This window comes from Pholis gunnellus (assembly GCF_910591455.1).
Source record: "Pholis gunnellus genome assembly, chromosome: 2".
In the NCBI taxonomy this organism is placed as follows: Eukaryota; Metazoa; Chordata; class Actinopteri; order Perciformes; family Pholidae; genus Pholis; species Pholis gunnellus.
Genome location: NC_136536.1, coordinates 12225648 through 12297466, shown reverse-complemented (window position 1 = coordinate 12297466; position 71819 = coordinate 12225648). Strand labels below are relative to the sequence as shown.

The 71819-nt window shown below is 42.6% G+C and overlaps 5 protein-coding genes across 9 annotated transcripts; 3 read left to right on the top strand and 2 right to left on the bottom strand.

The window, feature by feature from the left end:
* Positions 1–11354: 11354 nt before the first annotated feature.
* On the top strand, positions 11355–49516 carry lgr6 (leucine-rich repeat containing G protein-coupled receptor 6). Its single transcript, XM_079166799.1, has 18 exons — positions 11355–11813; positions 25754–25825; positions 31673–31744; positions 33519–33590; positions 37476–37691; positions 37795–37866; positions 39902–39970; positions 40456–40527; positions 40666–40737; positions 41122–41190; positions 41572–41643; positions 41971–42036; positions 42158–42229; positions 42650–42721; positions 43261–43386; positions 44173–44327; positions 46929–47009; positions 47137–49516. Exons 1-18 carry the CDS (start codon positions 11593–11595, stop codon positions 48384–48386), a joined length of 2901 nt encoding a protein of 966 aa, XP_079022925.1. The 5' UTR covers positions 11355–11592; the 3' UTR covers positions 48387–49516.
* Positions 49517–49522: 6 nt separating this feature from the next.
* ube2t (ubiquitin-conjugating enzyme E2T (putative)) lies at positions 49523–52179 on the bottom strand. Its single transcript, XM_079166810.1, has 7 exons — positions 52041–52179; positions 51303–51412; positions 51137–51206; positions 50932–51037; positions 50724–50822; positions 50251–50334; positions 49523–49850 (listed from the first exon to the last, which is right to left on the bottom strand). Exons 2-7 carry the CDS (start codon positions 51409–51411, stop codon positions 49734–49736), a joined length of 585 nt encoding a protein of 194 aa, XP_079022936.1. The 5' UTR covers position 51412; positions 52041–52179; the 3' UTR covers positions 49523–49733.
* A 1427-nt stretch (positions 52180–53606) lies between these two features.
* Positions 53607–55844, bottom strand: LOC306703704 (putative methyltransferase YdaC). Its single transcript, XM_079169758.1, is given in 5 exon segments — positions 53607–53910; positions 54090–54246; positions 54250–54270; positions 54570–54826; positions 55786–55844. Coding segments are annotated over 4 exon segments (636 nt in total). The 5' UTR covers positions 54825–54826; positions 55786–55844; the 3' UTR covers positions 53607–53707.
* A 369-nt stretch (positions 55845–56213) lies between these two features.
* etv7 (ETS variant transcription factor 7) lies at positions 56214–60941 on the top strand. Of its 5 annotated transcripts, none has more exons than XM_079169682.1 (8): positions 56214–56440; positions 56766–56823; positions 56951–57115; positions 57200–57376; positions 58961–59104; positions 59700–59842; positions 59983–60083; positions 60183–60941. In XM_079169682.1, exons 1-8 carry the CDS (start codon positions 56408–56410, stop codon positions 60352–60354), a joined length of 993 nt encoding a protein of 330 aa, XP_079025808.1. In that variant the 5' UTR covers positions 56214–56407; the 3' UTR covers positions 60355–60941. The 5 variants fall into 5 exon arrangements, with proteins under 5 accessions (XP_079025808.1, XP_079025807.1, XP_079025805.1 ...); XM_079169681.1 differs by having other exon boundaries at positions 56689–56823; XM_079169679.1 differs by having other exon boundaries at positions 56685–56823.
* Positions 60942–61856: 915 nt separating this feature from the next.
* Positions 61857–64931, top strand: pnpla1 (patatin-like phospholipase domain containing 1; the record flags this gene model as incomplete). The annotated part of the gene is made up of 8 exons (XM_079176073.1): positions 61857–62064; positions 62146–62369; positions 62525–62590; positions 62675–62887; positions 63207–63267; positions 63533–63688; positions 64030–64076; positions 64902–64931. The coding sequence occupies 8 exons, from the start codon at positions 61857–61859 to the stop codon at positions 64929–64931; spliced, it is 1005 nt and encodes a 334-aa protein (XP_079032199.1).
* Positions 64932–71819: the final 6888 nt, after the last annotated feature.

Genomic DNA, 71819 nt, shown 5'->3' with positions numbered 1-71819 from the left:
AAGAAAGGCAACTGCCTGAACCCCCAAAATCCATCTTCAGTACCAGTATTCTTGTAGTAGTAATAGCAGTTACAGTAGCACTACAGGTATTTGTAAGACCAGTGCTAGTAGTGGACATAGATGCTGCAGTAACAGTAGTAGTTGAAGGAGAAGCAGGAGAAATGATTTGCTGTCAAATGATAAAGACATTTCTCAAGAGCTTTATATATAGACTTGTTAAACGTGTTCGGAAAAACCCTGAGCGCTCAGTGAAATAAGTGACGGTTTGGATTCCTATAACTCAGCTTGCACCTGGAGGACTCAGCCAATGTGATAAGACAAGAGAGACATTGGACCCTTGCAGTCAGAAACACACAGAGTGAGGCAGGTGCTTTATTAGGACATGCAGGTTTGAACCCTAATTTGTGTTTCTGAAACTGCCTAAAAAATGTTGTCAATCATCATTTTTAAGAAACCCGGGCTGAAAGTGTGACATAACAGTTACTGCATACTATATATCACATTATTTTGGTACTTTAATCTCTTGACAAAAATCAATTTGCAATATCTGACTGTCTACAGGCCACTGACCAGTGACCACTGTCATCCTGTGGCAATTGCACATGTCTTGTGTTGCTGTGAGCTGCGTGTGGGTGTGTGAGAGATTTGATCACTTGTCTGTCTCTATTGCATCTGAGTCACTTGCGATGTTTAACGGTCACAGAATGGCAGGTGAATTGGAAAACCGACGGGTGAATGTCCACACACACACACACACACACACACACACACACACACACACACACACACACACACACACACACACATTGTTGACCATTAGAGTGTGAAGCACTCGGCTACTCGGCTAATCAACACGGTCATCAGTTGCTGATGAGTATGGGGCCACGTGTGTGTTTGTGTGTGTGTCCAGGTGTAGCGGGTTTACAGTTATAGCCAAACCCCCTAGATTAGTGAACATACGCAAATCACCTGTACACATGCAGGTTACTGGGAATTCCCCTAACGCCTAGACAAAAAGGTGTGTGCGTACGGGTGTGTGCGTATGTTTGTATTGTGTGTCAAGTGATTTTTTTATTTTTTTAAATTGAACCTTTATTTTTCAGAAGTTTTTCCCATTAAGAATCATGACGGCTAAGACAGCCTTATAAAAAATGTAATCCACAGACTCAAAACAAACAACAACAAAAGAGTAAAAATGAGGCAGCAGTGTTGAGTAATACAACATGTACATTCAGAGGTCAAATAGTCCTAAACACTGCATGTTTTTATAATCTTCCATGCTTAGAAAATGTTCTAGTTTAAGTTGACTCTGGAGCTCAAACCACGCTGAGGGTGGATGCATTAGATTTGGGGGCAAAAATTCTCATTCAATTTCTTTATTTCATGTTACTCCAGTTAATTATGCATTTGTACTACTGTAGGCCTGATGATGGTTTTAATGATTTGTGAGGAGCAACAGCTTTTTGAAAATCTGTTTGATGTTGACACGCATGGGCAGGGTCCCAGTGGAGGAACAGTCTGGCAGGTGAGGAGGCAGTTGGACATAGCGAGGTGTTGGATACGTGTTGTGTATTAGAGACACTGTCAAGTATGCAAAACCTGAGGTTGACCCCCCAGTATCACCACCTCCACCACATATATCGCTCTCACACACTTCTGTTTTTTTTTCTTTTGTCTCTTTCTTCTTTGAACTCAATGTTTTTTTTAAAAATCTATTTAATTTCATTTTTCATATTTTTGTTATGCATTTTCAAATGGTATTTTATCATTTTCTTTTTATTGTGGACTACTTTCTACAGTTTATTTTCAAGATTGTCATGCCAATTTAACTAAGCTTAACACAATTGCAGTGTGTACATATATACATGTCATTTATACAGTCACTGGCAGTGCAGTGGTCAAGTAGTCCTGGTTAAAGAGGATAACATACATCCCTCATATGGGAATGATGGAGATAAGGAATGGGATTGGGAACTGGTGGGAATTTGCATTCCCACGGATTGTTTGTGTCCTCCAGTAGGCAGTCCCACAATCTGTGGTCTCAATAAACAGTCATAAACCAGACACAGAAACGCACATAAAACCCACCATCCTTATCGTAATAACACATAAACATGAGTGCAAAGACTGGACATAAATCATATGTTTTCACAGCGAGATAAGCACCAGACAAAGAGAGGCAGAGCAAGAGAGTGAAATGTCTTCTGAGCTCTGAGGATAAAATAAAACATCTCCATGAATTTTTTCCGTCTCGCTCAGAAAGAAAGCAATAAAGGGCCGGAGGGCCTTTGATGAGCTATTTTGAAATCAGCCCCTGTTGCAGAGAGGAAAGCCCACACGCCACACTCAGGGAAGCCATGCCTATTTTTCTGGAAGCACAGCTTGACCAGATCACAGTGTATTCTCCTGCTGGAGGCCCACACCTCTACTCCACAGCTGTTGTCATGAAGGGAGGGTAGATGAAAACAATAGCGGTCTTTCTATCAACCTCCCACATCTGAACTCTTCGCCACAATAGCAACAAACTCATTAGTAACATCTGTCTGCCGTCCCGCTTTACATCGTATGTGTCTTTCAGAGGGTGATGGTTCTTGATCTTGTTATAACATTAACATTACAGAACAAATTGATTTGCTGTCCGCCACCCTTTGCTAATGATACTGATACTGTAACGTGAAAAAAAACAACCCCGGCATAGAACATAACATGAGTCTGCAGCCATTCAAGCGGCTCTGTGAGGCTATGCTTCTGCACAGCATCGTTGGGATGAATCTCAATGCTTTTCTTGGCCCTGCGTGGAATTCAAGGGCCAGGCGCCCATGTTTGCTGAAGTAGCCAAGTCAAATGTCATTTGCAAATCAAGTTGAGTTGCAATTAGTTGATGCTAATCAACTACATCTCTGCTGGTCTCAAGAGAAAAAAACATAAAGCAATATTAAAAAGAAGTAGTCATCAGAAAGGGCTGGAATAAATTCCCAAAAATGGCATATCACAACAATGCACTTCATAGTTGTATTTGATTAGCGTTGAATCCATGGAAACTACATCCAGTCGGGTTTTTTTCTGCTGTGATTTCTGCACCTTTAGGAGTGTCCGGCGGAGTCCGGCCAAATGTGCCAGCATGCGTGTAATGCACCTTTATGGTTAGCCTGGCTGCTCTAGAGAGAGCTCACAACAAAAAGGCTTCCTCTTTCCACAGAATACCACGTCAGTGTCTGGGCGAATATCGGATATTCATCACTTCTGCTTCGCTGAAATCTTCAAAGGCCAGAGTGCGGTCAGAAAAATATAATGACAGGACATTATATACACGTAACGAACGTAACGAACGTGCTAATGAAAGGTATTAACCCCCTTTGGTCTTCATCGTGTTGTTGCTTTTTTACAACAATCACTGTGGCTGTAAAATTCTTTTATGTATGATTATTTATTAAGATGAAAAAGCACTTAATGTTGAACGCTTGAAGCTTCACTCATGTCACAATTTCACAACACCATGTCATCCGAGGGACAGGAACTTGGAGGGGGCTCTCCGACTGCACAATAGACTACATCAACTTCTGCCTATGATCCTTCCGAAGGAAAGACCCAGATCACACTGCACATTTAAATGCCGCCTCAGCAGAAAGAGATTCAGGCCTACAGAAAGGAGGACTCTGACCAGAGGAAAACCACAGATGAACACTGACTAAAGGAAAAAAAGAGAGAGAGAAAGGCACATTCTTTGTGAAGAGGGCGTAGACTCGGATGTGTTGCAATAGGCAGTTGATAGAAAAGGTGGATGCAAAGTAGAGACTACCTCTACACAAAGTACCGCTCCTCTATTGTCTAACTTTACATGGTGGGAAACATCAGCATGTTTAGTTCTATCTAGAGTAATGGACCTGACACCAACAATATTCATTTTATTCTCATAAATACATAATATAAACGCACATTTTTGATAAGGGACTCTCAATTTTCTTTATAGAATTCTGGCCAAGATATGTACTGTATATGTATGAGTGGTTTGAAAGAGAAACTTGTATTTGGCATTTCTGAACTGCGAGGCTATTTGAAGTTAATGTGCTAATTTATTGTTCATGCTCTTATAAATAGTACTGATTTACTCTATATTAGGCTCTAAACAACAGCATGCTTGACACTAGATCTTAACTATTTTAGTGGAAGGCATTGTTTAGAGCTCACTGACATTAGTAAACTTGAATTACTTGTGCCTTATCTAAGACAACAGTGGAATCAGTTGAAACGAGCTTCTTTCACACAGAAACTAATATCGATGTCTTTGTATTTATTACAGCTATGATTCACTGCAGACAATGACAGCCCTTATTCACAGCAATATTAAGCCAGTAAGCCACGACCGTGTGACAGTGAGCCAGCATGCACCTTCAACCTGAGAACTGAAAACAACTGACTGGGTATCATAAATGCAAAAAATACATGTAAATGTACCTACAGTACAGTATACAGCTGTATATGTCATGTTGTTAACAAACTAAGCTCTAGGTCTTTAACAAAATCAGGGAGAAATTCTAACTTTTTATATTTTATTTTATTTTGGATTATGGATTATTTTCAGTTAACATATTGCAGTTACAAAAGCTTGAAGGAAAAATAGAAAGACACGTTTTTGCACTTTAAACATTGTTGAATATATATGTTTTCAATAAAATGACTGCTTAAAGGATGCTGTATGTTTATCCCATCGGCGTTCAAGGAGCTGCTGTTTCTATCAGTGTAATAATTTGACTGTGTTTCCTGTGAATTCAAACGGGACATTTATTTGAAAACATTCATAAAGACGAACCTTATTTTCTGCCATTGCACAGGGAGCTTTGTTATATTAAGAATTTGGCAAACTGAGAGACTAGAGGATTGTCGCCATCAGCTGGTCGTTAGTTCCTTAACTGCTGCAGTGGTGCTGTTCTGTCTTTTGGCTGAAGAGGGCGCCATTTCATTGTCTAAAATGAAAGTCTAACTGGAGCCCATAAAGAGCAGTTTACACAATATAATGGTATGATTTACTAAGATTATTGTAATCATGCTTTCATTGATGATCCGTTTCCGTTCTACCAGGTGTCTCACTTCTGTTATTATAGCTGTGATCTTTCAACTGCTGCTCTGTACTTTTCAGATAACTGGAATTATCCGAGTCGAGTGTGAAACCTACAATAATAAGGCTCCTCTCTGCATCTCCCACTACATTGTGTTGAGTCTCCTGCTAGTCCTATCTAGGTTCTGCATGAATGGGACTCTATGGAGACAGTCCACTACTTTCAGTCATAGTTAACATTCCACATCAGTCTCCCTCCACACTGACACGGCTGATACTATCAGGCAGAATGGGTACGACGACGCAAACATGTATCACTCGCACACATGCACGCACAAGTGCACAGGAACACACACACACACACACACACACACACACACACACACACACGCACACACACACACACACACACACATGGATGCATGATTAGAAAGTCTTTGCCACAGTGATCACAACATTATTTCTAGGTCAATCAACTTTTTATAAATAATAATTAAAAGGTGTAACAGTCACACAGACAAACACACCTACAGACTCACTCCTCTGAACACACATCCTCTGATTGCAGCGCCACTGGCGTCGCTCAGAATATCATCAAACAGAGTATCTCTTTGGCAGTGTACAGGTGCAGACCTGTCTGCTTTAGTCAACCTATTTCACCACATTAACCCTCGTATATCACACTGTGACTGCAGAGAAAACAAGCGGAGCGAAGATCAAAACCCAAGAAAGCTTTGTCTTATGACAGAGACAACTTAATGTGAGGGATAGTGTTTGTGTGTAGAGCATTTAAAGTTATCTTCCCTCTTAGGATCATTTTTTGGGGAATATTTTATTGAGCCGAGCAGAGGCATGTTTAAGCACATAGCACTCTCTGGATTTAATCAATTATTCTGACAATGTCATGGTATGAATATCAAAAACATACAGAGGGAAAACTGTGTCTTCTCCTTTGTTGCTTTTAGCTGTGAAATACGTTTTTTTTTTAATATTTCTTTCTGTCACTGCTGAGAAGAACAGTGTGCAGTGTGGGAGGGGCTCCCTCTAATGTTGATTGTTGGTTATCACACCAACGAGAGTACAACAAATATTTAAGCACCAGCAAAACACATTGTATTTTTCATTGAGATTTTGGGTGATATTGTTATTGTCCCAATTCTTAAGTGGCATATTTGTACTTCTTTGGATTAACTCTTTCCACTACTTTCAGTAGGTGATGCAACTAATACGTTACTAGTTTACAGCCTTATACAATATTTTCACATTATACTAATAACAACATAAAGCTATGTCAGAATAAACAATCTTCTAAGCTTTGAGAATTTTATATTATATTCAATGTTCTTGTGAATTGTGTGGAAAGTCTCCTAAAAGCTACTCAACCCTGTGACCATTGACAGTTTTTATTAGAAATGGTAGCAATGTGTCTCTCTGGGTGGCAATGTCTAACGGTTGGTCGGCCCATACTGAAAGATCTCAACAACTATTGGATGGATTGCAATGACATTTTCTACAAACATTAATGGTCCTCAGAGGACAGATCCTTGTTGACTTTTTCCTCCGGCACCACCATGAGGTTCAAATTTGTGGTTTTGAGTGAAATGTCGTGTCAACTATTAGACGGATTGCCAAGGAAATTGGTTCATGCATTTGTTTTCTAGCACCATCCTCAGGTCAAAATATTTATATTTTCAACCGTTTGGTTTATCCTGCAAAACTAATGACTTTCAGCCTCAGCTGTACTTTGTGTCTGGTGCTACTTAGTAAATGTTACCGTGCTAACGCGGTGAGAATGGTGAACATTATATCTGCTAAACATCAGCATGTTGGCAAGTTGACGTTTAGCATTAAGCTCAAAGCTAAACGGAGCTTTACAGTGCTGCCAGCGTGTCCGCAGATTTTTAGTCTTGTTGCTTTGTGTACATAATATCCTTCCTTCTAATTTGTCTAACAGATACTTATTGCAGACATTGTGTGTGTGTGTGAGGTTCTGTTGTGTAAGCAGTAAGCACTTTGGTCAACTGTTGATGTTTTTAAATGTAAATTAAAAAATAGATTTGGATTTTAATTTTTGTATTTGTGTCCTCTCCTGCTTGTAAAGTGCTGTTGAATGAACTTCAGGATCAAATGGTAACATGTATGTTTATTGCAAAAGGCACCGTACAATTAAATGAAATACATAAATAAACAAATCATTCCCACTGCTGGGATATAATGTGCCATATCATCCGTTATCATTAAAAGGCACTCAATACAGAATTCAGTGCATATCTATTGCCTCCACACAGCTTTCATAGTTGAGAACGCTTAGTCGGTGGCAAGCAGCTAACGGTGCAAACACCACAAACAGTTCAAACAACGGCAACGGTGCTGACAGAGCTAACAGTGTTTACTTAGGGGGGAACACGAGAGTAGGCGCTAAGCTCCCGTGATGACCCCGTCAATCGGGGCGACGTTATCAGCAGCCACCCCCATAACCACTGTTTAATTATGCTGTATCGATAACACTTCTGTATCTGTATTACAGAAAAGACACCAACCTCCGACCCTCCAGATGAGGGCTCCAGAAGAGCTCTTACCAGCCTGTGATGGATTGCTTTGCTTAACACCATGACCAACCACGTCCCTGGGCCTACTATTGTCCCACACAAACTACAAACACACAGGAAAATACCTCCACCCGTTTTCTCCCACTCGCCAACACCCCCCCCCCCCCCTCTTCACCCACCCTGCCCCACCCTTGCATCTCATCCCCTTACCTCATCCCCCTTCTGCCACTGCGCTTTCTTTCATTCATTTCTTCCCTTTGTACTGTGAGATGCAGAGAGGAAGAGAGGGACGGGGGGAGGCATGGAGGGAAGGAGAGGGACCTTTTGTTGGCTTTCAGGTGGTTTCACATGAAAAGCCAAAGTACACACCTAGGTTGCCGCCACTGATGACCCACGGCGTCTCACTTGCTTCCGCTGAGTACACCTGAGTTAGCCTTCAATTGCCTCTGCACGAATACAGACACAGGCACATTTGCTTGTACATGCGTCTCCAGACATGCAAGTGTGCAAAAATAGGCACACGCTTCTGTTGATTTATTGTTTTTATCTGGCTTGGATTGGAAAGGTTCTGGGAGGTGTTAGATGTACAGGGCTAGGGTGGGAAAGAGGTTACGTGAGGGGGATGGAGCGGGGGATGTGGGTGAGGAGGTGAGGTGGGATGGAGTGTGTGTGTTGGGGGGGGGGGGGGGGGGTTGATTGCACGGATACTTTCTCTGTTCTCTCCCTGAATGGGCTCTTCTTGCTGCAAGGAGCTCAGGTAGCCGTGTGTGTGTGTATGTGTTTTATTCCCAGGTAGACCATGGTGAGTGCTCTCAAGTTAGTGTCAGGTGTCAGGTAGCTACTTGTCTTTGTGTCTTCAAGGCTGCCGTTGCTTGGATAGTGTTTACAGCCCAGAGAGGCAGAGAAGGGAGGATGGGGGGAGAAGAGGGGAGGGAGCTCTGGCTTTGATCTGATGCAGACTGTTTGATAGTGTGTGTGTGTGTGTGAGCGAGGGAGTGAGTGTGAGAAAGAGGAAGAGAGAGGCGCACGCATACTTTTTCCAGTTGCATGAACAAATGCTAACAACTGTTAGCAAGCCTTTCTGGAGCCCTGAGAATAATTTGATTTGATTTGATGCCTTGTCTACTTTCGTAGACTTACGTCTTTATAGACACATTTTAAAAACGGTTTGGTTAAAAAATGATTTGAAATCAGTTGCTGGAGTGTTATGAAGTTATGGGAAGTCGCTCACAGGAGAAAACTGGATGAGGCTCACATTTAACCTTCCACACAGCCATCAGAAATGCCAGAGCAGGTGCATGTTTTAACAAATATACAGCTGACTCTTCTAACAGTAAGGTGCACCATGCGTGGTTGTCATCATATTTGTGATTGAAGGGAAAAAGGATAACAAATGAAAGGACTATAGAGAGACCAATAAGAGAGCGGGACAGGCAGAGATGGAGAGGCAGTAGACCAGATATGCAGGTTTTACAGTACGTGCGTTTTAGGGCTTCCCCAGGGCCAGACAATTAAAGAGCATTTAAAAAGATGACAGGGCTCTGTGCGCAAGAAGGGGCGAGGTGCTGAGCCCAGGGAGCGTTTGCGGGTGTATGAGGAGCATGTGCGTGTGTGGATATGTTGCTGTAGTGTACGATCACACAAGATGTTGCTCTGAAGGGTCTGTATATCTGCCTACTTGCATCTGAGGTAGTGAAAGAAAGAAATACCATAAAACACCACTTGGAAACAATTCACGCAACATTTTTTAAACAGACAATAGACAGAGAGAGCATCAACACACATTCCACTACAAAGAGGGAGAAAAGCGAGAGCAGAGAGAGAGAGAGAGAGAGAGAGCATGAGAGAGAGACTATGTGAGGAACAGCTCTGAAAGAGTTTTTGTGGGGCCATAACAAAGGCCCCTCAGAAAACACAGTGGCATAGGAATGTTAATTAATTAATGAGAAACTATTCAGCCTACAGAGAATTTTGGAGAAAGAAAGACAGAAGCGATAGATGGACAGACCAGCTGGAGCGGTAGACAAATTCAACTGGGGGCAAAGACATTTATAACTGAATAGTTTTCAAATAGCATGGTGTGCAGTTATTCTATTCCCAGTTTCTATGCAACTTTCAAGGTCTGTTTAGGGAATTTGCATGTCATAAATTCTCACGTTGCATCGTTGTTCTTGGCTTCGTACATGCGTGCATACAACATATTGCCGCGGTCTATTGAAAGCCTCAGTTCCTCAAGCCTCCTCTTTCCACATTGGCTACCGTGCATTTTTCCGTTAATCCAGAGGGGTTTGAAAAGATTTCATGAGCCCAAGTGGTTATCAACTCATTGAAGACCATGTAATCCCTCTCTTAAACCATGAAAATCACCAAAACATGAATTATGAGGTGTGATTTAATGTTAACCCCATTAAGGATTTCTGCTAAATCTCTCAAATATATTGGAATCATCAATTGGCGCATTGTTATATTAATGAATCCCTATTTCAAGTACTGAACTATACAGCTTCTGGGAGATACTTCTAAAATCTAACAAAAGGATAGCATAAAGTCAGCTCTGCTTTGAATGGCGAGCCAGTTTTACTTTCTTTGATTTGTTGTAATTATAGAATGCATCATTATGTGGTTATGTAACATCCCGTACATATGAAGCAGAGTCTAATTTTACAGCATTCTTATCTGGAAGTATATAGCCATCATTTGTCTTCAGCGTGTCAGGAAAAGCACAGATTTGATTTTCGTACAAAATCCACAAAGACAAGAATTATGTGTTAAAGAAAGGTAGGTTGGATGAGATTATTTTCAAGATTCTCAGGAAAACCTGCAAGTGAGCACATCGACTATGAACTACAGATAGGCTTTAGCCCGAGGCAGCTGACACTTCTTTACAAATCCACACTCCTCTCTCTATAGACCGGAGTGTGAGTGTGTGTGTGTATATGAAATGGATATGTGAGTTCCTTTGCGCCGGTCACTCATAATCTGTTATTTTCTATGGGTGACCCATGTGCGTGTGTGTGGTTGTGCGTGTGTGCGATCACGACATTCCAGCAGCAGAAACCTGAGAAGGTGTGACTTACGAGACACTGGATTTGGCTCTTTCTGGGGACTGAGGGGTGCTGAAGTGTCAGAATTCCAATTTCCTCCAAACAGTCACTTCCAGTCACACACTCTCACCCTCTGCATCCCTCTCACAGAGTCAAACACAGAGCTTTCTTTTTCATCCTCTCTCTTCCAGCTATAAACACTCTCCCTCATTTTCTCCCACTTCCATTCATAAAGGTCCCACAAGAAGAAATCTCGCCTCACACCACTGTACTGCCAAGCCACCCCCTTCATCAAGCTAAACACTCACTCTTTCTTATCACATTGAGCTTTTAGGAAAAGTAAAACAAGGGGAGAGGAAGAGAGGGAGAAAGAGAGGGAAGAGTTTGAGGGTTGCGGGTCCCTCCTACTTTCCGGAGATGCTCCAGCCCATCCCTAAATTGTGGACCAATGAGGGTGGCTCATTCACAACTCATGCGCTACTTCTACAATAGGTAAGGAGAGAGAGAGAGAGAGAGAGAGAGAGAGAGGGAGAGAGCAAAATATATATACAAGGAGTGAGAGAGAGAGAGTGGGAGAAAGAGGGACTGTGTTTGGGGGAGAAAGAGAGCAAGAAAAGAGAGGGCAGAGTGAGAGGGAAGACGCAAGAAGTTCCAAACAACCCCTGGGGATGAAGTGGTGACTGAGAGACATAGAGAGATGAGGAGATAGAACTTGTGACAGGGACCGTTTTACAGTGTGGACAACCGTACCAGGAGAAAAGGACAGTAAGGGGCTTTTGCACAGAGCCAGGAGCTGAGTATTTGGAAAAGCAAAGAAACATTGAAACCTCCTTACTTGATCAAAGCTGCCTATTCAAACACCATAGAGGAAAAAAAAAAAAAAAAGAGTGTGACGAGACAGACAGCTCTACAGGTGTAGTTGAAGACAGGTGGACATTCAGACATGCTGCCTGTGCTTCTGCTTCTCTGTGTGACTGGAGGAGTTTGGGGGTCCGCCCCCGGAGTGTGGGGGTACGGACGGATCCAGGACAGACAGGGGCCAGCGGCAGCGCTGTGCCCGTCTCCGTGCCAGTGTGAAGAAGATGGGATCTTTGTCATGGTGGACTGCTCGGAGTTGGGACTATCGTCTGTGCCGACCAACCTCAGCCCTCTCACCACTTACCTGTGAGTACCACATGTTCACAGTTTGGGACTTCCAGGTGTGTTATCTTGTCCCGTTTCCCTTTAACCTTTCCAGCTCCAGGCCTTTCACTTTGTCCTGACCGTTCCCTTGACCCCAATAATGTTTTTCTTGTATTTCCACTTTTTTTTGCAACTGCCAGTCTTGATTATTGATTTGTAATTTGAAAGACAGCTAGTCAAGCTGGGATTCCTCTTTTAACAATAGAGTAGAAGGCAACAATCGCTACGATTTATGACCAGGAAACAGCAGCAGAATCTGCATGTAGCCTCCACAAACAGACAGGGCCAAGAGGGAACATGTGTGTGTTGACCACTGTGGCAAAACTACTGGACCACTTCTTTCAGTATCAGGTTTCTGAGCGCCAACTGGAGACCCAGCGTGAGAGTGTTTGTGTGTGTGTGTATGCCATTGTGTACATATATGCAAGTGTGTTTGTGTTTGTGAAGTGTAATGACCATTACCAAAATGGTTAAACAGATAGAAATGATTGTGCCAGAAATGATTAATTCTGTATTTTTGTTTTGCTCGATAACCTGACAAAATTGGCTCTTTGAGGGACTTACCTTTCTTTCAGTCCTTTGACTGAATTTTTAAATATGATTCATGACCATGTGTTTGAAAGTCTGGCTTGAGAAGTGGCACATACTGTAAATACAATTAGAAACATGATAATTGACGTTACTTATTAATAACTTTGACCATAAAGAGTTACAGGAATTAGGCCCACTTCAAACCCAGAATGTTTTCACGAGCAATAAGAGAATCTTAAGACTAATATCATGTAAAAGGACAGCAGATCTGAGCAGTTCCTTACACCACCCGGCTGTGGCTTGAAGCCAGATCTTTCAAATTTCTTCACTACGTAAGCCTCTGAGGAAAGATTAGAGACACTTTGTGATACCTGATATTGAAATGATAGAAGTCAAATCCAGGAAAAGGGGGTGTCATAGAGAAGTTGCTCACTAGGGGCTCTACAAGTATTACATTAGTAGAGGGACTGGATTTAGATAGAGGGAGGAAAGATCCACAGTTTATGTAGAGAACGACTCTAAAAGAGACACATAAGACTACTTGACCGATGCCCGACTCATCATGGGAGCCTGGGACGGCCAGATTTCAGAGATAAAACACATGAAGAGTTTATAGAAGTGAAATACGGTCTCTAACTCCATCCAGCAAGCACTCTACCTATGAGAACATCGGTGGGGTTGGCCCGACAGATACACACACAAACACACTCATTCCCTACAAACGCAAGAGTAATTGCTCATTTCCCCCTTGTTACCTAACAGTGGAACTGGACCAATTAGTGACTTTGAGGGCTGATTTAGAATAAGATAAATAAACTCAGAGACCAACCGCACATGCCCACACACACACACACACACACACACACAACTGCAGAGGGGAGAAAAGGGAATGTGGGACAGCAGGAGAGATGCCGCAACAAATTAAGATAAGGGAATCACAGATTTCTCTTATGCCTCGCTGATAAAAATCATCAAACAAAAACATAGCAGCCTCCCCTTCCTAACCCTGCCCACATGCTCTCTCTCTCTCTCACACACACACACACACACACACACACACGCTCCAGAACCCAGCACGCCAGGCTACAGTTTCTCATTTCGTCCTGGAGTATAACAGCGGAGAGCCGGTCCAAACCCCACCAGGATCTGTCGAACTGTCCAGCACGCCCCGCTGTGCTGTGGAGGCTGGATTAGCCTCCACAGGACATACTGTAGGCTGCCGGGGTCACAGGGATTTGCTTGGGAACCGTCCACATTACAAACCACATCCACACAATGCTGTGAAAGAATATGACATCATTCACCCGTGTCATCGGAGAGCTCTTCAAAGTGAGCTCAACTGTTCATGCTATAGCGGGCCGAGAGGTCAATCCAGGCTGTGCGTGATTCACTGTACTTTCTAGTTGTTGGGGGTTTTTTTTGCACATTTGGATGAACCCCACTTCATAAAGGCAGATAACAGAAAAAAAAATCAAAGAAAAACAATTATATTTACAACACTGAGGCGAATACAGGTTGATTCTGCAATGGAATGTAACTATTCAGAGTCAAAGGTGCTCCGAGCAACTCCGAGCAGAGTGGGTCGAGATGTATGACAATAATCGTTTCCCTGGGCAACACATGAAATGAGCTGTCATGTGAGACGCTTTCGAAAGACCTCTTTGATATCAGATTAGAGAGGAAAGACAGTGCCCAAGGGTGTGTTTGCATGTGTGTTAATGTGTGTTGAGTTTGAGAACACTACGTACAGTATGTACATCGGGGATCGGTGCTGTTTTATGTGTAGCTGCAAGTGAGGTAACTTGTCATATGAGATGGCTTCACAGTGACACCATGAGTACCTGTCTGTCACAAACGTTAGCTGGGAGCAAATGAATTAGTCAGCTGTCCCTTTGATAGACAGGCTATACATATTCATGGCAAATATTAAATCATGTTCTAAAGAATCCAGTTGATTATACTGTACAGAGACAGTTTCTAAGGTTGTCAGGTGTATGTTCACACATCTCACACTTCCCTTCAGCGGTCAGAAGTGTGTGCATGTGTGAGAAACATAGTGTGTGGGTGCGGGGCTGGTCTGTGATGGAGTTGAGCAGCGATTAGGTGATGCTTTGTGGTAGCGGCGAGCGTGGTGAATTGCTAACGGTGTTTTGGCCGAGGCCAAGAAACCACAGCTAGTGCATTACTAGACAGAGGAAAACTAAGGCGTGTGTGCGTGCGTGCAAAGACCACCCAGACTGCTGAGTTTTTTTTTTTCTAGAAAGTTGAGATGAAGCAAGTGTAACAAAAATGGAGAGAGGGAAAATAAAGAACAGGGGGGTGGGGGGGAAATTGACAAGGAAAAAAGTGTTAGAAATTGGTGACACAGAAATGTGCATTTGAAGATTTTGAAGACTGTAGGTTAAGCAGACATGCACACACACACACACACACACTGTACACAGACATACAGGGGACAACATCCTGCCCCTTTATTGGTGGCCGTGACTGTAACAGTCGTGTGCGTGTCATTAAGCCATTATGTTGATGGAATGATTGCTATCGCGACCGACCGGGGTCACACTGTAAACATCATGTCTGAGAGAGAGATAGGGAGAAAGAAAGAGAGAATATGTAAGGAATGGAGGGAGAGGAGGATTTGTGAGGAAAAAAATGAACAAAAAGAAGAGAATTTCAGAAAAAAAAGAGAACAGTGTGTGTGTGTGTACTATCAGTGGAGGGTTCTGTATTTAGCAGCTATCAGCTCCAGCATCAGTGTCCTGGCTCCAGACGTCTATGGTAGCCCCCCCCCCCCCCTCCCCCGCCCCAACTGAACTATACTGCCCTTCCTCTCTTTTACTATGTCTGTCCTTCGTTCCCCACCTATTCTCCTTTGCTCACCTGTTTCCTCAGGCCTCCTCGTTTAGATATATACATTAAGTGCTTGAGTGTGTGATTGTGTGTGTGTGTGTTTCTTCCAAGCAGGTGTTGAAGCCGGTCATGCAGCAAGTGTCAATATCTAATCTTTGATGTGCAATGTGCTTTTATAAAATCTAAATGGTTGCATATAGCTCAGGGCAGCAGATAAAAGTGAAGGGTGTACCCACGCAAAATGGTAAATATTTTCAAGGTGTGTGTGTGTGTGAGTGTTTGCGTGAGAGAGAGAGAGAGAGTGTGTGTGTGTGTGTGTGCATGTCGGTTGAGGAAGGAGGTGCTTTGGCAACAAGCCAAGTAACTAGCAGCTGTGATCAAAGTTGGGGAGGAGAGTTAAAGGCATAATAAAGAGGAAGAACACATTGACATTAGGGTAAGGCAATGTAGCCTATCAATATTATATGATGATATTAGACTAGATATCGACTTACATTTTGGATATTGTATTAAAGCATAAGTGTTGTCTTTTCCTGGTTTTACAAATGCATTATTGTTGTGATGTAATCTTTTGAACTTGCCAGACTGTTCTATCTATTATTTGCCTTTCCCCACTTAGTCATTATATCCACATTACTGATGATTTATTAAAAATCTCATTGTGTAAATATTTGGGAAAGCACCAATGGTCAAAACTCTAAAATCATCGTAACAATATCGATATTAAGGTATTTAGTAAAGTATTGTGATATTTGATTTTCTCCATATCACCCAGCCCTAAGTGACATACTGTATGTCATCGTAGTTATTCTATTCACAAAGTATTTCCTTTCTCCATTCCTTCCCTCACTACTTTGTTTCTTCCTTCCTTCCTACAAACTTCAAATGTTTGCCTCAGGGGTCAATTCCTCAGCTCGCTCCTAGATTCCCTGGAGGCCCAGCGGTGAACACCAGCAGAAAAAGCCACTTCGGCCTGCTACGAAAGAGATATTTATGCCAGAAGGGTGTTGGAGAGAAGGGATAGGCGGTTTGTGGTTTCCTGTGAGCAACCTGGGAGGCTTTTAAATGTCGCCCAGGGACAGACGGCAGGTAGGCAGGTAGGCAGGTAGAGGACAACAATGGAAACAATGACGATTCCCTCAGGAGGCAGAGACGACACAGAGGCCATAGTGTGCTCTACCGCTCCATATCCTGTCCTTTGGAAAAAAGCAGAAAGCAATCACGACACAAGATCTTAAAGGGAACTATAGGGTGGAGGAGGTGGAGATCAGGGAAGTAAAGTGGAGAATGTGTTTGGAGAGTATCTGCACAGCCTGCATGTGGACTAAACACAACCGTGGTTGGCATTTGTTGGGGCCTGACCTGTGCCAACCTACTGAATATGTAAATCTGTATGTTTCGTGTGATAGCAGCATGACACAAGTATGACACAGGACCTAGGAATGTGCTCGGTGCGACGTGTGGTTGAGGGGTGAAGGGCTGCTTCTGACTGAGAGGATTCAGAATGCCTGCATGGCCCAGATTCCTATTCAGCCCCTTCTCAACCCTGGGAATCCATGGGAATGTGTGAGTGTGTGTGCATGAATCTGTGCAAGTGCACTAGCCCTCTCTTTTCCAGTACAGAGAAGGCATTGTCCAATCCTGGGCCAGGCCACGACAAATGTCCCTAACTGTTCAAGTGCGTGCACATGCGTATACATATGTGCATCCATGACCTGCAACTTTGCAAGCTGTCATATATGTCAGTGTATGTGCCAAAAGTTAAATAACACATACATGCGACTACTTACTTTTGTTTGCCTATCAATTTTCAGGGGTAAAATACCACGTTTTCTTCAACGACGCAGATTGGTTCAAACCAAATTTAGGATTTGATGTCCCCACATATCCAAAGGTTGCTTATTTTCTTGCTGCAAGAAGACAAACAAGGTCCTCTATTGCGGTTGTTGCTCGTCACACTTTAAAGAGAAACTAGATCAGCGCAAACATTACGAATTAAAAATGATTTAGAAATGCATTTTTTTTTTCTTTAGCTTTCTTTTGATCGTATCACCTTATATTTAGTGGTTTGCGTCTCATCTCGTGTGTCTCTTCTATTTCGGCAAATTCTTTTCTCCCTTCGGTAAAGCACTTAGCTTTACTGCAATAAGTTTAATATCTGCGAAAAACGGCTCAGAAAACATTTTTGGGTAATAGAAAGTAAGGCGTAAAATGGCAAAAATAGTGAGCTTTAGACATAAAGGAGGATGTTTACATACGTTTTGATAGCATGAAGTGGACATAGCTGTCCAAGTTCCCCCTGTCTCTCGATATGGGTCTGTCTGTCTCTCTGCCTATCTGTGTGATCACTGGCCAGGCCTACCGACTTAAGTGATTCATGTTTGGCTGGCAGTGTGCAGGTGATGACTAGTAAGAACTAATGATATTTAATGCCCTTTCCAACAATGTACACACACACACACACACACACACTTGCAAGAACCCACAAGACCCCCGTGTGCACATTACACACAAGGAAATATGTTGCACAAGCATGGATGTATGGGCGCTTGCTTGCACACACACGCAGCATCAAAGCATCCCTCAGAGCACTGCTGATACAGCGATGCTAGCAGGGATTAGATCGGGAGAATGGCCCACTGGGACAGGAGTTAGCTAACGGGAACAAAGAAGCAATCACAGACACACTTAAATTTCGCACACATGCACACACCTCAGGGCACACACATACACGTACATAGTGAAGCCAAATGGGGGTACTGCACAGGAATGTCCAGAAAGTGGAAGAGTGGATGTAGAAAACAGACGGTGGAGAGATGAATAAAGTTGTGAGAGAAAGAGATGACTCTTCAGGATTCAGTTAGGTGACCTGATCTGAATGCAGAAACAGCAGTCAGGTCACTATGATGGAATAAGGCAATAGTATAATTCTTGCTAAGACTGGACTCCACAGGTGTATTTTCCATCTGCTGTAAAGAGAGGCTGGAGGGAATTCTGCCACTTCAGAGCCTTTGCAACTGCAGCCAGACTATCGTCTCTATTACATGTCTGAGAAGCAGCAAAAGAGGAAATCTGGAGTTTTTACATGCATGGCAAGAGGCCAAACTAAATCTCTTTAAACCAACAGCGGCCATATGTCCTCATTGGTATGGGGTAAGATTTCATCAAGTGCTGATCTAAGTTCAGGTCTTGATGTTATCCGCGGGTACTGTTAAATATATGGAGCAGACGAGCTGATCATCTGTGAGCGCAGCAGTAAAGGAGGAGTGAGCCAGGAGTGGATTTGAGCGGTCCTCTAACTAGATCCAGTGTCCTCCTGTTTCTGCCATTCAACCAAATGAAGTCATAATAGAGCCTGACACTAATACTCATCGGGTTTCATCCACTCTTGTATCCACTGCTGAGAATCTGCCTCGAATCAGTGTGCAGGAAAGGACACCTCTGTAAGAGATACCTTTTCAGGATGTGTGGAAAAGTGGTGAAATTTGTAACCCTTTTTCCACACATCTTTGCCATTATTTTTAACAGATTTCTGTGGCAAAGTGGTTGTCCTATGCTCATGAAACATTTCCTTCATGTGGCATAAGCTGTCAGCTTCGATATATGAAGAAACTAAACACGCTGTCGGGTACAAGTCATGTAACAAACATATATGAAAGCCAGACAAAGCAATACAAGTCAAAATAACAGATTAGTGGACTATGGACAGGGCTATGAATGCCTTTTGCTCCCAAAGCTATGTCCTACCCACAACAGCTGCCTGTCAGTCCTATCCACATGTTGGAGGCAGTTGTATGTTGTGTAGTGCTGACTGTTCCAACACTTCCTGTTCCATTACTGAAGTGCTTGACCTTTCACCCCCCCCCCCCTCCCCTCCCCTCCCCTCCTCTCCCCATCCCCTCCGTCTCATGACAGGGTGTGTGTGGGAGGACAGGGAGCGGACACAGAGTGTGTACATGCACGTGTGTATGTGCAGTATACCAGGGTATGAATAAGTCCCACAGGGCATGAATATGTTTCCCATGACATGGCCTCAGACTAAACAGCCGCTTTCTCCACCCAGACATCCGCCTGTCATTCTCCCCTAAACCGCAGCGAGCGGAAAAGAGCACAAAACATGGGAAGACAAAAACACAGACGCATCTCCCTTTTCTGTCTTGTTATCTCCTGTTTTCTCTTCCTCCCTCCCTCGCTGCTCTTTTGTAGCCGAGTCCTCCCCGTGGCCCTCCTTATCCAGGTGAAAGACTTCTCCTCGCCCTCTCCCTTGCTCTTTGTGCCCCATGAATAAGAGAAAGAGAGAATAAGAGAGGGAAAGATAAAGAGAGACTGCCTTCGGACACAAAGGGCAGTGTACCCCTCCCAGGAAGTCTGGGAGGAAGAAAAAAAAAACACACATCTTTAGAGGAAGGAGGAGGGGAGGACAGCATTGTACCCTCCTTCCTGACTCTTTGTGTGTGTGTGTGTGCATGCCTGTGTGTTTGTATGTGTGTGTGTGTGTGTGTGTGCAAGCTGTGTGACCACGAGAGAAACTGAATGCCAAAGCAGTCAGTCTATTCAGATAGCAAAAGCTAACACACTTAGACCTCACCCTCACACACAGTACACACACACACACACACACACACATTCTGCCCTCTCTCTCTCTCACTCACACTCACACACATGCACACAACCATTTAGGCCCTCTTTAAGGCGGCGCCCGAGCATTGACTACCAGTTGCATTGTGTGGAATAAAATATCCTCTTTCATCGTGGCCTTAACTGTTTCATAGCACTAAGCGGAGAGGATCAGAATCCGACTGAAGACATTACTGTCGTAGTTACTGTAAAAGACAGCCAAGGTGTGGCTCAAGCACCGCTAATGCAGAACTCCTGCCCTCTGGGCAAGGCTTTGGTTGTTGATTTCCACTAAAGATCTATTACTCTAATGTTCCCTGCGGATAAGCCGCCTTCAAAGGTGCAGAGCTTACTGCCATTATTTGCTGTTTGTTTGGTAAGAGTCTCCACCTGAGCGAGTGAGAAAGGGATTGGAAGGGAGGCTAGAAGAAAGAGGGAGAGAGAGAGCAGGAAAGGAAGTGAGAGGGAAGACCTCGGGGCATGGCTCTTGTGAAGTGATTCTGTGTGTGTGTGTGTGTGTGTGAGAGAGAGAGAGAGAGTCATGAAAAGCATCGTTCTGAAGGGCAACAATGAAAGCCTGTTTGTTTGCATGCTTTTTCTGCATCGTTATGTACTCTACCTGCATGCAATTTAATGCTTGAGCAACATGCCAGAAACTCTCCGGTTTTTTTTTAAGCTTTGAGACAAAGGAATTCTCCAAAGTGAAATGTATCAACTCATCTCCCCTCAGCCTTCTCCCGCACAGCTTTTGTCTGACTGACACATTTCACCATTGATGATAGAAACAAACACCTGACCGCTGATTGCATCTGACTCATTCTCAGGGTATATTCACTCCTCAGGGTGGTCCGTGGATGCCACAAAAGCCACCCGGAGCCTGGAGTGTGTACGAGCGCCTGTGGATGTAACCTGTGTGTGTGTGTGTTTGTCTCTGAACATATACGGGTGTTTCTTTTGTCATATGATGTGGCCAGTTGTTTTGAGCTAAATCAACCAACTCTTGTCAGCTTCCAGTTTGAAATTGGCTACAACGGAGCTAGGGGCACATTCACACCCACACACACACTGCCTTTGATCACAGAGCCGATAGCATACTTCAGTAGTTCTGTTGACGGCGAAGAGGAAATATGATAAATCACATTATTGTAACTACCGGACTGTGTAACCCCATGCTCCGGTTGGAATTTGAAACAGAGATGGGGAGAAAAGAGTGAGTGTGAGCGATAGAGTGGCATAAGAGAGAGGGAGAGAAAGGGCCAAGACTGATGAATGGAAATGTACCTCTGTTTCTTCATGCTTCCGTTCCCCCCTTAAGACAAGCTCCTTGCCTTGGTTACTCTATCAATCACAGCATAAAGTAGTAAAATATCCAGTGCTTTACCTTTCTTCCCCCGCCAAACCTTCCTCTCTTACATTCACATGCACACAAGCGTACACACTCACACACTTTGGAGAGGAAAGAATAAACGATCTATCAGAGCACATTGTGTATCTGCAAATCACGGAACGATGGAAGGAATAGGAATGGAAAAATGTCCATTTTTTTCTGACTCCTCCAATTGCTGCAACATTGGCCACAATTTCACACACGCTACTGTGCTTATACACCCTAAATTACATGCAGGCACATGAAAATGTAATTCCTCTCCTGGGAAACAGAAAGAGATCACTGGGGGCTTTGTCAGTCATTCTGCGGGTTCAGAGCAGAGCGGGACAAAAAGAACAGTTAAGAGGCACATTTGGGATTGTGTTTGTTGAGGGATGAGCATGGGTCTCCATGTCTGCATCCTCTGCTCCCAATACCGCTCAGGAGTCTTTAGTTCGTCATTCAGCAGCAGACAGAGATCTGAGGGGAGGAGATGGCCTGTGTGCCTCTGTCGGATGAGAGACGTGTTGTCCTGGGAACAATATCAGGCTGCTGTCTTGACGCCGCGATGGCAAAGATAGGCCAGGACGGTTCCCTGCTGAATACTCGCATGAAAAATAAAGAAAAGAAACCACAGTAACTTCCTCTCTGTCCCTCACACACACACACACACACACACACACACACAGGCGGACCCACGCAGCAATCTGTTCTCATGCCCTGGCAGCGCTCATGTATGATGTGGTGAAAGCGCACCCGGGGACTGTACCCACCACATCTGCAGGCTCACTGGAAAACAATAGGGGTGTGAAAATGAGGGACACACATCTTACCACACACACACCGCAGTCACCTATAAATGGAAAAGAATATTGTACTGCACACGCAGACACAGATACTGACACACATACTCTCTCCCTCTCTCTCACACACACGCACACACACACACACACTAGAGGTGCTCATTAAATGGGGACACAGAAATTCTAATTGTGAAACTCCCATACACTGAGCCTGCAAAATCTTTAAGTGCTCTCTTACTCATTTATTTTGCGGCCGTTTATTTGCGCTGAAAATATCTGCACGTCACAGCGCCAGCCGACACAATGCACATGTGGTAGTCATCAATCATAATTATCATGGTTTAAAAAAGCCACAGCTGTTATTTGATTTTAAAAACAAGCCATAGCGCAGCGCCTTCCAACGATACGTCAAGTTGTCAGCAGAGGCCTTGGCCTGCAAAGCAGAAATGTCTCTCTCTCTCTCCGGCTTCCCAATGAGCTCGTTGGAGAGCACAGCAGAGCTGCATTCAACCTTTCCCCATGACTCACCACCGTGCGTCTTTATTTTTAAACATTTTCTCTCTCCATTGCTGCGTGTTTATTCTCTCTAAGTGAGGCCGCTGTTATGGACTTCACACGTTTGTTTATGGCTTATTTAATCAGGACCAGATAATGGAGAGTTGTCTCCATTCTCGTGGCGCATCCCCAGGAGCCGGGTGATGTGTGTGTGTGTGTGTGTGTGTGTGTGTGTCTATGCGTGGGTCTGCATGTGAGTGTGTTGCTATGGTTTAATGATCCCCCCAGGATGTTCTAATAAAGATTTTTCTCCGAATATTAGTACACGGACAATAAAAGGAATTAAGGTGTGTTGTTCATGAGGTCCCATGAGGTCCCATGAGGTAATCGTGTGCTTCCTGTGTCATTATACGTGATGTCACCCAGTCTTGATTATGTCAATTGGTTTGCAGTTACTGCTGGCTGTGTCATCTCCATAGCAACTTTGTTATCACATATATTTACCCCTGACTTTAACCAAGCAGTAGTGCACCACACTCATCATTACACTTCACGTTGCATTCATCCCCAAATGACTGCATGGAGTCCGAGCAGATTGAGCCAGAACTGGGAAAAACTTGAAGTATATAATTCACGTGACATCACCACAGTCATTTTACAGAGAGGGAGACCTGAGGTCAGCAAAAATGTGAGGAAAGAGAGTGATAAATTACACACTATTTGTTGATTTTCTTAAATTTCTGAATTATTGTACTTGCTTATTAAGAAAAGTGATTAGTTACGCTGCATTACATTTTCAGGAGTGCTGATGTGCACTTAAAAGAACATTTGCAATGTGTCTTTCCTTCATTACTGCAATTATTTCAATATAATCTTATTAGATTATAATATAATAAAATGAGAAGATTTTATGGACATAAAATTGGGCTACAATATTTAAAAGGTGCCCTGTGGAGTTTTTATTGAAACAAACATGGCAACATGAAATGTTTCACACCAAACTGCATTGTGCGTATCCTTAAAGCCCCAAACCTGCTAAAACATTTACAAAGCCTTTTCTGATTGTTTTTCGAAACTTGCATCATTTACTCTGGCTTGCGGTCTCCTTCTCCTCTTTTATTGGCCCATTCCTACCTTTTATGGTGCAGCTGTCAATATGCAATACCACTCTCCGCAGCATACGGTAAATGTGTATAATGCCACTCCTGTGCTTTTGGCGGCAATCTCACAACTGGACCAGATCGGTCTGACAACGGATAAGCCTCTGTGGTTGAGGGGGATCCGATGTAGCCAGCGGATATCCGGGCCAAGACTTCCTTTTCCCTGCGCTGCTCGTTGTTTACAGTCCGATTAGGAACTTGAGATACAAGACCTGAGTGGGAGTTGAGAGACAACATGTACGACCGGATCTTTTCACAAGTAGGCAGTTTACAAGCAAATAAAAAACAAATTAAAAGCCAAATCATAGTCAGACGATAGCCAGTGGGTTGCAAGATGTTTTGCTCTCCACACGGACGGTTTACCTGCATTTAACCAAAGCCTGTTCGAGGGTGATCGGTCAATTCTACTCAGACTACAAACGGAAAGAGCTCTTCCGTTGACTAAATCTTGCCCCATTGCCTCCAGATTCTACAGGTAAATGCAGAATCTGTTTATAGAGATTTTTGTGGTGGCCTATCAGAACACAACATGCAGACAATACAGGGACATGCTCTTTAAAACATGCAACAAAGTTGAGGTCAGTGATGTGATGTGGAATATTAATGTCCTATTTTATTCTGTTACAGACAAAAGCAATAACATTAGAGGATCAGCCATTTTCCCCTCAACACTGATTGAAAGCATCCACCCTCCCAATTTGTCCTGGACCCTGAGAAACACCTTGAACCCCTCTATCTGCAGTCAGACCTCCCAGGAAGGGGCATGTGTAGCAGGAAATTCCCATGAAGGGATATGAACATGCCAAAAAATATGCTTTCATTAGGAAAATATTCAATGTCAGCAGACCTAAAAAAATCTCAGAAGTTATCGTTGCAAGCTCATCACATGGTGAGAACACACCTCACCCAAAGTGACAGTGGGAGTCCACATCCCGACTGTCTGATGTTAAATGTTATCCTTGACGGGGTACCAAACTGTTGGTATAATGAATTTGTCTTGTCACAACTGCTAATCGACAGGCTACTCAACTATCCAAATTGGTGAACCAGAATATTGCCATGCAGTGTTTCTTTCCACATCGTCCCTGAAGCTGAATATAGATCAGGCCTGCGGATAGATTCAGCCAGCAACCCCGTCAGCTTGGCTGACTTGACAAACAAACAGCCAGTGTGTCAAAACTCCCAACTGCAAAGGGCTTCTGAGAGCACAGTTTACACTTGCTAGCCCGGTGGTCTGGCTTTATGAGCAATGGTTAGTGTCGTACACACACACACACATAGACACACGCACATACAAGCCTCACTCTTGAAGACTCTTGCGAGACCCCAAGGGCTGTGAAAGCAAAGAAGGGGTGACGTAGCACCTCCTTGCTTTCATTGTGTTTATCAAAGAGATGACCTTACATGACTGAGGCCACAGGGTTATGTATGTTTTCTACCAGAGGCTGACACATAAGTTGTCCTCATACCGTCCCAAAGTGTAAAAAAACGTAGGTTACATGTGTGTGTTGAAGGAGTGCGCGTGTGAGTGTGCACGCATGTATTGGAGCATCCTGCACCTCTCCCTCTTTGACCGCAACGCAGCTGCGTCAACACTCACCCCTCAGCACACCCTCTCGCGTCGGCGTGTGTGTCAGAGAGGCAGAGAAATGGAGTGTGTCTGTGTTACAGCCATGAACAAAAGGAGAAGGAAGTGGTCTCCTGAGAAACCTGAGGAGGAAAAAAGAAGAAGAGAGAGAGAGATAGATAGATATGGAGGGAGATTGAGGGGTCAGATCTGAGAGAAGGTAGAGTGAGACATCTGGAAAAGAGAAAGAGTCACTGGGACGAGAAGGAAATTACAGCTGCCCAACAATGAATCATTGGGGAAAATTTCTCTTCTACATCTCCCTCTCCTCCCTCTCATCCTCCAACCTCTCTACCTAACCTTCTAACCTCTCTCTGCATACTACTCCCCAGTCTTGGTGATTGATCGCCATGTGAAATCCACGTTTTAAACATTTGTAATTGTACATGCCCAGAGCAACTACAAGTTACATTGATAAGATATACATTGATTGATACTCTGATACTCATGTTTCCCCTTTTTCCTCTCTCTAGGGATCTCAGCATGAACAACATCAGTGAGATCCAGCCCAGAGCCTTCCACCGACTGCACCTGTTATCAGAACTGTGAGTACAAAATCATTCAACTCACATTCGATTGATAAAACTCCCTCATCACAACTCACATATGACAAGAAACAGCCATTCCCTGAGCCGCTGAAACGCACATACCGAGTGATAGGGATTGATGACTCTAGCTTGCCTCTGATCTCTCCTACCAAGAAACTGCCTGCAGCAATACACCAGCAGATCCTGGGATGGCTGCACAAAAGAGGGAGGAGAATAGAACCTGATATTCTCTCAGAGAGTGAATATGTGGTTCTTAAAGTGTTTAGAGAGCAGGTTCTATGCTCAGCATCCAAGCCGCTGCATTCTTGTTTCAGCTGGACAGCTCACCAGGAGCATTACACACATAGACAAAAGCCTTTGCCAAGACAAACAACTCATTATAGTAGAACTTCAGGACAGAATTGCGGAAAGTGAGAATGTTATTATGTTTTTTTTATGCTATATAACATTAAGTATACGAACGATTGGGTATCATTACAAATGTTTTGAAATTGTTGCAGGTACACTAAATGAATGAAATGCCGAAACAGATTCTTTATACTTTTCTTGGCTGGTAACAAGTTAAACAATTTTAAAATTAAAATAAAAACAAGACTGTGAACATATTCCTTGACTTCTATACTTTGTGCTACAGGCAGAATTTGGTCAGTGCTTCACAAAAAAGGAGGTCCGGGTTTCACTCTCATAGGGCTGATGAAAGCACACACGCCGCAACAAAACTTGTTGAACATTTTTTCCGGTCGACTTGGCCGGTATCTGATTTGACCACTCAGCAGAACCCAGCTAAATCTCGGTTTGACAATGGCGCCTCACAGATATGGCCCAAGGGTATGAATGTGTGTGTATGTCAGCCTTCACCTGATTCTTTTACTTCTGAAGCCTGCAGTGTTTGTGTGTGTCTGCTTGGGGTGTTTGAACAGTCCGCTGTTTTCTTTGTTAATTCTTGCAGCTGCAGTCTGTGACGCATGAGCTAATCATGATGAAAGTAAAAGGTTGGCTGGATAACCATTCAGTTGACTTTGAATCACAGTCAAACCGGATCTGAAGTGCAGAGCGAAGCTGAGCAATGACGTTTTGTGGCACCTTGAAGTTAGAGAATGAAAATCAAGGCTTGATTTATTGTTGTGCATTGAATTGCTGATCTCAACTTTTGCCGTCGTAAAAACGGTTAAGGTTAGATATTGCTGATGGCCTAATAATCAGAACCACACAGCGCAGAGTGATGCTGAACATCGATGCTGACATTTGCCTGCATTGGGGGAAAAAGGGGGGTGGGGGTCTTGGATCTGCAGTGTTTGTCCAGAGACAGTCCTCCCAGTGTTTTACAACCCCGTTGATCTTGCTTCCTCTGTATCGCTCTTGTGTTCTGACACTTTATGGAGACGTTCTGTTGCTTTGTAGCTCTTCCAAGGAGGATGTTCCTGCCCTAAAGCCAAATTTTTGTAGCCTGCTGACCATTTCTGGAAACATGCTGAGACGATGATGATGTTCCAAGGCAGGGAGAAGCACATTTCTGACATCCACTCCCGTCTAGGAGGTTTAGCGAGATGAAGCATAGCAGGTTATGGTAAACACATTACAATTACAACAAGTTATAGCGCTTAGAAAAACAAACCAAGGCTCTAAACACGGTCGGTTTGAGAGCGAGAGCGTTTGATGTGGGTCCACAGCACTTGTTGGTAGCACAGGGAGAAGCAAGGGCCAGACATGTTGTGACTGGTAGTGATAAATTGTTTGATGTTGGGCTCTACTTCCCTGTCTGCACTCCCTCACTTTATCTCCCTCCTTTCCAATTAATTTCTACAGCCCCCCATCTCCATTTTACTGCAGGCTATTGCAAGCTGTAGACACTGCCTTTGATAGTTTTTCGACTTTTTTTTTCTCTGACTTTTTCCTTTCACATTCTGACAAACCAAGACAAATCTGCTTATGGCAAGAAGTCCAGCTTTCATCCTGTTTTCCTAAAGCACCGCTCATAAACCTTAACTGTATCATGCCGCCTCTTATCTCCTCGCTCAGCTCTCACCTCTATAGTATCTAAGTGCACAGAGCTAATCCCTTTGAACCTCAAATGGGGTGATTAAATGAATTCACAAACCATATAGCAAACCTCCCTTTGCTCCCTTTGCGGCATTGATATTGATAACAAGAAGTGTAATTACCCCTCCCTTCTATTGACCTCAGACACCTCTCATTAAGTCATCTTTTAGCGCTTTGATCAGTGAATCTACTCTCAATTCAAAACACACAAACCTGCACGCAACTGTCATACAGCATGAAGAGCATGAAGAGAGGCGACTGAGAGGCAGACTTCATGTCTATGGATTAATGAGAGGGCAGCATTGCAGGCAATCAGGTACAGACTTTGAGACTGGTTACTCATACACATATCAAAGACTTCCCCTGTATTCAAATGTTCTCCTCTAATATCAAAGATGCACTATCTATTTCTTATCTAACTGGCAGCTGGTGCTTGCCCCCCTAAAAGCCTTTCGTGAAAACTACTTTCGAAGGCGGTCATGCTCTCCACCTATCATCAGTATCAGAGTCCATGCTGCTTCTACCTTAAGAGATCCCATGTCACTCTGCCTTCTTCCTTTGAATCCCGTCATAATCAGCCGTTTGAAACAAGTCTCTCATGCTCATCTCATCATTATCGGTTTCATCACTCACCCTCCTGAATACAGAGTTGAAATCAGCCCATTCAAAGTAGCCAGACGAGAACAACAATCTCACTAGATTTTTTAAAACCCTCTAAAACTGTGGAATGTGCTCTCCAACTATCAAATCAATTCAGTCCAACATTTAGAGGAGGGCAAGTGGTGGCCAACGCTGCCCTTCTTGTCTTCTTCTTGGTGATAAGATTGTCTGCTGATTGGCCAGAAGTATAACGTAGGCGAGGGTTAAGGGTTTACAATATTGGCGGATACTGATACTCCAGGTGCACCACACAGCTGGGAGTATCTAGGTGAATTAAATCTTTTCCTTTTAACACTGCCAACATTGGGTTTGTCTGCTTGTTTTTCTCTCTCTCTCACACACACAAACACACACACACACACACACACACACTGTTTTCCACATGTCTATATTTTACTCCAGTCATTTCAGAGGTTAACGCCAGGTTAAGTGGTTGACCCTCAGGCTGGACCTCTGAACAGAAGGAGGGATAACATTTCTATTGATGGACCACGGGTGAAAAAGGTCATACATGCATATGTACTTACAGACACAGACACACACCCTCTCTCTGACAATAAGACCCGTTCATCCTCGCCCTCTTCTTTCATCATCGACTCCTATCAGCCATCTTGGCCATGCTACCGTTATGGTGTCCTATCACTACCTGAGATAGTATCCCAAAATATGATGCTGTCTCTGCTGTCTAGGTCTTTATTCTGTCTTCTTTGTCTTTATTATTTTGAGGCAATAGGATATGGAGATACATGGGCTAATCAGCAGTTATAGCATGCTTCAGTGATGCCCTCACAGATCAGCTCTGATAGCGGGGTCGTCTCACCTTTGTTACCATTCCTCCCACTTCTCTCCCATAGGTTTGAACCACACACTAGCCTCTGTTATTTCATCTATGAATCACATCAATCGAGGTGAATTATGCTGAGGTGGAATTTTTATCAACCCAGTCCAGGGGCCAAGAAAAATTCCAACCATCCCCAAATCAAATTAAAAGAAAGAACTGTTTGGAGCCACGGCTTGACAAGAGCAAGGCGCCTTTCATTAGAACGAGATTGATGTGGAATGACTAGGAGGCTAAGTGCGGAACATTTACTCGTACGTTCGATCATTTACACACACGTACACACATAAATACGCACACTGATATCATGGAAACTGTTGGTCAATGGCAACTGCCCGTGTTCTGTTGATGTCTATCAAGAACGTCTGAACATTTCTTTCCTTTTTCAATATCCATCTTCACTTTCGATATAATTATCCATTTGACAAATGAAGTCGGCAAAAAAAAAGCATGATTCCACTCTAATGCTGTTTTGGCTCCAATGGTGCGGCTAATAGAGAAAGGCTGGTTGGCAGTAGGATATGCACATCATACCCTGGCCTTAACTACCGTGTTTGTTTTCTAAAACTCTAAATTGCTGGCCCAGCTCATCCCCCCCACTGAAGACATTTATTTTTCTTTGGTGCTACCTATATCTTTGTTTTGTCCAATGCGTCTGTAAGTAATCACTGCGTTTGAACAGGGACCAAGAGAAGGTACTTCGGGGTCTTTGCAGAAATGGGCTTAGATCTATTTTACTGGTGTCAGGAACTCAGAAAGGTCTATTGAAACAGTTACCTCTGGAAAAGTAGCTATCGAAATGGTCCCCGGTGACCAGCTTGTGCAATAGAGGAAACTGAAATGGTATCGAAGAAGCAGACCTATCGCCTGCTGAGGGACAACAAAGGGGCAGTGCACATGTTTCTTTACGCTTAGTGATCTTAGTGCAAATGTAACTCCTTTACCTTGAAATAAGAATGAATATTAGAAGGTGTGAGGTCAAAGAGAAGCAGTCACTGCAGACCAGCTCTGTGATCTGTGTCTTCCATGTCTGAAATCTGTATTAAGACCTCATGTGACGCAGTCAAAGTCTGTTTGAATGAGTTTCGACTGTGGTTTGAGAGGCATGACTAAATGGCACCACAATAGCTTGGATAAAGATCAGTCCGTTTTGTATTCTAGTATGCCAATGCGGGTATGCATCTAAGTGTATGTGCGTGTGTGTGTGTGCTTGTGTTGATAAATACAAGCAAGACTTAAGAGATCTAAACTGGGCTGAGTGTGAGATTTGGCAGGCGCGGGAGGGGTTGTGTGGTTTGCCACTGCACAGTAATAAGACTGAAACATGTTGACATGAATATCAGATGTCAGAGGGAGTTTGCTGGGAGCTCTCGCCCATTACCATCTGGATGACAGTGGCTTGGAAAGGCAGGCAGAGTGCTATATCAATATTTCAATATCCTGACACAGATGGAGCAACTCAGCCAGAGGCAGTCTCTGCATGAGACCCAAATGTCAGGCAAATGTCACCTGTAGAGCAACGGTGTGAGCAGGAGCATGTCAATGAGTGACTTTTAACTTGTGTGTGTGTGTGTGTGTGTTTAATAAAAGTGGGTGGTCTCGAGCTGTGAAGACCAAATATGTGTTTAAACTGAGCTTCCAGCTCATGACCTTGAGAGTCACTCTGTTGGACTGAATGTTATTTATTTGGACATCTTATACACACTCACAAATGACCATTAGGTGCTGTGTTTGATAAACAAACTGATTGGATTGCTTATGTGAATGTGTGTGGTTTCTCTCCCTCGCTGTCCTCAAGGCCCCTCAGAACGAGCCCAATTTACCTCAAGGACATAGAAAATAGCACACGCATCCACACGGCACACACATATGTGCTCATGTGTGCGTATATAGTATACACCTTACTATACACACACACACACACACACACACACACACACTTGCATGCGCACAAGCAAATATACTTTCAGGCTGCACTGGTTGACCCAGTCTCTGTCTCATTCAGTTCAGTCTTTACTCACTCATCAGAGCTCCCAGGATTGGTTAAGGTTTCAGGGTGTGCTTTGGGCCAATAACAACCACAATGAAGGGAATCGAATATTGTTATTTGCATACTGCCCCAGCAGTAACCCCAGAGCAGGAACTCAAGGATGAAGTCATGCAGCTCAATCCAAAAAACGTAGAATAAAGCAAAAGGCAAAACTTGTCTTAAGAGACTTGTACATTTTTTCGTTTATGTGCTTCAATTTCACTTTTCACTTGTATAATTTGTTTTCCCTTTTTTGATCTGCGTGTTTCTCTCCTAGGCGTATCTCAGGGAATCAGCTGAGGTATATCTCAGGCCACGCTCTCCAGGGTCTCCACAACCTCAAAGTTCTGTAAGTAACCTTATCCACCCTCCCACCCTATCGCTCTCTGGTGGTTCGGTCCACATCCCAGGTGTGTTGTTCCACTAAAGCATTAAGGGGTGATAGAGTTGCGCTCCTGCCTTGGATAAAACACACAGGCCACGCATCATTAACTGTAGTTAAAGTTTATGGGCTGGTTCCTTTATTCTCAAACAACCCCTGTTTCAGTTGTAATCAAGCACACACGCACACACACACACACACACACACACACACACACACACACACACACACACACACAGGTGTAATGCAGGGACCTCCCAGTCACACCACCCACCGAGATTACAGAAAGTGACAAAAAGAAATCACTTTAAAGTGCCATTCAAAGCTGTTCCCTCAACGCTCCAGTGTGTTCGTAGCCTTATGATCCATGGCCACCAACTGTTAGCGCTGCAGTGAAATATTAAATCACAAAAAAAGTGCAAAGCAACCATAAAAACCAAGGCATTTTCTGACTTGTGCCCCCCTGCATCTAATAAATTACTGCCATATTTTGTACTGGGTGAGAGACAAGGGTATTAAGGAGGTTTTCATGGTCCATGGCAACTCAATTCCTCTTAGACCCTCGCTGAGAAAAGTTTGAGAAGCTCTGCCACAGATTATAAATTTTGCTAGAGAATTATGGTTTGTAATTTTAAAGTAATCTGGGGGATTACCAGGCACACAAGTTGATCTGCTTTCACCTTGTGTTGTGAAACTCACCGAAACCAGCTATGAATCCTCGGCTATTATGTAATTACTGCAGAAGGACACACATATCCTGGATTCATACACAACTGGAAGCATTCATGCTTTGCACTATAACATCCTAGCAAACTTTGGAAGGTCTCTTTGACCTCAGAGCAGCTGAGCTGGAGGAGGTTTCCTTCCTCAGTATGTTAGTTAAAGTCAGACTTGTGTTACAAATGGACCGCTGACCATGTGTAGGGTAACCACAAGCTGACTTCCTGCTGACTCACATGCACGCACACAGGAGGTCATGAACCCAGAGTGGAGTACAAGCTTCCCCAAGGGAATTTCTTTGAAACAGGAAAAGGCTCAATTTGATGTATTTATCATGGCATCATCGTCCCAGTGGAAACATTCCCCCGGTCCTCTAAAAACCTGAGCATTCTTTTCTACACTGAAGCATTACAGTATAACTAAATAAATGAATAGATAATAAATAATTCAGATGAAAAACTGTCTCATACTTGGCAGTCGAGGCATCGAGGTTATTTCATGCTCACAAACAAAAGATACTACATTGTTATAATAACTTTACTGCAAGCTAAGATTTAACTGTTGTGACACAAGGCCTCGCAGACTCACAAAGAGGCACCGTGATACCACAATAAAGGCAAAACGCTGCTGCTGAGCGCGACACACTGGAGACGCTACGCCTTGTGAGCTAATGTCAGACTACTGGTCACGATAAAAAACTTTAAAGAAAGCGGGAGAGAAAGACAGAGTTAGCAAGGGAGGGAGAGGAAAGAGAGAAGGATATTGTTTGCTCGCCACTTCCTCCTCGCGTTTTGCTCCATTCTTCTGAAAATGACATCAGCAGCCCACCCAAGGAGCTTCTCTTTCTCTTTTCTTCTACCCTTCATTCTCTGCTTCTCCTCAAGCCTTTACCGGCCCTTTCCTTTTTGTGTCAGATTTCCCTCATGATGGAATTATTTGTTCTGCTTGATGTGCCCTCACACACACTCTATCACTTATAGAGCTATTACCTACAACTCAATAATCTGTATGTGTCTTTCAGGATGATACAAAACAACCAATTGGAGAGACTTCCTGATGATGCTCCATGGGACCTACCCAACCTTCTATCCCTGTGAGCCTCTCTCTCTTACACACACACATGCACATGCACACTAATTATGTTACTCTACCTCATCTAGCATGGAATGAAACATCCCCTGGCCACCCACCCACACAACTCAGCTCTAACCACAGTGCAGGTATAGAGTACTGCTAACATATTACAGACCATACCCCAAATAGTTCTGCCCTGTACTGCCTGACAGTAGGAGTCACAGCCTCACTGTGTCAGTGCAGTTCATGGCAGCATCTGGAAGCCATGAGGGAAACAGCAGACACTGCAGGCCAGGGAGAGCATCTCCAATGAGCTGTGAAACAACCCCATTTTCCATCAATTCCCCCCCTCTTCCTCGTCCGCTCCTCTCCTCCACCACCCACACCGCTATCCCCCTGGCTAATGAGAGTGTTTGGTGGCATAATTGTCTCATCTGTGGGGTCAGTGTACGTGTGTGTGTGTGTGTGTGTCGGCGTGAATGTTTGGGCGGATGCATGTGGACCACCTCATCTGTAATTCCTCACCCCTAACCGTCTCTCCCAACTTTGTACCGCACACATACTCCACATCCCTGCTTTCCAAATTAATAATTCTTCGTAAATACCCGTAAAGCCATTTCCTTCATCACACAGACAAATTGCTGGAGTTGTAAAATAGAAGCGGCGTGCACATGTAACTCCTCTACCACCTACAACGTTTCCCTGTCTGGTATTAAGCAGGCCTGCTCTCCCTCAACACAGTCACCAAGCCTGCACGCACGCACACATGCCGGTCGCAATTATTACATAATTGCCTGACTGTTCGAGCTGACGTGATCAATTTGCATAACCGTTAGATTCCAGCATCAAGAGAATTTAAGGCCAATGTTACAAATGTGGCAGCAGATAGAGAGCTTGGTAACAGCTGGGTGATTAAAGTGTCTACCTGAGCTTCTAATGTCAGTAAAAAAAAACACTCAAATAAAGAGCTGATGCAGGTTCTTCTGTTTCAGCTCATATTTTGTGTTGCTTTTTTCTTGATTTATAGCAGGGAGTCTCCCCTACGGGTGCAGCAGTGTGTTTGATAGCTCTGGAGGTATGCTAGAGATGTCGCTTTCATCCAGCTTTTCTAATTAGACAATTCACATAAAAATATTGGGATGGAAACATGGTGTAATAAGAGTAGCGTGGGTCATTTAAGAAATCGCTCAGTACAAGCGCAGCGACTGTGTGTGGTGGACAGCGGATGTGCTCAGAGCAGACAGGTGTTGGCAATCAGAGCAGAGAAGGAATTGAGAATTAAGTTGTCTGGTAGTAGTAAATGAACAGTGTAGGTTTCAGTTTGTATATGAATAAATGTGGCAGCTCCTCAAAACTCAAGAAAGCTACATTATTCAACCGTTTTGAATCACGTTTTTGTTAGGTACAGTTTAAGAACAAGCTATATAAATCTGTGCAGAAGAGCAAAAGAAAACACTATTTCAGCTAACTATTTGGAGATTAAGTAACAACATGGATTTAGGTCTGGTCAAACACCGCTGTGTAGGATTAAATTAACATAAAAATACTTAAAATAACAATTTAACCGTTAATAGCATTATTAGAATTAATCGTCAACTAAAATGTCATGATCTTGACAGCCCTACCTACAGGGAACCACTACAGCTCAGCTCACCTGTGTGTGTGTGTGTAATTTTAGGATTATGACTGTTTTCAGTTCATGTGTATGTGTGCACAAGTGTGTGTGCGTGTGTGTGGTCTCTCAATTTCTTCACATAGGGATGCTCTCAAGTAATTAAACACACAAACACACACACACACACACACAGTACAGACACACACAGAGCCAGGTTATAGAGACGCACCTTGTCATTACAGTAATGATAAGCCCAGCGGAGAAAGATTACTGGAAAGGCTTTGGAGAGTGAAGCTTGTTGGCGCCTTTCACTGACATAAAACACAGGTAAAAAGAAAGAGAGACAGAACATGGGTTCTAAATATGTTTAAATGTATAAAGGAGGCTTTCATCTAAAATAAATCACGCTTTTAATCCCAGACACAAATCCTTCTGTCAGCAGTGAACCGAAGCGGAGTCAAGAAATTTGTCTCACTGTTTGGAACAGTCTAATTACAACACACACTGTTGAGTGCTGTTGCTGTTTAGTTATGAGGAGACGGACAGTGTTTTGGGTCACGACCCACAGGTTAAGCAGCGTAATCACCACTGATGAGTTCCACAAGCCACATAAATCAAGATATCCCTGTTTTTATAGATTTGACTAGATGGCAGTGAAACACGCCCCTTCAAGTTCCTCGTTGTATAAAATGTTGGCCATCTGGAGAATTGAACTGGGAGGCATGTCCACAGAACTCCTGGATCATTTAAGAGAACTTTCTCTTTCTCTCTCCTGTAATCGTGCCTCAGACTTTGATGTGATGGACAGGAAATAGTTGCTGCTTTATTGGCTTCTGTGGAACATTCCTGGTTCGGTCTGGACCTTCTGGAGACCTGGCAGGTCCACCCAGAGGAGCAATTATTATTTTGCCCTGGAGAACAAAACAGAAAGTTGAAGGGTCTTCCGTAGCTTTCATCCTGTGATTTGGGTCAGGGACAAACAATGTCCACAGTTGAAGTGCACAGGATGCACAAGGATGATGTTTAGCACCGAACAAAATGTGTGCTCAGGAAGTAGACAAGATGAACATTTCTTGAAGCAGTTTGTGTGCGCGCATACACACATTCATGCGTATTTACATGTATGCTGGAGGGTGTTTCCCTGTGTGCCTGAGCATCTGCCAGTGTATACAGTTGTCTCTCCTGATGGAAATATTCCCTGGGGGAGAAAAGCCCAGAGTTCAGAGTTCAAGTTCAGATTTCACTTTGATGATGCTGTTTGTTTGGTGAAGCCTCCGAGGGTTGAGCAGGCCGAGGAGGAGCTGTAGCACCAGAATCAAAGAACCTCGGTAGAAGATTGATAAGAGAGGATGTTTGAAAGACTAACAAGAGTTAAGGAGTGAGACGCAAAAGGGGTTCGCAGCGGCTGGGAGTGCATCAATGAAGATGTAAGGAACAAAATATGAGTGTGTGAAAGGCCGGAGGGAGGAAAGGGAGATTAATGAATGAGTGTGAAGGGCCAAAGAAAGAAGAATAGCGAGAGGAAGTGGTCTCAGCTTGTCAACTCTGCCCTGAGGGGATCATTCATCACTATGGACAGTGTGTATGCATGTGTGCATTTAAGTGTGTGTGTGTGTGTGTGTGTGTGTGTGTGTGTGTGGGAGGGGGGGGGGGGGGGTGTCACAGTCCACACTCGTTGCCTGTGGGTTGAGGACACCGAGTGAGAGAGGGGACAAAGGTTTGTTAGGTTTGAAGAGATGAAAGCACATGTGTGAGAGCACATGTGTGTGTCCGGTGTTGTGTTTGTGTATGAGTGGTGGAAACGTCAAAGACTGATGGCGTCAGCGAGACTCCAATGGAAAGAGTAAATGAGGGAGGAACAGCTGAATATGCGTCTTAAACTGTTCCTCTTTCCGTCTTTCCCCTTTTCCAGGACATTGAGGGAATTCTGCTCACACAACAAAATTAGAATGAGGTAGAATAAAACAGGCCCGTCACAACTGTTCCTACACGTTTGTGTTTTTCTCATCTTACATTTATTACGTGCATGCCCGTGCTGGTGAAGCTAGACATGGCTTATTTAGTATGGGAATAAATCATAATGAGGAGCTTCTAAGACGCTCCAGCAAAGATGAAAGACGGAGAATAAAAGATGTGTAATTCTCATAATAACCTTCCTGTAAGCCAAAGTGTTTAATTGCCACAACATACAACCACTAATGCACGCACAAGCACGGTTGCACAAAAGCAAACAAACTGTACTTAAACTTGGTGATTATCCCGCTTAGCTCAGTTCCTCTCACCCTGCAGGCGTCTCGATGCTAACCTGTTGTCTGAGGTTCCTGCCGGGGCCTTTAGAGGGGTTCGCTCCCTAAGACACCTGTGGTTGGACGACAACTCCCTCACAGAGATCCCAGGGACGGCCCTGGACTCTCTGCCCTCCCTGCAGGCCATGACGCTGGCCCTCAACCAGATCACACACATCCCAGACTATGCATTCACCAACCTCTCCGCCCTTGTCGTTCTGTAAGTGACATCTTGATTTGTTTACTTTAAAGTCTCCTAAATCTGGGTTTCTCAACTTACCAGAGAAAACATTCGTTCCGATTCGTGCTCTTTTTTTTTCCAGGCATCTTCATAACAACCACATCCAGAGCATGGGTGCGAGATGTTTTGAAGGTTTACACAGTCTGGAGACACTGTGAGTATTACACACACAATCACAGACACACACATGCTTTTTGGATAGAGGTGATTGCACTCTCTCGTACACACACACACACACACACACACACACACACACACACACACACACACACACACACACACACACACACACACACACACACACACACACACACACACACACACACACACACACACACACACACACACACACTTAAATTTAATTATGTCCCCTCAACATCATTGCTGGCTTTGTGATGATAAAGTATCAGCAAGTATCAATGTTAATTCTGTATGGTTGTCTTTCAATCACAATCAATAGATTTATGAAGAACTCCCTGAAATATAACCTCACGAAGGTCAATTTTCTGTGTTTGAATGCATCATTATTTCTTTTTGGTGTTTGGTGTTACTTGAAACTCCTGAAATGATTGTGTTTTTTTTTATAAATCTCATGTCCCAAGTGTGCCAAAGAATAATGAAGTGCAGCGCTAAATCATAATGATGAATGTCCTGGTAATTTTCAGCAGGTTCTTTCTCAAAACCTTGACCAACAAATGAGCGAAGATGAAAAGTTTCTCGTTGATTATCTTGAAGTAACAGTAATCTTTTGTAAAAGTGCTTGCCAAGCAGCGCTGAGGTCAAACACGGCTCAGCCTGGCTACAGGAGAGCTGTTTGAGCGTACGTGCCGCAGCTTCGATAACTACATCGTAACCACACACCAATATGGAAACCACAGGAAACTGACAGCCGTATGACAGAGGTGGAGAAAGAAAGCGAGAGAAATGCACACAGTGCAACTGTGTCTCCTGCAACATTCATGGTGGTCTGATGAAAACCGTATCTGGCATGCCGCTTAACAACCTGTTGAAATGTAAAAAAAAAAATCATGCTTTCCTTTTTTTATGAGCACGCGTGTTGGCACATGCGTGTGTGTGTGTGTGTGCGCAGATAAGCAAGTACTTCTGCCTGTGCCCTAAAAAAGCGCTTGGCCAGCTTAACACCCAACTTAAAAGCCATTATCCACATGCTGGGAAATGTGAGGGAACAGGGTGTAAGTCAGGGGAGCTATGCTTAAGGGGATGAAGGGAAACTAGAGAATGAGAAAAAGAGGGATGGAGCTCTCTGGACAAGAATAGTGTGTGTTAAAGTGTTTGGGCCGTCAGCGGCGAGCAGAGACAGATGATTCAGCGGGATAAGATGACAGGTGTCATTGACGTGGGGATTGCGCCGGTATGAGGGGTTAATCTCTCACAGCGGCTTCGCTTATGAGAAATACGAGAGACCATCTGCATCACCACAACCCTCCCCAGCCCTTGTGTGTATTATAAAATCATTACTACGAGGAGCCGTCCAGGGGCCTGCTGGAAAACATAACTGCATATGCAAACAAGACGGAGCAGAACCAGACAGACGTTTCACAGTATCCACTGATACTTTGGGAAAAACACACATATCTAGAAGTACTTCATCAAGGGCATTCACTTGGAACGAATAAAAACAAACCCAGCTGACTATGACTTAGTACTTTTAGATATCCTTTGACCTGGGCGGCTAAGAATCTTCCACGACAGCACACATACCCAGGCACATGCCTTAATATGGCAAAAGGCATACTATATAAGCACAAACATGTACACTGCACACTTTTCCCATGTTCTTAAGCATATCTACAGTGCATACAAGAAGTACAGATAAGAAAAACGTTTTCCTGCCACCTGCGTATGAGCTGTGTCAACTAAATTGTAGCAATGGTTGTTTTGATGCAGCGTTTCCTTGGTAACTAATCAGCGACAGACCTAAATAGTCGGGTCAGAGCAGCAAAGGTCAAGGGTCAAATCCAAACCTCACACTCTACAGCTGTCAGCCGCTCAGAGTGGAGAGGAAATGGCTGCGCATACATATGCAATCAGGCACACTTTCTCACACACGGAAAAACTGAATATCAAATATGGTTAAATTATGATTGCAGAGAAGTAAAACCTCCATCATGCCTTGGACTTTTTCAATATAATTTTCAATCACGATTGTTTATCTTCTTCTCTCTCAGGGATTTAAACTACAATGATCTGCAGGAGTTCCCTGTGGCCATCAGGACACTGAGTAAGCTTCAGGAACTGTGAGTACATAGACAGACACACACACACACACACACACACACACACACACACACACACACACACACACACACACACACCTGCCTGACATGACTATCATGGTTGCGTTATCCCAAGTAATCCCGTTAAGTGATTTTAATGTGGCACTCGGATACAATCTCTCTCGCCCTAAGCAGGTGCTGGCTACACACCCACGCACTCGCTCGCCTGCACATACACACAGACGTGCACGCACACACACACACACAAACCATGTTTTCCCTCAGCTTCAGCAGATGTTCCACGGCGTGCATATGTGACACAGATACAGCATGTGTGTGCGTGTTTACATCTCATTTATCCAAAAATGTTTTTCAGCTGTGCACTGGCAGGTGCAACATGAGGACATATGACTTGCCTCTCGGTCTTCTAAACTCACACACACACATTCACAAAATCAGAAACATATTGATAATCTCTCTGACTAACTATGTTTTTATATTTGCAGGGGCTTCCATAACAACAATATCAAAGCCATCCCTGAGAGGGCCTTCGTGGGAAACCCTCAGCTCCAAACCATGTGAGCTTAATGCTTCATGCTACATTGTGCACATATTGTATTAAATAAAATCAACATCATCTACAGCGCAACTCATAACTAAACACAAATGAATCAAAATATGTCGGAATCAATCTTCCCTTTCTTTCTATCCTGCAGTCATTTCTATGAAAACCCCATCCAGTTTGTGGGAAAGTCCGCTTTCCAGTTCTTACCCAAGTTGCACACACTGTGAGTATGCGGTCAGTAGGAACCATTCCAGTGAGTTAGCCCAAACACTGTTTAAATCATCCTCTGTCCCTAGCAGTGAGAGTTGAATGGACATGTGTAATGGCCTACTGAATGATGTTGTGTTAGCGTATTGCTGTGCTCTGTGCTGATGTGGTAAGAGAGAGTGTGTTGTAAGAACATGTTGAATGGTGTGACTTATGATGTCTTGTGAGACCGCCAAAACAGCCTGTGTTGATGTTGGAGGAAAGGTTTGATGGCTAAAATGAGCTGTTAGACAAAGTCTGTGTGTGTTTGTGTGTAAGTATGCGTCTGGGTATGTATGTATGTGTGTGTGAGAGAGAGAGAGAGAGAGATTTCTGACACTTTTTTTCCTTGTTGCTGCAGTTCTCTTAATGGGGCAACCCAGATTCAAGAGTTTCCCGATCTGAAAGGAACCACCAGCCTGGAAATTTTGTAAGTGTCTCCCTTTATCCCCACAATCACACGCATAGTATTATTCATCATCTAGTGGGGATTCATCACATACAATAGCAAAGAATTGGAGAAGACAGAGATACAATCCCAGTCCAAATACATAAGAGAAAAAGAGAGGAGCGAGATAAGAATAAGCAGAGAGAAAAAGAGAGAGAATATGTGTGTTTTAGGATTCTAGGAGAGAAAGGGACGGTACAGGACACTCAGAAACGGGAGGGGTAAGCTAGTTATGCCAGCCAGTGACAGGTTTGGCGAACCTACTCAGCTTTCTGTCGGACCAAGTTAGACTCACAGAACTGGGGAATCCTTTCGCTTGCTTGCACTTCAACAATGATCAGAGGATTCTCCTTTTCTCTATAGGACGCTGACTCGGGCCGGTCTCTCAGCTCTCCCTCTGGATCTGTGTGAGCAGCTGCCTCGCCTCAGAGTGCTGTGAGTACACACACACACACACACACACACACACACACACACACACACACATGGAAGGGAGGGGGGTGAGAGGTATAAAAACTAATACACAAAACCCAACTGTGGAGAGTTGTGCCACCAAGCAAACATTTGTACAATCACTGTGCTATGAAATCCAATCACCCACCCCACCCCAAAAGAATGACTGTGCTGCTATATTGCCTTGCTCACAGAGCCGACTGTTAACTCAAATAATCCTGTCACCCTCATAATTTCCCACGCTGTAAATCCACAGCTGGTCACTGTGTTTATATGTGCCTTGTGTGTATGCTTTGTGAATTGTTGTAGGGAGCTCTCTTACAACCAGATTGAAGATCTGCCCAGTTTTTACCACTGCTCTGCACTGCAAGAGTTGTGAGTTCAACACGCATCAACAACACACACATATATGCATCCAAATCAACATTTCAATCTGTTTACCTGCACTTTTTCCATTATTCTCATGGTTACCACCCTTGTACTTTTTCCCCAACAGAGGGCTTCAGCACAACCAAATCAGGAGGATAGAGTCAAGCACCTTCCAGCAGCTCACCTCTCTCAGAGCACTGTAAGCCAACCTTTGTCGTAACTGTTCAAATTCATGGTCTAGATCAGTGGTTGCCAGTCTTGAAATCAGGACCCCACCAAGGGGTCGCAAGATATCTGAGGTTTCAACGGATGATTAACAGGAAAGGAAAGAGCATTTTCCTCGAAGCTTTCTTCCTTGTTAATTACATGATAGTTTCACCTCTAAAAATATCTTAATGAAACAACCCGTGGAAGGAAAATCACTCCTAGTATAATGAGATGTTTCAAGTAGACATTGGTTCATTTTAAAGGGTCATGAGCCGAAAAGGTTGGGAAGCATGGGTCAGGATTAAACTATGGAGGCGTATGACCCATTACTGACATCTAGTGGTGATGGAGATACAATATTCACAGTGTAATTACAATTCCTTTCGTTCCACTTCACTTTGTCTTATTTCAGTGATCTGAGCTGTAATATGATCGAGTGGATCCACCTGGACGCCTTTGCCTCGCTTCACTCCTTGATCAAACTGTGAGTAAACACAGATACATTTCAATCACTGAGACTCTTCTCCCTTTCATCTGGTCCTTCTGAAGTGAAGGCATTCCGAATTTGTGCATCTTTAATTTAAAGTTTAAAGTTAAGCTGTGCGTCAGAGCCTTCGCCTTACACAAACACTCCATACTTGACTGTGTGTGCTGCAGAAAACATGTTGTCTTTGGCGGAGTCTACAGAGAACACTGATATGCATTTATTGTTTGAAAAACCCCTCTGTGTGACCAGGGGATTCATCTCAGGTCATGCCAATACAAACTGCTTCATTGTGTGAAGTATGCGTATAGCTAAACAAGCAGATACACTACATCTGACAGGAAGTGTTATCTAAAGGGAATCTGATAGAGCGTTGTCTGAACAGTTTAAAATATCTAGGAGACAAGGCCTTTTTGTTACCAAGGATGACCCTCGGCAATAAGGGAAATGAAAACACATTTTGTGAACACTGACTTGGCTTGATCTGACACACACCCTCTTCTGTTTCTTTCTCAATTTCGATTCCATATTTATTTCAGGGACCTGACGGAGAACCGTCTCAGCTCGGTGCCTGTTGCAGGTTTGGGGGGTCTCACCCATCTCAAGCTGAGGGGGAACACTGAACTATATGAGGCCTTCAGTCCTGACTACTTCCCCCGTATGAGGTAACACACGCAAACACACACACACACACACACACACGCCATCAAACATTCTTCTCTCTCTTTCTTAAGGTTTCTTTATACGTTTTATTTCTCATCATAAACTTACGTAAGATGACTACTTACCCAGGTGTGTAACCTGTGGCTGTAAAGAACAATGAATCCCTTCCCATCCCTTCAATTATCCTTCCTTTCACAATTTTTCTTCAATACACCAAATATATCTTCAATATACCAAAAGCAATGGTTGACAAAGCACTAATTACACTGTATCCCTGCAAGCCATTCCTGAACTGAACGTCAACAATGAGGGAGCATTTTGTCAGCAGCAAGTTAAATCTTGTTTCAAAGATCCCTGAAGGCCTGGAAAGGTGCGGTGAAAATAGAGAGCGAGTTTTAAATATATAAGAGATGGCAGGTGATCAAGTGGCAAAGTCATTACTGTAGATCATCATCCAAAACAGAACGCCCGGAAGAGAGACATTTTTAAACGCACTGTACATGTACAGTAAATACTTGCGTACAATCATCCACAACAAGGTCAGCTGATCCAAACGTTTCCCCTGTAGATTGTGGGTCATTTTACTTGATGTACTCAATAACACTTGAGGGTGCTTTGAAGCGTTGCGAATGTGAATATTCAACATTGTATGAAAAAGTTAAGGAGGCAATGCTCACGCTCACATTAAAATGAATATGTGCACTTTTCTTTGTGCACTTGTTGAACCATCCTGCTGTGGCATTGTTCTTCCTGTCTTTTGTCAATACTGTTTCATCTGTTGGTTGCAGGGTAATAGAGATGCCTTATGCCTACCAGTGCTGTGTGTATGGTTCCTGTGATAGCTACAAGCCAGTCGGCCAATGGGACACCGAGCAGAGCAACACTGACGAGGACCTACACAGGAGGACCGTGGCTATGTACCCTATCCACGCGGACACGCACTGTAAGAAAGCACTCCATTACAATGTCTGTGTGAGCACATATGCAGTATATCACACATGGTACACACCCGGGACAGAGGGGTAGAGTTATAGACAGGAATCTGAGCCCAACATGTGTGTGTTCATTGCCGAACTATTGACACAAGACCACTTACACTTGAGTAGTGAAATATAAACACCAATAAACCAAAATTACGCTGAAATCACGGCCATTATACCTACATCATTAAAACCAAAAATAAATTAAAGCTGCAAGCAGCGATGTACGGGCCCTCGCATCCTCCCGCACGTCGGGGGTACTGGCGGGAAGCCGGCAGAAGCGGCCATAAACATCTGCGACCATCAGACAGCGAGCCCACAAGGTAGACGTATTTGTAATGCTTGGACTGTGTGACACTGGAAATTATGTAGTGCAAATATTTCACCAGTTCCTGTATCCACTATGTGACGCTAGAGAACACGCGCAAACATGCATTATGTTGCTCTATATCAAGTATAGACCACATCGTGTAAATCCAATTCAGTGTGTCACATAACGCTGTCTTCCTGTTGCCAGTAGGTGGCACTATGACTTTAAGTGGAAATTGGCTCATAGACATCCTCAGGCCATGACTATTATCAAGTATGGCAAGTTTGGGACAGATTTGAGCAAGTCCAGTGGAGTTACATCAGCTTGTTTGACGGCGAATCACTTAAAATGGCCGCCATGCCACGGCTACGCCATTCCAGCAAACGTAAAACTTTTAATAACTGTTAATTGCAACAGTCTTTAGATTATACTGACCAAATTTGAAGTGGATCTGACGAAATCCCTAGGAGGAGTTTGTTAAAGTATAGCGACTAGAAAGCATGGGAAAATTCACACAAAAATCAAAATGGCCGACTTTCCGTTAATTTTAGAGCATGGTCGCATGACTTTTTTTTTTAAGTCTTCATATGATACACATGCCTACCAAATTGCATACATGTAGGTCAAACGTAACGCTGGGGCTGCGTTTTTGAATATTTGTAGGGGGCGCTATCGAGGCAATTTGAAAGGGTCAAGCCAAAAAGCCATATGAAATATTTATTTCCATCACCTATGACACCTGTGCAAAGTTCCAAGGCTTGTTGAGCATCCTAAGCCACAGAAATAATAAGCTTCATTTTACATGGCGAATGACGCGTTGCCACGGCAACAGCGTTTAACGACAACTCACAATATTCATGATGAAGCATCATCATTGTCTTACAAATTACCTTACCATATTTGAGAGTGATCTGGGCAACTTCCTAGTCGAAGTACATCAAAGTATAAAACTTGTTATTTCCTTGTGCCAGTAGGTGGCGCTATGACTTTGTGAAAATGTTGGCATGGAGATGTGCTCAGGCCTGGACCAGCATCATGCAAAACAAGTTTGGGGCAGATTGAATAAAGTACCTTGTAGTTACAACAACTTCCTCTTTCATGGCGAACGGCACGAAATGTGCCTGACATGGGCGCCACATAAAACGAAGGTCGTTCAATGTCAGTACACCATTTCAGTAACTTTTAATCATTAATGTCTTTAGATCATCTTGACCAAATTTGAAGTTGATTGTATAAATTCTGTGGGAGGAGTTCGTTAAAGTACAATGCCTGAAAACAATGAAAAATACCTCAAAATGCAAAGAAATGGGAGTATTACTGCATCGCCCCCTAAAGGTTCTATGGAATAAAAATTTGAGGGTATTTTACAGGACACAATGTGAACATATGCTACAGATTTCGTGATGATAAGCCACATGGTTTTGAAGTTATATATATTGCTGTAGAAGGCCAATTCCTCATGAAATTCATTGGTCCATATATTCTTAATGCAATAAGATATCAACAAACTTTTCATAACTGTTGATGATAGATATCCAATAATGATTCACAGCAAGTTTGGTACCAATCAGACCCAGGGTCTAGGAGACGTGATTTTTTTTTTTTTTTTACAAAATTCAAAATGGCGGAAGATTTTGGTAGGCGGAGCTTAGGGTCCCAATATTATTTTTTATAGAACTCATTCAGTTGCTCATGTCTGTAAAATCTTAAGTAATTTGGACATACGGGCTGTCGGGTCTTGCCTTTCCAACCTCTAGGGGGCGCTAGCGAGTAATTTTGTATGCGCGAGCATTGGACCCATAAAATATCAAAATTTCCCGCAGTCCTGATATGCTCGCCAAATATGGGGAGGTTGGGGACATGTCAGATACCCTTAAACGCATTTTCATCATAGGGAAGAATAAGAATAATAATTCCTACAGATACAATAGGGACCTCGCGGACCCGACGTTGTCGGTGCTCGGGCCCTAACAAGTGCGCAGTGTATCAAAAGCTCCAAAAACAAAAGATGATTAAACCATGACGCATCACTGATTAAAATGTATTCGCCTAAAATGATGATTTCATCCAAGTGCCAATTACCTTCTACAAATATTTTTGTCTATTTCATTACAAACGAATGTTCAGTGACCACCTTCATTGCACCCACCGCATGAAGCCAGTGACACACACAAACTAGCATGCTGTGTATATGTACTGCTGCGGAATAAGCCGTCACAAAACCTTACACAAACTAAACAACGCTTTATTCCAGATGACCCTGACCTGGAGGAGTTCCAACTAGAAATAGAGGAATCCAAACTACAGACCAGTGTCCAATGCACACCCACTCCAGGTAACTGAAATGACAAATTCAGTGTTGGTCAGGCTGATAGTTTTGTCACTACAGTGTAAGGAAATTGATGCATGAATTCACCATTTATTTGTTTGTTTATCTGCGGTTGATGATTTATGTGTTGCAGGTCCTTTCCGTCCCTGTGACTCTCTGTTGGGCAGCTGGCTGGTTCGTGTGGGCTTGTGGTCCATCTCCTTGGTGTCTCTTCTGGGGAACTCCCTCCTGCTCCTCTCCCTCTTCGGCTCACCCGGCTACCTGTCACCGCTCCGCTTCACTGTGGCCTGCATGGGTGCTTCCAACCTGCTGACGGGTGTGTGCACGTGCACCCTGGCCCTTGTGGACGCTCTAACCTTGGGAGAGTTCGGTCACCACGGTGCCCGCTGGGAGGCGGGTCCCGGCTGTCAAGCGACGGGATGGGTCTGGGTGTTTGCGTCTGAAGCAAGCGTGCTGCTGCTGACTCTGGCGGCTGTGCAGTGTGGCGTGAGCGTGACATGTGCCCGTGCCTTTGGGAAGTCCCCATCCCTCGGGAGTGTGCGTACATGTGCACTTGTCTGCCTAACTCTCTCCCTCACTCTTGCTTCTCTCCCACTGGTAGGAGTCGGGGAGTACGGGTCCTCACCGTTCTGCCTTCCCTCACCCCTGCCACCCCCATCCTCTCGACTACCATCCTCCCTTGGCTTCCCCTTGGCGCTTATTATGATGAACACCCTGTGCTTGCTTATAGTCACAGGCTCATACATTCGCCTTTACTGGGAGTTACTTAGGGGAGAGTGTGAGGGCTTGTGGGACTGTGCTATGATTAAACACGTTGCCTGGCTAATATTTACCAATGGCCTCCTCTATGTACCGGTAGCTTTTCTCTCCCTCTGCTCCCTGCTGGGTCTCCTATCTCTGGGCGAGGAAGTGCTAAAATCAGTTCTCCTGCTTCTCCAGCCCTTGCCTGCCTGCCTCAACCCCCTCCTCTTCCTACTTTTTACACGAGACCACACCCAGTTCTTCTTCTGGCCTCACCCCAAAGCGCGTCCACAGCTACGCCGGGACCGCACACTGGACTCACTGGTTTCTGTGGAGACAGAGAAAAGCTCCTGCTCCGATTCGTCGACACAGGTGTCACTTGCTGATGCCGACACCCTTTACAGTGGCGGGTCCTCTCTCCAACCCCGACTGGATCCCATCAGGTTTTCCCACTGCTCCTCTACTTCCTCCGTTCCTCTCATCCCTTGCCAGATTCCCACAGCCAGAGATAGAGACAGGGTGACAGAAGGAGGGAGCCTGAACGACGAGGAATGTCTCAAGAGTTTAGATCAAGACGTGATTCATAACACTTGCCCCCTGTATCACTCAGCCATGAGTCCCTCTCTCCCCTTTCATCCATGAGCCTCCAAGCTAGCTGGGGCATATAGCTGGGACACTATGGACACTAAAGGACCATCATCAAACAGTAAGACCCTCTCTGGGTTATCAATCCTCAAGAACCTCAGAATGAGTCCACACAGACTGTAGAGAAGTCTATGAGAACACAACAAAGTGCCTCTGAAAATGGAGAGCGCAACTAAAAGTTCCCTTCAATGTAAAGACTATTAAAGGAAACACCCCACTACAACATGTCTGTTCAAATAAAGGACAATTTCAGACATTACCCAGTGGACTGTTTGAGTCATGGACTCGCATGACAAAAAGAAAGCTCAAACAAAAGCTGTTAACTACATGGAAAACCTAAGCATCTGACAAATCAATGGTTAAGCCAGGGGGAATTAAGGTAGAACCAGTAGAATTTTAAGTGTAAATGTTTTTTTTCTGAAATGTGATCATGAGACATGCAGCTTAGAGGTTACAGATTGTTTGGTTATATTTTAAGAGGAGCTATCTTATTATTTTTATAAATATAAGTTCTATGCTATTGCTAAGGTCTGTTTCAAAGAAAGGGAGTCATTATCGGACACACGTGGACATTTGTTTTTACCAGAGTAAGCTACCGGTTTTCAAACACAGAAATGTTATAGTCGGATATTTCTTTGCAATTGAATGTTATTCTTTGTGGCAGCAAAATGCAACAGATTCATACGGTTTACATACGTTTGTTTTTTTTCCTCAAATATGCAAATCTGCCCAATACGAGGCATGCAGTTATACAGACTGAATGGGATGTAGCTATCTTTCCACAGACACTAGCGTAGGCTAGCAATATGTACATACAATGTAACTACCTCTGAACTAGCATGGTATTGACTCACTACAGCCTTATGATGTTTGTCTCCCTTTTTATATGATAAACAGCAAATATATAATTTTATATATTAAGAAATAAATCCTTAGTTTGTAAAAATACAACTTGCTATTTAGGATGTACATACTTTGTATACAACTGGTATGCATATGTTTGAATAAATCTATTATCTTCATACTGTATATACCATCAACCACTCCGCTTATACTACTACTACTGTGAAACACGCCAGCTCACAACAAGAAGTCTGTAAAACATTAAATTAGTTCCATCAATTAGTGTTAAAATAAACTTTAATATCACGACACAAACATGAAAAGGTATACATATAAATATGTGGGTATTTCTGGATTAAGAAAAGTAATACATACATAGTGAAATCAAGTGTGTATTGGCACTAAATTAAAAGTTAAAAATTATACTCTTTCCAAGCAGGTGGATAAGGAATGTTATGTCCGGAGAACAGAGACCTGTGGCTCTTACAAGCAAGATGGAAGCTACACACGGCTTCTCTTTGGTGGCTCCACTGCCTCCTGGTGTGTCCCGAAAGCGTCTCTTTTGCGGGATGAAGCTTTCTCATCTGGAGTATTTTCTTTGTTGCCCTCCACGACTCCCTGAACAAAGACGATTAAAAAAATAATTTAGACAATGACATCACATTGCCGATATATGCTCCCCCACATCCCCACACTGAAAATGATGAAATGTGGAGGTCACATTTGAATAAAAATCAAAACAGTCTGCATCACTTTGTTGTAAGTCAATCTTACATTCTACTGAGGGACAACAGCACCACCTTGTGGGCAAAATACAACACAACATAGAACCAATGCCATGACGGAGAGTACAGTGCTGTGGAGCAAGTGACAATAATCATAACACCCACTAAGCATAATGGAACCTACCCACGGTCAGTGCGTAATGTAAATAAAACATTGAAGAGGAAATCTGTTTCGATCATGTACAAGAGTAAATGCATTCCAACTGCTTCACCCATAAATCAGAAAGACTCACCATGTTCTTCTGAACAGCATGTTCTTGTGTCCACTTCCTGGCCTTCTCCGTGAACAGCTGTTTGTTGTATTTGAACTCTGATGACTGCATTCAGAAAAATGTGAGCGTCTCTTTAAATGTGTATACGGCGGAAATACGCAACAGATCACAGTATCACTAGACAAATGCTCTCTACTGCAATTTAAAAACCTGTATTGAGGCTGTATTTTTGTGACAAGAAGAAAAGGTGCCTCAGACTGAAACCTAAACAAGTTATTCTGGTATTTAACAAAGCCTCTGGCTTGTAGTAAAACTGCATGCTGAGGTGCACATTTGAAGCATAGTGTTATTTAGTGCGCAGTCGCTCTACTGTCACATATACATTTAGATTACAATATTCACAAAAAAAACACTAGAGTGTGATTGAGATTCAACAGTATGTTACTCCTGCAGACAGTATGATAGCTGTGTATGCAGCATTATGTTTGACTCACTATATCAGCCATGAGTGGGTCGTCTGGATTGGGCTCAGTCATGAGGAGCTGAATGGAGCTGAGGACTGTGGAGATGTTTAGGGATGGCTTCCACGCACCCTTAATAACAGTTTAAAAAATTAAAATTAAAAATCTGACCGTAGACAAACAAAACCAGATTATGGATGTGAATTTGAAACGGCTGTTTGTTGTCGTTGATAAATCCAACCTTTGGTGGGAGTTTGAGGGCATCATGGCAGATACGTCCTGAATTGTCGATGTTTGGGTGGTAGATGGGGGTCAAGAACCGCATTTTGGGCGGTTCAAATGGGTACCTACAAGAGGAAAACAGCAGGTCAGTCCGACAAGACTGTGTATATAACGTGAAAATGGGAGAGAGAACATACAAACGTTAAAGCTTTGAGAAAATGTACCTCTCTGGGACATTAATCTCCAAAGAGAAGAGTCCACCTTCATATGGAGTCCCTGTTACGCCCACTACCTCTGTAAGTCAAAAACATGATCAGGTGCAGCTAGAACACATATTGAGCTTGTCACATATGTGGTAGATTATTGAGAACATATTCTGAGACCACTTACGTGCCCGGAGTTCGTCTATCCGCTCCTCGGCCTGCCAGCATGTTATCCCTGGAGGTGGCTCGGTGCTCAGCATCTGAAGCTCACGCTTCAAACGGGAAGCCCTCTGCATTCTGGGAAAAATGGAGTGAATGAGTCTTGATTAATTATGCAACATAAACAAAGTAGTGATATCGGACCGGCGTGTATTTATGTCAATAGTAACAAAGTAGCGCATCACAGCGTCTTAAATAAAGGAATGTATCTATTTTATCTCGTCCCATTTTCTTTTTTGGATACATGCAAGGCTTTGGAAATGACAATAAAGTGATTTCGTATTTGCTGGTGTACCCTGAAACTGATATTATGGCCAATGTTAGGCTATAGCAATATATATATATATACATATACACACCAGTGATATGAACGGCATTCCACTCTGATTAAACGACATCAACCACTGATATGAACCTTCAAGCGGCACCTGCTTGCAGGAAACGGTACATTCCATTGGAAAAGTAGCGCCCTACCCCTCCAGGGATCGGTATATGCCGCTGTGAACGCGGTCTTACCATCGGCCACTTTTTCCATCTCGTTGTCACTCATTTACGTGTTCGTTTTGACCACACAGACTAGCTTGTTGCTATGAGCGCCAACGCTTTAGTCTGCTGACGTTAACGCACGACTTCTTTGAGAAGCTAATAACCACACCGTAGTCAAAATAAGATGTTATTGACTCGATATTAACTCACAATCACTTACTTTTGCTCCGGTTTCAGCAGCTGTTGTTCACTTAACAGCCGCTGTTACAGCTCAACTAGCTACACAACTCACTGCAAAACACGTTAAGAGGACAGACGACGAGAGTCTGTTTTGAATTTCCCTCTTCTTCTTCTTCTTCTTCTTCGTCTTCTTCTTCTTCTTCGTCTTCTTCGTCTTCTACGTGTATTGGCGGTTGGCAAACTAGCTTAGAGCTGCATTACCGCCAACAGCAGGACTGGAGTGTGGGACAAGGGCTCATGCAGGGAAAAATAAATAATAATACATTTGTTTTAGCTGTTTCTTTTAAAGACTTGATGATATCACAATAAATATTGCCTGCTGTTAACGTGACCCGATGATGAAAAGTCATGGTGTTTTTTCACTCCTTAGAGCTTAAAGAAAGTGATTTCTATTGATATTGTTTTTTTTCTACAATTATGTACATAGTTTACATGTACAGAGTTTGAATGTTTCTGTTTGACTAGAGTTTGTACATTTTCCGGTTAGGTCCTTGCCTATTTAATATAATGTATGGTTCGGACCGTAAGCCTCTTCTCAGATGATTGATGATGTTTTCTTCCCTTCGTTTCAAGCCCAGCGTCCTCCCAGCACCAACATGTCTTTGTATGTTATATAGATGTTCTCTGACTGTTTGTTTGGCCAGAATATCCACACATGCTTATTTTCCTCCACACCAACATGAGCAGGAACCCAAAAGAAGCAGGTGGCTTCCTTAATTTCCATCCTGTACTTTATAAGGAATATTTCATTTATAATATCAGTTCTCAATGATGATCTGCCAGATGTTGTGGTTTTTATTGTTGAAAAACTGTGAATAGAAAGTTTAAAAAATGCTGATCCAAATGATTCTGGATTACACATAATACTGGAAGTTGCTCTGACTTGTCCTTCAATTCCTGCTGTACGTTAAGGTCTATATTTGGAAAGGGGAATAACCAGGGAGGAATTTGAGAAAATTGTGCGGTAATTGACGTAGTCCGGTTTTCTGCGATTGCAACACCAATCCACCCAAATGTTATGAAATTTGTCTCAATGTGTCGGCCTACTGTCTGTTAAAATGTTCTTGCCAGGATGTGTATCATATTGCCGCTGGAGATTAACCCAGTATGACAGCATTAACTTCACTGTCCTGATCCTCAAAGGAATATCTCCCATTCCCATTTGAACTGCTGATTTTCTTCTTTTTTTGTTTAATGGCGACTGACATCGAAAATGTTGCATTACTGCCAAATACTGGATTTAAATTAAAATCTCAACTTGTTAATTAAAATAATGACTCCTTCCCACCTATTTCCCATTGTGCTTTAATTTCACCCTTTTTTTTGTCTAAAACCTTCTCTGCTGCACACCCTGTCCATAAACACCCAGGAATATCCTTGCTGCATCTATATCTATGTCAACTTTCTCAGATTTCCTTTTTACTCTAACAGTACAGTTAATTACTATTGCCAAAAAGTCCAAAAGAAAAAAACAATGAATTTGTCTCTTCTTCTTCTGTTTTTATCATGTATTTATTTATTTATTACAAAACGTGACAACATTCCTATCTTTAAAAAGTAAAACTTGACTCATAAATGTAACCATACAAAACCTACGAATCACAAAAGTGGGTAGACCGCACACAATCTCAAACTTACAGTTTGATTTCAATCAGATTTCGAGGCAGTAGCATAGATAGCCTGAATAGTAATGTGTTTGTGCTGTATGTCTTCCATTCTGACATCAGTGAAGCCAGTGTCTCTCAGAGCTGTCATGTAGACCTCTGGGCGCCAGTTCTCCGCTGGCAACACTCGCTTTGCTGCGAAAGCAGCAACACTTGACAGCCTCAACACGGTCACCATCACACCGTCTGGGTGGGTTCAGGAGAGAAAAAAATAATGACTATCACAGAGCAGCATTAATAAATTCAGCGATTGCGAAAGTCAAAACTAGGAGTAGTGTAATAATTCAGAGACAGGTTATATTTTCAATAACAAATGTGCTTCGAAGTTGCGCATTTGTTGGTCTTCTGACAACATCATGTCCTACCTGGTTTCATTACACGGTGTATCTCTGTGGCTCCCTTCCTGAGATCAGGCCAGAAGTAGTAGCAGTTACAATGAAAGACTCTATCCACAAAGCTGTCTGCCAGAGGCATTGCTGCTATATCACAGTGGTGTAAAGTCACTTTCCCACTGGCCACAAATTACTTCAATCGCTCACTGGCCGTCTGTAAGAACAGAAAAAGAGAGATATTCTACTCTTCCAAAAGTGAGTCATGTCTGCCCCCAGAAATAGGCTACAATACAGTCCCAGACTAGCAGCCTAGTTAAAGTTCTCCCAGCTTTTGTCTATGATTGTTGTTCCTTACAGTTTGTGTATGGCTAGGCATGATAGAAGAGCTCGTTTATGTGTCTTGTGATTTGTTCTTTTAAGACACTATGTTTGTAACAATCGTCAAGACATGCGTGTGATAAAGAAACTCTAATTTAAATACTTTATTCCACTCTGTCAGTATTCATACTTCACCTGATGCATGTATGCTGAGTAATCCACCCCTATAAGGCGGCCTGTGGGCTCTGTGAGCAGCTTGGCTGCCGCCTGCAGACCCAGACCAGGGCCGTGGCCCAGCTCCAGCACTGTGTCCCCAGGTTGGATCCCACACAGCCGCACAGCACTCTCTTCAAGAATGTGGTTGCGCGCTTTGAGGTACCTACTGGCCAGCCACCCTGCCACTGTACGTGTCGGGTGGCCCAACTGTTTCCCCAATTTTTCAGCCCACATCACTGGAGAAATATGACAAAAAAGAGTCAGTTTTATACAGATGGTTACAAAACTATTTCAGAGATTAACAACCACAGAATACAATACAAATCATTGTAACTTGCATAGCCGGTGATCCCATGTTTTACAAATATTGTCTAAAAGGCACTGGTTTTCTATTAGAGTAGGGATCATAAGGGTTCAAATGCATTCAAATATTAGTATCAGTTCGTGCTGTTAGCACCGTCACCCATTGCCATGTTGAGAGCCACGTCAAACAGCTTATTCACAACTCAAAAACAAGCGGCAATGTAACGTTATGCAACTGGAAGTAGTCTTTTGATTCACTTAATACAATCCTGCCAAAACAAAAAGGTAAATTCACCAAGTTGTTTGCCCGGAGTAACGGAGAGGTACAGCAGTGTGAATACTGGTACTTCTATTAGGGGGCCGGTATAAAACAGGCAATAAAAGTGTTTGGGGAAAGTGTGAGTCACAACAACAACCAGGAGAGGTGCTTGAGCATGCAGCCATAACTGGGCACCCAAATAATTATGCAGTTTGCAACAACAGAATGCAAGACTGGCGGTGGACAGACACAGAGGTGCACACTCCGTCACATACATGAACACATTACCTCTCCCCAGGCTTACTCTAGGCAGAGCTAATGAAAAATACCCGCTTTACTACACGCTATACTAACATTACTTCAAGGAACTTCCATTTTGTGTTGTTATTGGCGGTCCCTGTGGACAAAAGCGGAAGTGATAAAGATCGCCGCATTCCCTATAAAAAACTGTCAATGTTACTACATCAGGGTCTGACAGTCTGCCACGTGCAGTCTTGGTTTTGGTTCCCCTGTGCCTCCATAAATAGGCTAATAGTAAGATCATTGTTCTACAAGCATGGTCTTTGCCTAAATGTAGATCGCTGATGATATTTTTATTTAATGACGGTTTTGAATACTGCTTCTACCGCTCACCTAGTTTGTCGCTCGGCGGTGTGCTCCCCCTGTCTATAATAAACTCAGTCGTTGTTGTCTTTGGACTTCTTACTGTAAATCAGTAAGAGGAGGAGGAGCTCCGACAACTATTTCTGCTTTATGGGCGCACGCGCTGCTCTGTCCTGTGGTTGTCATTAACTTATGCACACGATCAGCTTGTTTTATAATCACTCCGAATACAGAACATTTTCATGGAGAGATTAAAACCCCGAAAGCTATTTTTTTTTTCATACTTAATTTATATACGATGCAATGTATGCGACGCCCCAATAAATATGCTGCTGGACGGCACTCTGATCAAGTGCAGTCAAATGTTGTTGGAAATGTCCTCCGCCAATGCTTCCTCCAATCAGCCTGTTTTGCACACACCCCCTGCAAGGATTATGTTTCTTTCGTTTTCATTTCCCGGAAGGGTCGAATGTGAAAATAGTGGAGTTGTATTATTGTTAAGTTATATATTCTGTGTCTTCATTTAATATGGAGTTTGGGGAGGTTTGATATGGAGTGTCTTTCATTTATTGGACGAGTTATAGGTCTGCTTTTAAGGAAATCATCCACTTTTTTTCGTACAGTATAGTCGAACAGATAGAAGGGCATTTCCATGGAGAATATATCTCCGTCACGTTTGATCAAGGTAGGTTAAGGTCACAGTTGAGCAAACCGTTAAACAGTGTGTTGACTTAAAAAAAGCAGGGAGCCTAGCAAGAATTTTTTTCTGGGAGATTTTTTGAGAGCTTTCAATTTTATTCTATGGCCGGCTGCTAAGGCTACTGAAAATTTAACCTTTAGGTAAAAAGGTTTTCAAATCCCTCTTCATTGTTGTTTCTGTACTGCCACTAATCAATTGGTGTACTTACATGTGTGTGGATGTTTTTCAGCAAGAAAACCGTCCTCCATCCATAATGCATGGAAGGCAAGTTAACATTCCTCTCAGTGTGCATCATTTCCCCCCTAACCAGCTTCCCTTGATCAGTCCTCCCACACAGGAAGACCTGTGGCATCTACCTGGACAACTGCGTGAGTCAAACTCTCTCTTACCTGGAAGATATACCACTTCATCAATATACCACTCCATGCCAGCTAAGGAAAGCACAAATGCCTCCTGTAACAGTGTGTTTTAAAATTGTGTGCATCGGTTTTCTAGGTATAAACCCATCTCTGTGGGACAAGGAGGATGTTGGCCACTGGCTCCACTGGGCTCAGAGGGAGTATTCACTACGCCGGCCTGAAAAGGGACGCTTTGAGATGAATGGGCGAGCTCTGTGCCTGCTCACCAAGGAAGATTTCAGACGCCGCTGCCCCAGCTCAGGTAGAAATTAGTGTGCATGTTCTGCAGAGTATGCTGACTGGTTTTAAGGCTGTGTTTTCATATGCACCCCCTTCTTTACTACAGGTGATGTGCTGTATGAGATCCTACAGTGTGTAAAACAGCAAAGGAGGAGTGTTGTCCTTGACCCCCCAAATTCGTCTCCCTCCCTGGGAACTGGACCCATCCAGAACCCAGTCAGCTGCCAGATACCCCCTCAGAGTGTCCAAGAGCCTCAGCCTCCCACAGTCAATGAAGTCCAAGGTCAGCACGTCATTTTTAAACATATAGCCTCCAGAATCAGTTCTTGGAGTGAAAAAATGGCAGAAAATCTATATTTCTGATTGCCAATGGGGCACAACAGAGACACTCACATACATTAACGTACACGCGAGGCCGGCCCGGCTACGTTAACAAAGCAAAGAGAAGCTTGGATTACATTACATTACACAGAAGCAGAGCAACGTCAGGCCCTGCTCAGGTAGACATTACTCCACAATATCTTTATATTGCAAAAGGTTGTTTGCAACTATATAAACGCTGTGAATTACAAATTTAGCACCTTTAAAAATATAATATACAGGAAAGGTCTGGACAAGAATCGATTGACATCAAGGTCAGATTGTTGTGCAGCCTACTGTATGCAGAGTGGCAGTGCAAAGAACACACATACTGTATATCATACATACACAAGACACAGACTGATTGTTTGAGTTAATGGTGTAGCAAATGAAACTTGTTTATCCTGGTTAGATTATGGGCGCTACTTCCTGATCAACATGTGCAAACACATCATGCAGGAATTCATGCTCTCTCGATGTTTCACTGTACTTGTAGGGACACCGCTCAGCTTCTTATTCACAAACTGGAAACCCTGACCAATGCATGCTCACCCTCAACCCAGTTGACCAGCATGAAGGTTGATGGTTCATGCACTGGTGGGGGTAAAGAAGTAACCATTATGTCAAAGCAATGTAAAAGCCCTGTGTTTAAAAATGTTTTATATTACAGTACAATGAATGATTCTTAATCTGAAAACAGCCAATTTCAGGGTGCTAAATTGTTGTCAGCAGCATTTTAATGTTGTTAATGTTAATGATGTTGAGAAGTCTCACGACACTGTATGCTGTTACAGAAGGTAGTTTATTAAACTGCAGTGCATCATATAATGTGCTTTGTTTTGCATGTAAAACGTTTGTTTGAAGCTGCATACATCAGATAATTGATGGGGACATAAAAAGCACCAAATTTGCACTAAATGGAAATCTAAAGTACTAGCACCTCAAAACTGTGCATGAGTACAGGTCCTGAGTAAATTTACTTTGTTACTTGACACTGTTGGTTCTCACATATTATCCCCTGTAGAAGAGAAATGCACACAAGTTTGACTACCATAAAAAAGGTGCTTTCCATTGTAAGAAGTAGGTTGTGTGCCAATGGGTGTGCTGTGGTTACTTGGATTACTCGGATAATTTACAACTCCAAAAGTCCAGAACAATGACTTTGTGCTACATACTGTATGTAGTGAACTTTGGTAAAGCCATCAGTGTAAAATGTTGAAACTCTTGTAAAAACTCTTTTGCTTTCAGTTTAGCTCTTTGTCACAGTTCCTCACATTCCTCTTTCACAGTTTCCCTCCCTTTGACAACTGCAGTGTCGGCAGCTGTTGTAATCACTGTGACCAGTCAGTCGTTTGCTCTCATTCTGATCCACTCACACATTTTAGTGGGAATCACGAACAACAATATCAGAAACACAGTATACTGCAGTTGTAATTATTTGCTGTGATGTCTGACTTTGAGTCCCTCTCTCTTTGTTTCTCTGTATCTTTCCTTCTCTCTCTATTAGATGGATCAGCAGCTGTCTCTCCATTGCCCCACAACCAAGTTCAGTGTCTTCCCCAAACAGAGAGTGTAATCCAGCAGCCGCTCAACCTCTCCAGTCGAGAGAAGCCAAGGAGCCTACTGCACAAAGCCAACGGCCGTATCCCTGGTAACTCAACTTATTTACAGTTGAACCGCAGTTTTCACCCGGAAAATATACATAAACATATGTATATTGTTCTTGAAGAGGTGCACGGCTATGTTAAAAGTTGCAAAATCCTTTTTTTAAACTCCAATAAGCAAGTTTGACCACTAGGTGGCAGAGAAACTCCTCGACACAGGAGCGACAAGCTTATGGATACATGCATGCTAACATATGAACAAGGCTTTGGAGTTGTATTTGAAGTTAATCCTTGATATTATGGCTACTTAATATAACTTTAAATACCAATGATTGATGATAGTAATACTAGCCCTGAGTACTACCCTGAGCCTTCCACTTAGCACTTATTGTAATCGTATTAGTTTGTTGCACTTATTGTATGTGTTTGTTTCTGCACTGTACGTTTGCTCTGGTTTATGCTCTTACATACTTGTTTAGCAAAGGATACGCACTTCTGACTTCTGGTGACTAGTAGTTGAATACCGATGTTGAATACACTTATTGTAAGTCGCTTTGGATAAAAGCGTCTGCTAAATGACTGTAATGTAATGTAATGTAGTTTTTGCAACATGTGTCTAATTACTGTTTTAATCATGGCCAGAGTGTAGACTGCTGTGGGACTATGTGTATCAGCTTCTGTGTGATGACCGTTACCAAGAATACATCCGATGGGAAGACCAGGACAACCTGGTGTTCAGGGTGGTGGACCCCAACGGACTGGCGCGTCTCTGGGGAAACCACAAGGTGAGCCCCAAGGCCTGTGTGGTACATCTTACAGGGAAAGTGAACTCAGAGGTGGAGACGCAAAACAGCAAAAACAGGACAAAAACATGTTAGAAGAGTAAATGTTGCAACTCAGGCCTTTTGATGATCTCTTTTTACAGAACCGAGACAATATGACCTATGAAAAAATGTCCCGGGCTTTGCGACACTACTACAAGCTCAACATCATCAAAAAGGAGCGAGGACAAAAACTCCTCTTCAGGTCTCTGCCCCTTTGTCCTTGTGTCATTCTCCCCCTGGCTTTTCCCCACAACAACACATTCATTTATTTCTCATTGCCATCTTCTCTGCCTCCCATCAGGTTTCTGAAACTCCCAAAGGATACCAAGAAACCTCAGGCTGACGTCGCAGAGTCTTCAGAACAAACTTTACTTCAGGACGGGGACTTTTCAGACAGCAGTCCTACACATGAGTTCAGTGAGGACCATTTTGAGGTTTCCCCTGATCATGCTTCACCACAGCATCCACCATAGAAAACAAAACTATCTATTAAATGTCCTAAATGTAGAATGTCCTAAATGTAGAATACAACAACACAAATGATTACAGAATAGAATGGAGATATGTGTTCAGAAAATGACCCATGCGTTTACAGGTTTAACAAAATGCATTGTTGAGTGTATTTTTTAAGGAATAATTGCACTTTGATATTGCTTTTCATTTTGCTGTGAATCTGCGTATGTACCACTGAGATCAGAACGAACACTAACGGATGAGGACAATTGTGAAAGAAATCCCATCAATATTAAAACAGCCAAATGAACTTCATCATTTACATTTCTCAGGCTTGCTCAACATAATCACAATACAAAAAATTGCTCTTGGTTTTTCATGTACTATATCACTATATATTGCTACAGTAAATAGGGTGAAACAGGGTGGAGTGATTTTTCGCATTCAAATGTATTGTTTTGTGGGTTAAATGACACTCAGTGTGGTACAGTGTGGTATAGCCTATAGGTTAATTGCTAATGTTTTTACAGCTTACAATACATGTATTTAGTATTGCATATTTTGTATGCCCTGGGGCACGTACTAAATCATGTAAAAAAATCAATAAAACGTCAAAGATGAATGTTTATCATTAATTTGATGCACCCTGTTGTTACTGTCTCTTTAAGTCGGTGTTATGAGACATCCTTTCTGAGTGAGAATTGTTGCCAGTGTTATGGTCAAACAAGCTTATTTGGAGATGAAGTGTTTTGGTGGTGTCACAAACCGGGCTGCACGGCCATGACAAAAGAGTGAGATACACAGCCAAGCAGTTTAACAAATGATTTATTAACTTAAGGCAAAATAAGAGGCACGCTTAAACTAACAGTGGCGTGTGGAATCAGTCATTTCAGCAGTGTAGCTGAGTGAATGAGTGGAAAGTGTGTATGCAATGTTGTTTAGTGTAGAAACAAATCATAATCTCAACCAAAAACCAAATGGGTGTCTCAGGACGGAGAGAGGGAACAACTGAGACTAAAGAGGGTTTTCAAAAGAGTGCACTGGCACAGAGGGCTCATGTGTTGCCTGTGTTTCAACTCTGCTGATGACCCTCTGCCACGCCCACAGGGCAGTCACAGTGGTTTGAGTGACAGTTTTCCTTTTGAAAACACATTAATGTAAAATCCTACGTTTTCCTTTCTGTCTGTGCTAAAATAACAAAAGAAGGGTCCTTGTCAAATATGTTAATGAAGTAGTATCCAATAGAAACCAGCCAACGTCTTAGCTTTGTGGACTTAATACAGATAAGAAGTCATGAAAGCGTTTTATGTATCACATGGGTCTGACAAATATAGTATGTCTAATTGAGATTGGTATAAAAACACTGATTGTGAAACCGTCACCCACTTTCCACTGGATAACTCATCTGAGCCTGTTTTAACTCTGTCTGCTTTCAAGAAGCAGGAATTTTTCCCACAGATTTAATGTTTTGCACCAGCTACGACTTTACACTTTTAAATTGGTAATTAATATCCTTTAGGAAATGGCGCCAGGAGTTTCCAGTTGTCATTATCGTGAAGTTCCTCCTTCCATCTCCTTTTCTGGATCTGGTTTCCTGGCCACTTACCAGTTAGGGGTTGCCCAGTGCTTCTTAACTTATGCACCGTGGATACTGAGCGCAGCACCTTGTGTCCTGGGTGCATCTGCAGGGTCTCTGGTAGCAGCTGCTGTGGTCTGTGGAATGAGCATGAGTAAGTGACTTTATCTTTCTTCTATATCTACTTCTGTTGAATGTAATCACGGTTTCTGACTCAACGTCTTCTATTTTACAGCTAATATTCGGGATGAGATGCTGTATTTTGCCAAACAGATGAAGTCTTTTACATTTGGACCGTTTAACCCCTCAATCAACATTTTCCATTGGTTAGAGCGTATTTTATACAAACATCTTCCCTCGGATGCACACCAACTGGCCAGTGGACGTCTTTCTGTGTCTATGACACGCCTGAGTGATGGCAAGCATATTGTGACGTCTGATTTCCAGTCCAAAGAGGATGTAGTGCAGGAAAGTTGACACTACAGATCACACCCTACTTATTTTTAAGAACCCTGAGCAGGTTATAAGCAAAAAAGAAAACAGAAAAACCCTTAAAAAGTTTTTAAGAATACTTTCCAGAATAATTTCTATTTCTATTCCTATGTTTTCCTTAGGCTTTACTATGCAGCTGCTTTGTGCCTGTGTACTGTGGTATGCTGCCTCCATCCTTCAAAGGAGAAGTGAGTTTTTGATCGCCTTTTCACCAACTCACTTCGAGCCCATGGTCTGATCTGTACCATTATGTATGTGATCTTATCTCACAGTATTACCTGGACGGGGGTTTCAGCAAAATGCAGCCAATGCACCCCGTACCCTACAGTCAAACGTTGACGGTGTCTCCATTCTCTGGAGAGATAGACATCTGTCCCTCCGACACACCGTGCATGTGGGACATGGTGGTGAGTGGCAGCACCTTGAAGGGGAACAAGGCTAACATCAACAGGATCCGTAACGCTCTCTACCCCATGGCTTCAGAGGTTAGACCTCAACATGTTTCAAAATGAGGACCGAGAAATGTGTTTGTGTTTTATAAGAATTATATTCAGGAAATCAGATTTTTTTTTCCTTTAGGAGATGATCTCATAGTTTTTGTGCTACATAATGACACTATATAATGACACATAAATATATCTATATATCAACCTAAATGATCCAGTGAATTCTGTATCTGAAAAATCATAAGAGGGATGACCGTTTCCTACACATATGTTGATAAATCCTTGTGAATTAAGAGCATGTGTCCTGCAATAACACTGTGAAGGATCATTTTGTAACACTTTTATTTGTGCCCTTTAGACTCTGGAACAAGCCTACCACAACGGATACAAGGATGCTATGACTTTCCTGTTGTGCAACAGTGAGTCAACAGGGCAAAGCCCTGCGTAATTGGGCTGACAATACTGTAGCTGTTAGAAAGCCCACTTGGATAATAAGCCTGTCTACTGCATTATAAATTTTGTTTGCATCGTTTTGAAAGTAACTTACGTTACTTGCCTCACCTAAGTGAGAAAAGGGACGTTATCTTTAATTAATAGATAGGCTGCTGTACAGTTTTGTTATACGTGCAAACTGTATTTGACCAACTTTCTTTATTCCTCTTCACGTCTTTCCCTTGTTTGCAGATCTTGACCCACATTTGATGATACACAGAGAGCCCCAAGGGGCCCTTAACTGTAACCAAACATGGATGGATCTGGAGACTGCCATAGAGGAGAAGGAGGAGGAGATGAAGGTGGAAAAGGAAACCACTGCACTGACACCTTTCATAACCAATAGACGTATGCAGCGGGACAGCCCTGCTGAGGAGGAATTGTACAGAAATCTGCCTATTAAAGAACCTCTTCAACCTCTTCTCCATTTTGACATGGTAGAGAATGGTATGGCTAACACACACACACACACACACTCACACACCCACTACAACCTGCTCTGATTTGTTGTTCAGATAAAAAAAAAATATGTATGTAAATAAAGATTTAGCAATCCACTAAAGAAATAAATTAAAAATAGCGGGCACTTAAATTTGTCAGTTACAGTATCGCTAGTTCGTTTCAGAATGATGGCATAAGGAAAACATTCAGATTGTTACACTAAGCCTTTGTGAACATCTGTGTTTCAGGTCTGATAGGCAACGTGGTGACCTATGTGAGCATGTTTGGACTCCCTGTAAGAATCTTGTCCCACCTGCTCTTACTTCTCATGCTGCCATTTTACGCACTACTCCAAAGTAGGCACAGGTAATAAATACACTGAACACTGCAGTAGCCTACATAACATACATAACACAAATACAACTAACAGTGAGGACAATCAGGTTGTGTGTTCAGAAACTCATGTCTTCTTGTGCTTGTAACCAGAAATGCAACGGGAACGAACACTCTTTTTTCTCAGATTTAAAGGTTCAGTTTAACATTTTGGGAATTATGCGTTTTTTGCTTTTTAGGAAAGAGTTAGAAGAGAAGATTGTTACCACTCACATAGTTGTCTGGTAAACATGGTGCCGATTAGCTGAACTTTTTGATCTTCAGACAGACAGGCTAGCTATTCCCCCCTGTCTCCAGTCTTTTATTTTTCATATTTAACATACAGATATAGTGGTATCAATCCTTGCATCCATTCTCGGCAGACAAGCAAATAAGCATATTTCCCAATATGTTGAACTGTTGGTTTAAGACGGATCTAGAGGAATCCATGCATTTACACCGACTAATCCATACCAATTCAACCCACGTCATACTTAACCCTGGCAAGTCTATTACCTTTGCATTGTTTAGGTCATGGTTATTTACCCAATATTTAATGGCAGAGATCCATCTAACCCTAACAATTATAAGTCAATATCTGCTCTGCGTTTTAGCTCAAATTTGGAAGGGCTTATAATCAAAGAAGTTTCTATCAAGACAAGGCATTCTCAATGACTAAAAAAAACTGTCATGGCTCATCTGACTAGGTGTACAGTATTTCAATGAGTCTTTTCTCTCTCTCCTCCAGACTGGAGTTGTGGATCTGTCAGGTCCCTGAGTTTGGGTTCTGGGCTTGGCATGGCCTAAGACATTTTACGTTCTTCTTTTTCAAAACATGTGTCTGTACCCTCAAGAAGAACATACAAGACCGGTAATACTGCTTCTTAGTTGAATCATTAGTCTGGATATTTTGTCTGATGCTTTCTGAATTACACCTTACTTATTTTACTAGAGCTTTTTGAGGTCCGTTGTTGCCTACTGTATACTGATATTTTCTTTGTAACATCTCTTGACCTGACTTGATTTGATGAAACTTGACTGGATTGATCTCGTTTTAGGGTGATGCTCACCATCCTGCTGCTGCAGTGGCTGATTACAACAGAATTTTAGGCTCCATTGAGGCATACTACTCCTCAGTAAGACTTTCTTTCTTCTGCCCATTGAGAAGATGTCGTTCCCCATCACAGCACAAAAAGAAACTAAAATGATTGTATATGTAGAGAGAGCCGCTAACTTCATATGTTTAGCTCACCTAGCAGAAATGTAAACACTGTATTCTTTGTGTTGCTGGTCAAATGTATTTTGTAAAGTTAAGCTGTTTTAAATGTGCATGTTGCCATTAAAGACAACAATTAAATGTCTCGAAGGTTGACTTTTGTTTGATTTAAAGGGGCTTTCATTTATATGTGATGGCCCCTCCAATCCACTAGGTGACCTATTGTGTCCTATTTGCTGCCTCTTTTTTAAAATCGTACAGGATCTGGTCGTCATCAGCTTCATGAGCCAGACCTGGGAAGGTGTAGTTTAGGGGATAAATGCTCACCACCTTCCCACAGAGTTCTCTTTCTTGGCTGACATAGCTGCTGTTTGATTTGTTTGCTTCAGAAATGTTCAGACTTCCACACACGCTTGCATTACTGAATAGTAGTGGCTTTCCACGTTTGTTCTGTTCTTTTTGATTACTTTGTAAATAAATTTGTTTTTATTACTTTTCTTCTCGTCTGGTCTCCCATTTTTGTTCCAGCCTTTGAGCCAGGATGTAATATATCTAAGCTTGTTAAAATGTTTCTATTATTTCGTACCACTGTATCGGTAGAGTGCAAACCTCCACTAACGCCTAATATTAGTGGTAATATTACAGTCAACATTGTCCTGAACATGTGGTAGAATAGTTGCAGTACATAAGCTAATCCAACAGACATCAAATTCACAAGCGGCATTAGACAGAAAACCTTCAGGAACATAACTAATGGCCAAGTCATTTCTGTTACCAACAAAAAAACTCACTGCTGACTGGTTCATCAGCTGATTAAAGTGTTGAATCATCCATTTATATGTATTAGTTGTCTAATTGTAGTGGAACATCCCAGACAAAAACATCACGTGCTGCTTCAATGAAGTTGTGAGTTAAGCTCCAGAGCACTCGTCTAGAGTGTTCCTAATTTCAATTCCTCTGGATGGTGACAAACTGTCCTGTGATGTGCTGTTTGAACACTGCAGTCTTTCTCTCATTGTCCCTTGAGAGAAAGCGTTCACTACTGCACTGCTACTGTTCATTGATTTGATATTCAGCCTCTGGAATGTCTTTTTAGAAGTTGTGGCGAGGTCAGCTGGGCAATGCTAGGCGTCACTCAGTGTTATGTCACTTTTTATGTTGTAGGAGCAGAAAACCATTGACTTCCTTTTCCCTCCAATATAACCAAGATCACAGTGCTTTTGGAATCATGTAGACTGCACATGAATAAATGGGGCTCCACTTATTTGTCTTGTAAAATGTTTTTTTTTGTTTTTGTTTTAAGCTATGCGTGGCTGTTAGCCTTTACCCAGCCTATGCTTGCTGCTGTTTCAATTTGAGAAACATTCAGCAATCAGTCAAGGCCATCACTGAGCTTAACATCTTTTAACAGCTGTACATTTACAGTAGATACAGACTACTGCTCTATGGGACAATCTTCTTCAGGCCTGCAACAGCTCATTCTGACCAAAAAAAACTTGATTCTGATTATTGGTATGATGGACATGGTCATTTTGGTGACTCATATGGTGACTATTAACTTTCTATTTAATCGTTTTTTATTCAAAAATAGGGAGTGGCTGGATTAATTCTGCCATAAATATATTCTTTTGAGATATGGGGGGAAGGTAAATGAAACTGCTGTAACTGTTACATGCAAGGTCCAAAAACAGGAGGACTCTGCTTCTTTCTCAAATGAAATATATGATCTTGCCCTCCTCCTCACCTCAATTTTTGCACACAGTCCATTTATATTGGCCTTCTCTCTTTCATATCTCTTATCATTTCCCAATAACAATGATTGAACTTACTTCTTGATGTTGACAATAAATGTTTGGACATCTGAAATGCCATTTCAGAAAGCAGCGACAAGATGGAGCGTCGAGCACAAGGTGGAGCACAACCACGGCTGTGATATCAGAAAGTCTACCAGATCTCTTGGCTAAACTGGGCCAGGAGAGTACACATCAAATCAACATAAAAAACTTTAGTTTGGTGATTTAGATTCAACTTTGTACATTGTACCTGCTGCCATTTAAAGCAGTATACTTTTTAGATGAATAAATCACGTTACTATTTTACAATGATTATTTGACTAGAAATGAGACTTTTGAATCCTTTATTTCTTGAGGGCTTCATTAGCTGAAAGATGAGCGACTGTAAATCCATTCTTGATCCGTTTTTATCAGCTGTTAGCAAAGAGAATAGTTTGTCTTTTGACCACAATTCCACCACATTCACACTTATTCGCACAAGTATTTTTCTGTCTTTTTTATGCCTTTGACATACAGATATGACAAAAAATGTAGGAATATGTCCCCGGTCAGACATAAACCAGAGACACTGCAGTTCATGATGTCTTAACCCCTAAGCTACACCAGATACACTTTGACCCATGATCTGCTAATCCACTTTAAAAACTCCTGCCTGAATGGCAACATGTGTTGTCACAGAGCCGGAAAAGAATATTTGATATCTGTGCTCCATGTCCTTTTAATACAGATGGCCTGCTGTTACCTGCAATTAGATCCTCTTAAATCATGAGTGTGGATGAGTTATACGGATTACACACACATCTGCCACTGTCGTACACCAGCCACTGATCTAGCCAGTCAGCCGGAAACCTGCTGGCTTTGTAAAGACAGACAGGAGACACAGCGTGGCGTCCGTGCAGCTGAAACATGCAGGGGTTCATACATTCAGGATATGCAGAAAAAGATTCTGTTAATTAAAAAGACATGACTCTTCTCTCCCCTCTTCCTGGACTATCAAGAGCCATAAAAATTTGATTTGAGGAAATTAATGACATTGGCTAAAATTAGAGCACGCTCTGCTCCGTCTCTCTCTGGCGATGATACCTCTAATAGTACATTTCACTAATCCGCCTTGCAACAGGGTGAACGGAGCGCATTTAGGTGATGGCACATGAGCAGACTGACATTTGGTTGTCATAGTTTTTGATTCCGATATTTAAAAAAGTGTGGGTTACTCTGTTTGACGGAGAGCAGAGGAGGGACTTTATGCTGATAAAGTGACGTTGCTTCACTGCTCCTGATCGATGCAGATGAAGTGATGCAGAGAAAAGAGGATAACCTTTGAGATGATGAAGAGGGGTTGTGACCTTTACCGCCTGACATCCAAAGTCTCCGTCTTGCTCTTTTTTTGTATTGACAAAAATCAATAGACCATCATATATAAGTTTGTGTTTGTGTATGTATGCTCACTGGTTTACACTTGAGAGGTTTAAGGTATTAGAGATATACTTTCATCATGTATAAACCTTTATGGCATTAGCTCAGATGGTGCATGTTTGCATAATATGGTTTACCGTGTGTCTGTGTGAGTGTGTGACGGAGACACAAAGTGTGTGTGGTATTCGTCACAGCGAGTATGTTTTCTCCATCGTCCGACTGCTGAAGGGAAGCCTTTTAACTCTCAGAATCCCATATTCTCAACTGCCACATAAACACTCGCAGTCCATCGGCCCCTCTCTTCAGATCACATGCACACCAACTTTATATTATTGCCACAATGACATTACAGTATGTCTGCAAGTTTCACGAAATTCCTCTTGAAATAATGTCATTGTATATCAATATCACAACTGTCTCTCTAAAGGGAATTCCTCTAAATTCAGTTGTCAACCACTTTGGCCCAGACTGAAACATCTCAACCACTTTTGGAATGGACACATTCAAAGCATTGAGAATGAATTCTTCTGACTTTGGTGATCCCCTATCTTTACCTCTAGCACCACCAGCTGGTCATTTAAAAAAATGAGTTCTTTCCTCCGTGTCACACAAACTCTCCATCTTCTGCCTCCTTTGTCTGTCTTCTCACTCGCTCCTCGTATCTCTCACTCCGGCGTGGAACTTTCCATCAAAGCATCTCGTTAATGATGGAGCACTCTCATGCATCTTTAAGCACTTGATAGGGATCTGTGCAGTTTCAGCTCTTTGATCACACAGTTTAGCTTGATTCTGTGAATTTCAAATTTGAGTTTGAATCCATGGAAATTATGAGGTTTAACAGTATTTCAAGTCAATTTCTAGTTATTGCAAGCTTAGTAATCTGGAGATCTTGGAAAAGGACAAAGGGCTCTTCATGTATACTGAGAGAACTTATGAGCAAGATAACTGCTTCTTAGTCTATTTTACTTTGAATATAGCATCACAGCATCCTCGTTTCTTCCTAATAGATTTTTCTTTCAGAACAGACATTTCGACAACAAGCCGGAAAAGCACAGGTGGAACTAATAACATTATCGATGGCTCCGGTTCAGCAATTATTGCAATACAAAGCAGCAATTGCTGTGATAAGATAATAAGCTGCGCCTCTGTTTGACATGTGAGAATGTCGGTTTGGGAAGCACAGAATTAGAGCGTGAGCATAATACAAATTGTTAACTGTGTCCTAATACAATAACAAATACAGACTATAGTGTTTTGTTAAAGAGTATTTTCATATAGAAATACCAGCAAAAAGGATGGCATTCCCATCACCCTCAGATGTACTTTGTGTTTAGAGCTGATTAGCATAAGGTACCATGCCAAACTAAGATGGTGAACATGGGAAACATACCTACTAAACATCGGCATGTTAACATTTGTCATTGCAAGCATGTTAGCAAGTACAAAGTACAGCTTGACAGAGCTGTAAGCATGGCAGTAGACTGTTCACATGTTGGTTATCATGAACATCTGAACAATTGTGAAAAGATATAAAAGAAAATGATTTTAAGACTCGCATGTGACCAACTATCACTCTGCGTTTGTTTGCCTGTCTTGAAGAAAGGTAATCTGTCGGATCTGTTAGGGATACATTTAGATTAATTCTTTCCACTCAATCAACAGGCAGACCTAAACAGATGTTGCAAGGTTTCACGAGGGAGCACAACTTGTGCATGTTTTAATGAATGGGTGTGTTCTTTGTGTGTATGTGCGTGTCCTCCGTGGATCTCTTAGACCTCAGTAGTACCCTGTGATTCAATTGAGTAAACAGCAACAGATTGACCGTTTTTTTTCTAATCATTTCCTCCTCCTGCTCTTTCGTCTTCCAAAGTCCAGTTGATTAGATGAAAAACACTGTCTTGATGATGCACTGAGGAACATACTCCTTGTAAAACAGACTGGCAACTCTCCATTTGTCTTAATTCTGACAGTTTACTCTTAATATCTTTTTCTCTCTTTACAGTACATCTCATAATTCACCTAAAACTTTGATAATTATATGACGTTGAAGAAATAACCCTGACACCTATAGTTACCTTCACTACAAAAGTACACAAGACAAAATAACCATTCATTTAGTTTCATCACTAATTCACTGGTTTAGTATGCAAACCACATAATAATCCAAAAATAATCAAAGACCTCCAAGGCAATGAGCAGGGGGATGAGCACATTAGGGATGGACTAATGCATATTAACCTGAGACAGAAGAATAGAAGATAGGATAAGCCTAGAGTTTTGAAGGAAAGGGGAATGAGCTCAACTGTTGGCGTCCAACAAAGACAAGGAGGTCCACAGCCACATCCGAGCCGGTCAAAGAGTGAGCAACACACATCCAAACCCATTCCAGGAATCAGCACACTTCTAGCTGCACATTGTTGAAAATCCAGATGGTTTTCGTTACAACTGCCATATTTACTTGCATATACAGTACATCACTGTTTTTTCTCTTTTGAGCAAAGATCGCCAGAAACTGGATTACATTTTTAGTTATGTCTTTTTTCAGCCACTCTCACTCCTCTTTCTGTTCTGCTCCATGCTGTTGTTAGTTTCTCCCCTTCCCGCAGCTCACAGGTGTGTTTGATTTATCGCCTCACTTTCTCCACCTTCTTTTCCTGTCAAGGTTGAAAAGACTTTTGATTTAAAAGGTGTATCCTCATGAGTAATGTGCCACAGTGTAATGCCCATAGGTTCAGTATTACATGTCTATTTGCAGACCTGTTTAATCTTTATAGTCAATTTCTTTGGTCAGATTTTATTTGTTCAAATTGAACATGTAAACAATTCTATCTAAATGCCATTGGCTATTGGAAAGTTGTATATTTTCAACCCTGTGAGTCTTTCCAGTAAAAAGGTCAGTAAAAAAAAAAAGAATGAAAAAACCAAGTGTAGCATTGTAAAACTTTTTTTGATCAATTCTGACTATGATAGAAAGGATTAGTCATCTACTGTGCGTTATTGTTGAGTCAGAGGTTACAACTTTAATGTATCCCATGACTGGTTGCAATGAAACATAGTTGTGTTCTGAGTTGGACTCACAAGATGATAAAAACATGTTTTTCCCAGGGTACATTCACTAAGAGTAATGTTATCTTTTCCCAGAGTGCCTGACACAATTACTTACTTATACAATTAAATTAATTTATACCCAGTGTAACCTGATTTGTTGGCTTCAGATTTCTCATCTTTCACTCTATTCATT

Coding starts and splice junctions, on each gene's coding strand:
- lgr6 (XM_079166799.1), top strand. CDS start 11,593: ATGCTGCCTGTGCTTCTGCTTCTCTGTGTGACTGGAGGAGTTTGGGGG. Junction 39,971..40,455: donor CTGAGTAAGCTTCAGGAACT/GTGAGTACATAG, acceptor TTATATTTGCAG/GGGCTTCCATAACAACAATA. Junction 41,191..41,571: donor ACCACCAGCCTGGAAATTTT/GTAAGTGTCTCC, acceptor TTTTCTCTATAG/GACGCTGACTCGGGCCGGTC.
- etv7 (XM_079169679.1), top strand. CDS start 56,408: ATGGAGAATATATCTCCGTCACGTTTGATCAAG. Junction 56,824..56,950: donor GCATCTACCTGGACAACTGC/GTGAGTCAAACT, acceptor TCGGTTTTCTAG/GTATAAACCCATCTCTGTGG. Junction 60,084..60,182: donor GGACAAAAACTCCTCTTCAG/GTCTCTGCCCCT, acceptor GCCTCCCATCAG/GTTTCTGAAACTCCCAAAGG.
- ube2t (XM_079166810.1), bottom strand. CDS start 51,411: ATGCAGAGGGCTTCCCGTTTGAAGCGTGAGCTTCAGATGCTGAGCACC. Junction 51,207..51,302: donor GATAGACGAACTCCGGGCAC/GTAAGTGGTCTC, acceptor TTTGACTTACAG/AGGTAGTGGGCGTAACAGGG. Junction 51,038..51,136: donor GAGATTAATGTCCCAGAGAG/GTACATTTTCTC, acceptor TTCCTCTTGTAG/GTACCCATTTGAACCGCCCA.